This window comes from Arachis hypogaea, chromosome 17 (genome assembly GCF_003086295.3).
Source record: "Arachis hypogaea cultivar Tifrunner chromosome 17, arahy.Tifrunner.gnm2.J5K5, whole genome shotgun sequence".
Taxonomy (NCBI): Eukaryota; Viridiplantae; Streptophyta; class Magnoliopsida; order Fabales; family Fabaceae; genus Arachis; species Arachis hypogaea.
Window position 1 is genome coordinate 18,993,353 of NC_092052.1, and position 72,089 is coordinate 19,065,441.

Consider the following 72,089-nt stretch of genomic DNA (forward strand, 5'->3'; position numbering starts at 1 on the left):
AACCTTCGTGGTATAGGCTAGAATTATTGGTGGCCATTCCTGAGATCCGGAACGTCTAAACCTTGTCTGTGGTATTCCGAGTAGGATCTGGGAAGGGATGACTGTGACGAGCTTCAAACTCGTGATTGTGGGGCGTGTGACAGACGCAAAAGGATCAATGGATCCTATTCCGACATGATCAAGAACCGACAGATGATTAGCCGTGCGGTGACAGCGCATTTGGAACGTTTTCACTGAGAGGACGGGAAGTAGCCATTGACAACGGTGATGCCCAACATAAAGCTTGCCATGGAAAGGAGTATGAATGATTGGAAGAAGGCAATAGGAAAGCAGAGGTTCAGGAGGAACAAAGCATCTTCATACGCTTATCTAAAATTCCAACCGAAGAATTACATAAGTATCTCTATCTTTATTTTATGTTTTATTTATCTTTTAATTATCAATTCTCCATAACCATTTGAATCCTCCTGACTGAGATTTACAAGGTGACCATAGCTTGCTTCAAGCCGACAATCTCCGTGGGATCGACCCTTTCTCACGTAAGGTTTATTACTTGGACGACCCAGTGCACTTGCTGGTTAGTTGTGCGGAGTTGTGATAAAGAGTTGAGATTACAATTGTGTGTACCATGATGATGGTGCCATTGATGATCACAATTTCGCATACCAGTCCCAAACCTTGCTTTTGCACCCGTCTTCTTGTTGACCATCTTTATTCCAACCGGGTGGTAAGCAATCCGAATTCTCACTGAGGCATCCAAACAGCTTCCTTGACCCATTCAGTTGAGCTTTACACCAACCTTTGCATTTAAACTTTGAGCTCCCAACCACAACGAACCTAGGATTGTGTTGCCAACCACTAACCATCTCCCTCTTACTCTTAAGGCCACAAAGAGCTCTAAGCTGACCATCTGTCTCAAGTAAACCATATTCAAGTGGGAAAGTAAAGGGCAAGGATAAGAATTTTACCCACTTGAATGTTGTATTGGATGGTAATGGCTTTGGGGGAGAGGTCTCCAACAGCTTTGGGAAGGTGATTTCAAGCTCCATTCCCTTGTGCTCTCCCTTGGCAACTTCCTCCTCTTTACAAGCTTCTTCTAGTTCAACCTCTTCCTCTTGGTAGCTTTCTTCCAATTCAATCTCTTCTTCATTACTCACCAAGGGCATGGGAGGTTGTGCTTCTTCTTCTTTAATAATTACTGCTTTTTCCAGTTGTTTTAGTATAAAATCGTACTCATCCTTGATGATTTCCTTTCCATGACAGCTCCTTTCAACTATTCCTTCATCTACAAGGGTCTCTTCCATCTTCACCTTTTGGGCCTCCTCTTGCTCTAAGACAAGATCAGACTCTTCCTTGAGGTCTTCCTTCACTAATTCTTCAACCACTCCTTCGACTTCAAGGGTTTCTACTACCTTCATCTGTAGGGCCTCCTCTAGCTTCTTATAAAGTATGGGTTCGCAAAGATGATTCCTTCTTTCTTGTTCCATATCAATAGCATAATTGGGATCATCTTGCTTGATGGATGTCGGTGCTCTTCCATGGAGGGTGGTGATGGGATGGGAAGATTATTATGTGGTTGAAAAGGAAGCGCACTGAAGCTTGAGGGTTGAATATTGGAGGTAGAGGGTTGGTCCATGCGAGATATAAGATTTTGGAGTGTAGAGGTGAGACCAATGATATTAGAGATGAGTGTGTTGTTATCCAATGGAGATTGTGAATATTGAGGTGGTGGTTTTGGGTGTGGTTCATATGGTGGTTGGTGTGGTGGATAAGGATTAGGGTCATATGGGGGTGTTTGGTGATAAGGTGCTTGTGAGTATGGTGGTTCAGAGTTGTGTTGAGGAAGTGGTTCATAAGCATATGGTGGGACTTGTTGGTTATAGCGCATTGGAGGGGATTGTTGCCAAGAGGGTTGATCAAATCCTTGTGGCTCCTCCCATCTTTGATTTTTCCAACCTTGATGCCTATTTTCATTATAGTTTCCATTCCTTACAACAACATTGGAACCAAACTTGAAACCAGATGGGTGACAATTCATAGTAGCTAATAAAAATTAAAAACAAAAACAAATAAACAAGCAAAGAAAAATAAAATAAATAAGAGAAAAGGTTTGAAAAAGAATTGATTTTAAGATTAGAAAAGATAAGATAAGTTAGGTAAGATAGGTTTTTACAATTAAAAGGTTTTGAAATTTAAATTTTAAATTTTGAATTTTTGAAAAAGTCAACAATATAAGATAAAGATTTGAAAAAGATTTAAATTTTGAAAAGGTTTGATTTTTAAAATTTTAAATTTAAATTTTGAATTTTGAATTTTGAATTTTGGAATTTAAATATTGAAATTTGAAATTTGATTTTTAAAATAAGATAAGATAAGATTTTGAAAAAGATATGATTTTTGAAAAATATTTGAATTTTGAAATTTAAAACTAAGATAAGATAAGATAAAAAATTTTAAAATAAAAATCTGAATTTTTTTTAAATCAAAACGAAGAAAACAAACAAGAAAAATATTTACAATAACTAATAATAAGGCACACGTTTGCAATTCCCTGGCAACGACGCCATTTTTGACGATCGAATTTTTTATCGGTAAAGAATTTTAATAAAAATAATCGCGTTGTAAGTATAGCTTCTAAACCAACAGAGAATCCTTTCGTACAAAAGTTTGGTTGTCACAAGTAACAAATGTAACACCCTAACTACCAAAGCTCACACTTCCGGCTGCGCGACTCTGATAGCTCGGACATTACGACGACTTTTATACTATTTAATACTAAAATATGAGCCTGTTTGAAACTTTAAACCGCAATACCGCTCCCAAAAATTCTTTCGTTCGATAACGTACATCCATAAATACCATACAACTTACAAAAACTCATAAAGAGTACATCCATATATATACATACATATATATAAGTAATATTACAAACATAATCCAATACAATTCCTATCCCTCTTACAGATTATATCAAGATAAAGGCGAGGGTACAATAAACCATAACTAAAATAATATAGAGCATCACAACAACAATTAAATAAGCTCTTCGTAACTTCTGCGCCCATATCCTAAAAGGGGAAAAATGTAGGGGGGTGAAAACATCATCCTCGAAAGGGTTCTCAGTAGAGGGTTTTTAGGAATTACTGTAATAGGATACATGAAGATAACCGTACCAGTGATTCATAACCATCTTATGCCTCTTTTCAAAAACAACGGTTTACAATGAAAGTAAAGTCGGAAATCTTTTCGGAAAGAAGAACCGTTCAATTCTCAAAAACTCAAAAGCCTTTCAAAACGGTTTATCTATGCGGAACCAAAATAGCCTTTCATAATTTTATTCCAAACCAGAAACACAAAAGTGAAATCAACCATCGGTTCACCTCATTCCAACCATGGCCCTAGGCCCAAACAATCCAACCAGCAACCAATCACCACAGTCCAACAAAGTCCCAGTAGCAAACACAAATAGAAGGATGCAAGCACAAACAAATAGTTATCGCAAGTAGAACAATTAGCAATTAGTCACATAGGCAAACCAAGTATAATATGCACACCCAAAAAATGTCACATAAATGCATATGATGCATGCCTGTCCCTAGTGGCTGATGATATCATCTGTCGGTTATATAGCCAACCCGACACGTCCTGGTAGCTAACCATGGACAGGAACACCCCTCGCGGAGCAAGTAGGTTTGAGCTATAACCCCATTGCTACTACCCGCTCAACCCAGAGCCAGTGGAACAACCACTACTGCGGCTACTACCCAGGCGGGTGTTTAAAAGCTCAACCTGGAGCGAGTGGAATCACCACTACTACCGCTACTACCCAGGCGTCACAATCTCTGACCTGGAGCAAGTGGGACGAACCACAACCCTTGCTACTACCCAGGTATCTCAAGCATATATTCATTCAGTCCCAACCATGGATCAACATCCATCTTAGCCATCCGGCTTAAATTCATAATTCATAGTCAGCCATACGGCCCATAACTCATTCGGCAATCAGCCATAAATCAATATCATACACAGCCATTCCGGTTCACGGTTCAATCCAGAACCAGCCAATATTCATAATCATACACAGCCATTCCGGCCCATAACAAAACAGCACTTCCTCCATCCAACATCATCAAATTCATAAAACTGGCATTTAAGCCATCAATCACTTTTTCTCAAATCGCTTCACTTTGAAATCAAGTTTCAACTCTTTCCAGCCTTGGCTTTAGAAATCTCGTTTCTCAAATCATCTCAGGCTCATAAGCCAAATTTACTCAAAGTGAGTTCCCTTTTTAAAACAAAGCCACTCTCGGCATTCTCTTTCCAAAACTTCCAAAACCATGGCAAGTTAAGGATTTATCTCAAAGTATTCAAAATTACCCATACAACAATGGGATTTCATAACAAAAGTTTCTCGGCAGAGTCCCAAGTCTTTAGGGGAGAATAACATATCTCATTTCGCCAAATTCATTTAAAATCATTAAAACATTGGCTTTCTTATTTGAGTAAGCAAATAGGATCTAAGCCAAACCGAGTCATGTAATCATTTACTTCTTTCAAAGCCGTTTTCTTTACTTAGGCAAAACCAACTTCAACCCCCATGATAAATTCTAGAACGTTTCAACTGTTCAAAATTGTTTTGGTCTTGCAAGAATTCAGAATTCAAAGAGTACTTAAAACCTTTCTCAAAACATTTCAAAATGAAACTTGTCAATAGACATTCAGGTTCTTTCAAAGTCATTGAAACTTCTTTAATTGAAACCCCCAAGTCAAATTCAAAGGCATAAACCCTTTTCACATCCAAACAACTTTAAAACACAAGTTTCATCTAAATAACCTTCTCCTGAAAGAGATACAATGCCTTTCTTAAGAAGCAAGACTAAATCACAATTTCCTCTTTATTAATTCATTTCGAAAGCATGAATCATCCTTTTCTCGATAATTCAAATAAAATAGTACAAGTCTTTAACTCATCATTTTCCAGACAACATTTCAATAAAGACTCGGATTTTATAGAAATTTTGGCAGCACCTCCCCTAAAACTTGGACTTTTGCCACCCGGTTCGGGTCCCAACTAAACCGTTTCTCATTCCTTTTCAACAGCTCAAAACCAGAAATCAATTCAAAAGCAAGCTAAATCCAACAGTCGCCTCAATGGCATACCTCAAGGAAACCATTTCAAAAATCAACTCAATATCAACCGATTTAACTCATTTATAAAGCTTTAAAGAATCGGTTCAGCAATAAATCATTTATCAAAACCAGAGCAATTAAAGCAACCGAGGCTGAATTTCAAGAGCATTCTATCTTTCACATCATCAAAATAATTGACTCAATTCAAACCAATCCTCAACGGATTAAACTCATTTCAAATATTTAAAGAATCAACTTCAAACATTACATTTCACAAGCCACACAACAATTCAGCCAAGCCAACATCCATAATCATTCGAGTCAATCAAATAATACATAAGGCAGATACAATCACTAATTACACCATATCTCACATCAGTATCCATATGTAATAATTCCAATAATAAACTGTAGTTTTCGGAAAGCGCCCCTACCTCAAAACGCAACTCCATAACTCAAACGCGTCACCGAGTCCATTCCGCCTCGACCCGAAATCAACAATCAAAATCCCGGCTACCAAAACCTCAGCTCCAAACCGTTTTCTCAGCAACCACAACGACTCTAATCACAATATATAATAACCGAGATTAACTCTCATAACAACAAATGCTACAACTCCTCAACGTATAATAGAGCAGTAACTAGAGGGCATTCAGATCGAAACGCTTACCGAACCGAAGGAGGAACGGCTGAACCGAAACAGTGGCAGCTTCCGAATCGGTTCGGCGGCGACCACCTCAAGTGGCAGCAGCGACGACTTCCGGTCATGATAACCGTGACTGCACAACAACGTCATGACCATAAGACCCAGGAACAGGAAGGAATGAGAACCAACTACAAAGACCCTTACCGGCGGTGGTTTCAGCGGCCAAGGCGGTTTTTCTCCGGCGGCCATACAGTGGACCACAACCACTGTGGCAGCGAGGTCTCTCCGGTGGCCAGAACTCCAGTGACGCTGCACTAATGACGTTTTCCGGCGGTAGAGGCTTACCAGCGCACCCCATGAGCAGCGACAAGGTTCCTAACAGCAGCTGGGCTTCACGGCGGCGGAGTAAGCTCGACTGGCAACGGCACGGCTGGAGGTCACAGCGCGTGCGGCGGCGACACGGAAGGACTCCGACGCGGTGGTTGGACCTCAGCTCGGCCCTCAGATCCATTCTCTCATTCGTTCGTATCTGCTCTGGCGGTGGGGTGAACACCGACGACACGGGTTCCACGGCGAGGAGTGACCGCGGCCACACAAGCCCCACGGAGACGGCGGCGAGTTGGACGCGGTTCTGGGCAGCGCAGCAGCTTCTTTCAATCTCTCTTCCTCAGTCCAGATCGGAACAGCTCCATAGTGGCAAGGATGGCAGGAAGCAACGGTGAAGCTGACCGCAGCAAGGCGCGACGGCGACTGCGACGGCAGTGAGCCCAGCACGCCGGCGCAATCCTCTTTCTCTTCCCCTCTGCGGCCCTCCGTTCTTTCTTTTGTTTTCTGTTTCTTTGTTCATGGAGGAAGGGGGAAACCGTGGGTGAAAGGGGGGACAAGGCATGGTTTCGGCTGCTGGGATGAAGGCTTTAGGGTTTCATTATTTTGAAAGTTAGGGTTAGGGGCAAATTGGTAATTTCAAATGAAATTGGGGATAATGTAGTAATTGAAACCCAATTTAAATCCAACACTATTTGTATATAGAAAAATACTATTTACTCATCAATTCTACAAATTATTTTCAATAAAATGCCCAAATCTAAAAATTAGAAATAATATACTTAATTTCTTCATTTTCCAAAATAGCAGTAATAATATTTAAAATATTACTTATCTAATCCAAATCATATAAAATCCTTATTATTTCATAACTATCAACTTTATAATATAATTATAGAAAATAATCCAATAATTATCATATTAGATAATAGTTATAACTTATCTCAAGTTCAATAAATCAAAACTTGCCTTAATTATCTTTAATAAAATGATCTCTGAAATTAAGGCTATAAATAACTGTAGGATTTGAGACTTGATCATAACAAGACTTTTCAAAGATTCTGGGTCTTACAACAAAACCCAATAAAATTTATAACCGAAGTATTTAAACCTCGGGTCGTCTTCTCAGGGAATTGCAGGGAGGTATGATTTATTATTGGTTATGTAAAACAGTATATTTTTGGATTTTTTAAAATAAGGAACAAGTAATTTAAATAACAAGAAAAATAAATTAAAAATTATAAAAATCTCTTGCAAGGTATAAGAAATTGGAGTCCTATCCTAGTTATCCTTATCAGGTGTGATGAGAATTGGATTCTACTCCCACTTTAATTAACCCTTGCTAAACAAAGGAGGGTCACGTGGACTAATTAATTTGATCCTCAAGTCCTAGTCAACTCCTATGGAAAGACTAGAGTTATTGGAGTACAAATTAACCAGCAAAGAATTCCAATTTCAATCAACAGCTGAGATTGATAACTCAAGTGTTACTAATTACTTAACCAAAGCAAAAAGGAAGAAAATCTACTTGAATAAAAATGCCTTCAGATGGGAAGCAACAGTAACATAAATAAAAGAAAGAAATCTTAAATCTGAAATACCTCAAATTATATTAAATAAAAGAAATCAAATCTAACATGAAAATTCATAAATTAAATTGAGAAAATAAATAAAAGTAACATTGAACCTGGAAATTGAGAGAAGTATCAATCCTAAAATTAACAGAAATCCTAAATCCTAAATCCTATGAGAGAGGAGAGAGCCTCTCTCTCTAAAAACTGCATCTAAAAACCTAAAATTTTGTATTTTAAAGTTGTATTGTGATTGTTGAATGAATGGATGGATTCCCCCACTTTATAGCCTCTAATCTGTGTTTTCTGGGCCGAAAATTGGGTCAAAAACAGCCCAGAAATCGCTGGGGGCGAAATCTGCCACACTGATTTTCGTCACTGCGATGCGTCCGCGTGGAGTACGCGTTCGCGTCGCCTAACTGTATGGACACTATGGTAAATTATATATCAAATCGAAGCCCCAGACGTCAGCTTTCCAACACAACTAGAATCGCATCATTTGGACCTCTGTAGCTCAAGTTATGATCGATTTAGTGCGAGAGGGTCAGGCTGACAGCTTTGCAGTTCTTTCAATTTCTTGTATTCCTTCCACTTTTCTTTGCTTGCATTCCATCCTCTAAGTCATTCCTACCCTGTAATCTCTGAAATCACTTAACGCACATATCAAGGCATCTAATGGTAATAAGAGAAGATTAATATTAGCAAATATAAGGCCAAAGAAGCATGTTTTCCATCATAGCACAAAATTAGGAATGAGAATGTAAAACATGCATTTTGTATGAACAAGTGTATGAAAGATTGATAAAATCCACTCAATTGAGCACAAGATAAACCCTAAAATAGTGGTTTATCAATCATGTCACGCGTACGCGTGGTCATGCATGCTGGATCATTACGCATACGCATGGGGCTACTCGTGCACGTGCAGTTCAAAATTTCATGCCACGCGTACGCGTGGACGTACGTTCTTTAAAAAAAATACCAGATCACCCAGAAAGCTGCATAAACCTGCAATATTCACCTGCATAATACATAATTCACACCAAAACTTCCGGCGTGCATAACTTAATCGTTTTAAATCGTTTTTCTTCCATTCTTCGAACGGCATAAACTTTACGAACCCAATTTTCATTTAAAATAAGTTGGAAAAAAATTGAGGGTCCGAAAGCCAAGTTATGCCTCGCCGAAGTTTAGCCAAAAATAGCTTTTTGTAAACTTTTAAAACGTCAATTTCAACCATGACAAATCCTATGCTAATAATCACCAAACCTGCACTTTCCAACACTTCTTCATTAACACATCAACCACCATAACAACTATGTCCCATACCAACAATAATGCTCATACATTTCCTCAAAATCCACCATTCAAACTATAAGTCACAACTTTAAAATTTACTTTCTTATATCCTCAATTCATTAACAACAATCTATCAATCATCATTAACCAACCAACAAGCAACAAACCACAATAATTCATCATCATACATTAGCAACATCATTAATTCCAATAAACTCATATTCATCAATATTAATTCCAACACCAACATCCATATCAAACCAAAACCCAACCTTGTTCAAGATGTATCAATAAAGCACTAAGCCATTCACATATTCAAACATTGATTCCTATCCTACGATCATCTAGCCTAAGTTTTTACAGAGTATTACATATTAAATGCGCGAAACCTAAACCATACCTTGGCCGATCACCACATTTGATCCAAGGCAGCCACTCAAGCCACACACATAGCCTCATAAGTTTTAAAAAAAATCACCAAAATCTCAGCACCAATCCTCCACCAAGCCTCCAAATGTCAACAATTCAATTCCAATGCATATATATATATATACACTTAATTCACACCTATTACACATGTATACCTCAAAATTCATAATTCCTATAATAAAATCAAGAATTTGCAAAGGTTAGGTGATCCTTACCGTCCCCACGAACAAAACAACTCAAGCCCGACAAGCTCCGCAAGCTAAATCGAACCTAGAATACCAAATTCGACAAAATCTCATTACAAGGGCTTAATTTCGAAAATCAAAAGGGGGTAGAGAATCTGAGATGGGATTGTGGCTTACCTGTGAAATTGATCCGATAGAAACGTAGAGCTCGGCGCGCTGGATGCGTGACTGCAAACGATGCGGCGATCAGAGCTCGAACGGAGGAGTTATGGTGGTTTATGGTGATGGTGAGGGTTAGGAAGCTCTCCTCTCCTCCCCCCCCCTTTGCTGTTCAGTATGTTTTGTTGCTTAATGGGGAAGGAGATGGCTCTTGCCCACTTAAGTGATTGGGTCTGGTTGGGCCCACGGGCCCGGTTCAACCGGTTCGGCTCATTCGGCCCAATTTTGGGCCAAATTTTTTGAAATTAGTGTCAAAATTCTCGTTTTAAAGAGTTCTACCCTATTTTAATATTAGATTTACATTTTTTATTTTTCTAATTAAAATTTAATTTATTGACTAATTATTTGCTAATTTTAGCGGGGTTTACACCTGAGTCAATAGCTGTTGCCAAGAACGCGTTTATATTTGATGTTGTCATGATAACTCACACACTAAGAAGGAAGGAATGAACACAGCAAGATTTCATTCATGGACTTGGCTAAAGGATCTGGATTCACTGCCATAAGATTTGTGTGCTGTGTCTCTTAGGCTGCATTTGTTTACAGAGACAGGACACTGAGACACAAAATCGTGTTTGGCAGAGAAGACATGGACAGAGACAATGTGTCCAGAGACTCTGAATTAGTGTATTTTGTGTCCATCCTGACAGGAAGGACACGGAGACACTAACAAGGGACATAACTTATTTTTTATTTTTCTTTCATTATTCTTGTTAATTTTTCATAATTATATTTTTTTATTGTTATATCTTTCATCTCAAATTTTTTGAATGAAAAAATGAGAATAAATTGAATTTTCATAATTTGTTCTAGTTTATCACCAAACAGAATACAAGAACACAAAATTTTGTGTCTCTGTCCATCAGTATCTTGTCCTGTCCTGTTCTCAGTGTCTTGTCATGTCCTGTTCTTAGAAACAAACGCAGCCTTAGGTATGGGTCATGGAGTTCTAAAAGTAACTCTACGTCACCACACACACAAACAATATATATATATATATATATAGTTGCTTGTATTTTGAAACAATGTTGACAAAATGTTTCATGCAATCTAGTTTAATAAGGATGAGTGTAATAGATGATAAGGTTACTTAGAGTCTAAGCTTGCTAATGCGGTATAATAGCTAAGGTTGTTAAAGTAGTTGTGCTTCTAAATGATTTACCTATTCTTGTGTGTATATCAGCTGCTATATAAGCCTCTGCTATCTCAATGTAAAGGACAATTCATAATATCCCAAGTTCGTTCAATACTCAGAGCAATACTTTTTTGTTTTTACCCTCTCAAATCCTATTGTACATGGCAACAACTTCCTTTTCATGCCATCAATTCTCATTATCTTGGAGATCATTTAATTTGATCAAAGAAAAGGTTCCTCCACAGTTTGATTCTGATATGTAGCACGGTTGGCAGGAACAGAATCTGCAACCTACAAGTCATGAAACTCAAAGATCACTTTCTTATGATTTGGCTTCTCCTCTCTTTGGATCATCATTCAAGAATCGAATGTGTTAGAATATATTAAGATAAATAGTTTTCATTAGAATTATTTAGTATATTTGAATATATATTATATAGAATATTACGTTTTTACTATTTCAATTCTCTTAGCATCTATAAATACCTTTTTATATTGTATTATTTTATACAACTTGAATAAACACAATCTTTTCTTTTGTCACTGCTTTGATGCTTTTTTCACCTCACCGATTAGCCTATACTCTCCGTCTTGTGTCTTATCCATTCTCATAAAGAAACTATATATTTTTTGTCACCTTCCAACAGTTCGTCATCCTCCGACATTTTACCATCTCTTTGCAGTTTGTCATCTTTTCGGCATTTTTCGGGCAGTTCGCCATCTTTTTGGCAGTTTTGTCTGCGCTTTCCTTGTGGCAGTTACATCTTCGCCTTTCTTGCGGCAGTTTCGTCTGTGCTTTCATTGCGCCAGTTGCATCCACGCTTTCCTTGCGGCAGTTCCGTTTGCATTTTCTTTCGATGGTTCCATCTGCGCTCCTTCCAACAATTCCATCTGCACCGGTTCTATCAGTTTATGCAGTTTTTTTTTCTTTCGTTATTTTACATAAGTTTCAAAATCAAGTTGTCACTTGAGTTTGAGGAGCGATGTTAGTATACATTAGGATCAATTAGTTTTTATTAGAACTATTTAGTATATCTGAATATTTAGTATAAATTATTACGTCTTTATTATTTCGATTCTCTTAACACCTATAAATGTCATTTTATGTTGTATCATTTTATACAATTGAAATAAATACAAATTTTTCTTATTACTCTTTCTTATTTTTCTATGTTAAATTGTCATTTTGCCTATCAAGTTTGAAAAATCATTCAAGATTATTTTTAAAGATCTCCAAGATTAAGATTTAACAACCCAAATATCAACTACAATGTGTGAAGCAGCATGGCATGACTGTCACTGAATATTTCTATTCTTTTCGTAGAATTTTAAGCATCATTAATAAGTAAAAATAATTATTATTCTTCTTCTATTGTTCCACTTTCGATTGCTGTAAAGTGCTATTTACATAGGAGCGAATCAATTATTTTTAAGGGGTTTCGAAGAAGCTAAGAACCTTGGTGAGGCCACCATAGTTTTCTGACGATGGAATTGGTCAAATTATTGGATCATTGAATCGTTACCTAATTCAATCAGGAAGTCACTAGTTGAATTTGTCACAATTAAATAAATTATAAAAAATTATAGTAAATATTTAAATTTTAAAAGAATAAAATAAAGAAATACAAATGAAAAATTACAGTTTAAAATTGTTTATAATCATAATGAATAAATTTAAAATAAATAAAATAATAAATACATTCTGTAAAAACTATAATTGTTCAACAAAAATACATCTACAAATTTTTTTTTCAACGAGAAAATACACAACATAGTAAAATAAGGAAGTAAATGAAAGTTCAAGTATTTTATAATAAAAAGATAAAATAAATGAAAATGTTTATTACAATTAATTGAACATGAAATAAATATTAATTTTATTATAAATTAAAGTTCAAATAACATATATATATATAAAAGGTTCGCGATCCAACACAGATTATATATCAATTAGCATCGAATGATGGTCTATTCCCTAGAAAATGAGGATATATATATTATTTTTAGGACAAGTTATTTATTTAAATTGTTTGAAAACAATAATTATTAGAGTATAACTTTTGAATATTGCAGACGCAAATGCAACTTTTGTATTACTATAAAAATCGTGAGAGAATATGGTGGTTTTAAAAATGTACATAAACCGCTACACCTACTGTTAGAATATAATTAGGATCAATTAGAACTAGCCTATTTTGAGTTGAATGATCAAACACCAAAATGCAGACGGAACTACCACGAGAGAACACAAACAAAACTGACGTAATATTCTATAATAAATATTAAGATATACTAAATAATTCTAATTAATCCTAATTGATCCTAATTATATCCTACGTTGGAATACGTGTCAAGAAAAACTGCTACACCTTGTAGCAATTTCTGAACAAATGCAACAATGAAAAAAATTGTGGTACCCCTATAGTGGTTTCTTCTCAAATGACTCATTGCACAAACCGCGGTGGGCGTAGTGAATCAACCACGTGCAACTTTTACCGAACCCCTTGCATTTCCTATGATACTTGAGATGATCTGACTCTATCACTCTGTACTCAACTTCACAACGGATGCTATAATCCTTTACACTCAACACAGCTTCCTCCTTAGTTTGGAAAGATTGGCCAATCTGAAATTTCATAGCAGACTTTTCCTCATGCAATCCTTGACCCCAATGGTCGGATCTATGTCTGGTTGCTGGCCGATGGCTTCCAAATTCAGCATTGAGAAATGTGGAGGATGTTGTTGTGTCCTGAAACTTGATGGCCCCTAATGTGTAGGTGGGTTACTAGGGGTATCCTCATCACTGTCCCCAACGAAGTGAGTAGGCTCTTCATCTGAATCATCCTCTCGCATCGCATTTTCAATCCGATCCGGTTCACCATCACCTGTAATCTGAAATCATACATGGTGACCTAGCTATCCTAACTGCAACAGATGGAGGATCAGCTAACAGACAAGCAGGTGCAATGACAGGCATCGAGGTAGAAGCACCCTCTACTGTAGTCGATAGAGGATTTAGCGCTAATGCTCCAGAGCTGTTGACGCTATCTTCCAACTTGGCATAATACTCGTGTATTTTCACTCTTAGAAAACTTCACCGACAATGAAACAATATCTTTGTCTGACCCTATCACAAATATTTCATACTTCACCCCAGTTGATACAACCGCGCGCGCAATAGGAATCTTGTAAAACAACTTCTTCACCCACTTTGTTCCACACACTCCCACCTTTTGCAATATACTCATTTTTAGCTCTGACAACGTATTTGATGAGCGAATAAAAACACTCACTGGTTCTCTATCAGTAAACTTAAAGCCGTGAGTTTTGCTTTTTTGAATTTTTTTAGAGCAATATACTATAACTAAAAAACTCTCCTCACTATCCATTTATGAATTTGTGAAAATGACCATCTACTACACCATTGCCTCCTACTTGGTATCTATAGGCATTTCTTATATGAAGAAACTGCTATATGCTCACACGATTTCCTAGACTAGCCATTTGTGAAGAAACCGCTATATGGGTACCGCAGTTTCTTCATTGATGCATTCCTTCAGAAATCGCTATACCCTGTAGTGGTTTATGTGCATTCCTGAAACCACCATATCCTCTCGCGATTTCCATAGTAATATAATGTTGCAAATGCGTCTATAGTTTGCAAAAGTTATAATCTGGTAATTTTGAACTCGATATATTTTAATTAGGTAACTTGTCCTTATTTTTATTTTTATCCCGTTTGCACTGTAACATTTTTAATTTATGACCATAATTTTTTTGGCCACATTTGAAAACAGTGATCATAGACCTTCTATGGTCACGGTTTTGAAGAGTAACCAAAAAGGGTCTCCAAAAAGGTTTATTGTCACGGTTAAAAAATATGACCAAAAAGTACTTATGGTCATGATTTTTCAAAAAAAGGGTCTATGGTAATGGCTTTAAGCAGTGACCTAAAAAAATCTATAGTCACGGTTTTAAAGAGTGACTCAAAAGGGTCTATAGTCACAGTTTTATAAAAGGGTAACCTAAAAGGGGTTTATATGGTCACCATTTTAGTACGTGACCTAAAGAGATATATGGTCACAGTTATGAAGTGTACATAAAAGAGTCTATGGTCACAATTTTAAGCAATGACCTAAAGAGATCTATGGTCACGGTTTTAAAGAGTGCCCTAAAAAGGTCTATAGTCATGATTTTATAAAAGGGTGACCTAAAAAAGGGTCTATGGTCACAATTTTGGTGCATGACCTAAAGAAATCTATGGTCACAGTTATGAAGTGTGACATAAAAGGTCTATGGTCATAGTTTTAAAAAGTGACCTAAAAAGATCTATAGTTACGATTTTATAAAACGGTGACCTAAAAGAGGTCTATGATCACGGTTTTGGTGCGTGACCTAAAGGGATCTATGGTCACGATGATGAAGTGTAACATAAAGGGTCTATGGTCACGATTTTGAAGCGTGACCTAAAGAGATCTATGGTCACGGTTTTAAAAAGTGACCTAAAAGGATCTATAGTCACGATTTTATAAACGATAACCTAAAAGGGGTCTATTGTCATGATTTTGGTGCGTGACCTAAAGGGATCTATGGTCACGATTATAAAGTGTGGAATAAAGGGTCTATAGTCACAGTTTTGAAGCATGACCTAAAGAGATCTATGGTCACGATTTTAAAAAATAATAACCTAAAAAGGTCTATGGTTACGGTTTTATGAAACAGTGACCTAATTTAGAGTACTTTTTTGAAACTAATTAGTAAGTTGATAAATTAATAGTGTTCTTAAAATACTTTGAATGAATTACATTTGATTTTTAATTACTATTTTGTCCTCTAATTTTATCAAAATACCTATTATACCCTTACTCTTTTAACGAAACCCCCTAACCCAAATTTCCAAATTAAACACAAACACACTCATTCACCTAATGTAACATCCTTACTACCAAAATGTCACGCTTTCGACTGCGCCACTCTGATAGTGAGGAGTTTTACGACGACTTCCATATACTTAATAATAAAATAGCAGCCTTTGTAAAACTTGAAAATCGTATAAACTATTCTTTTTAAATTTGAAAATACTTTTTGTTTGAAAACGCACATACATACATACATACAAATCAATCACAACCACTTATATATATATATATATATATATATATATATATATATATATATATATATATATATTATACACTCAATAACTAAGTTCTTTATACAATAACTTACAAACGTAACCATCACGATTCCTAATCTTTTTTACAAGATACAATATTAATGGCGAGGGAAAAATAAATAATAACTAAACTAATATAACAACATCGTATAAACAAGACACAATTAAACTCTTCATAAGTTTCTTCATCTGATTCCTGAAAAGATAAAGCTATAGGAGAGTGAGAACCTAACCACATGGTCTCACCACGGATTTTCAGAATTGTCATAAGATATTTAAAAAAAGAAAATTGTTTTCAAGCATAGTGATCATCACTTGTCTTATGAATCTTTTGAAAACCAACGGTTTAACATCGAAAAATCCAAAACCTTTTTTTAAAAGGAATCAGTTAATTATTCAAAATCCAAAACCTTTATTTTCTTATAAGAAAATCTTAAAAGTTTCCTAGACTGTATGCATGACCAACCTGTTCCAAGCATAGGTTCATTAAGTCTATGCTGAACCAGCTTGATTTTTTATACTTAACTAAACTTCAATCAGAAACCAATCATGGCTTCCAGCCCATTACATAATCAATCAACATTATCATCAACTCATCACCAATACTCAATTTCAAAAGTACCATCCCAGAAACAACCCTTAGTGCCTCCTCTACCTGCTAGAGGGATCTCTCAAAAACAAACACAAGCAAAACAGATCAGAAAAGCACATGTATAGATAGCAGTTATAGTAACTAGCTCAGATAGCAGTTAATAACAGTTAAGCAACTAGGCAAACTAAAACAAATTCAAACTCAAACAAAGCATACAAATGCATATGATGCATGCCTGCCCTATGGCCGATGATATCATCTGTCAGTTATATAGCCAAACTCGACATGTCCCGGTAGCTAACCTTGGATAGAAACACCCCATCGCGGAGCAAGTGGGTCTGAGCCACAACCCCCTTGCTACTACCCGCTTAACCTAAAGCAAGTGGAATGAACCACTACTGCTGCTACTACCTAGGCGAGTGTTTAAGAACTCAACCCAGAGCAAGTGGAATAAATCACTACTGCTGCTATTGCCCAAGCATCACAATTACTTATCCGGGGCAAGTGGGACAAACCACTACCCTTGCTACTGCCCAGGTATCTCAATCAAATTCAATTTCATTTTCAAATCCATTCTCAATATCATTCAATTCATTCAAAAATCATACTTTGAAATCAATTTTCCTCATCCTTCATTCAAATTCAATCATCATCATTCTTCATTATCACACTTCCCATTCCGTTCATCAATAATTCAAACTCAAAACATAATTCATTATTTTCTAAATAAATCAAACTCAAAATATAATCCTTTTCTTAATAACTCAAAATCAAATCATATAATCCTTAAATCCAAATCTTTCTAAATAACCACTTCAAATGAAGCCCCCAATTTTTATAAGAATTTCGGCAGCATCTCCTCTAAAACTCAAACTTTGTCACCCTTACGGGTCCCATCAATACCACATCTCCCAAACTATTCTCAACCATTTTCAATGTCAAACAATTTTCAAATATTAAATCCTTTCCAATTTTTAAACCAATGCCGATATCAAATCAGGTTCAATATCAAACCATTTTTAATTTCTACCATTTTCAATATAAATTCCTTTTTCAATATCAATTCAACCCTAAAACTAAGAAACCCACTTTTCATCATACTCAATCGAATCAACTTTTTAAATTTATTTTTATCAACAACCACACACCACTCATGAAATCAATAATTCAATCTAGTAAACAACCACATCTATAAGACTCACATAAATCATAGAAATATATTTTTCACATCAAATCTATCTATAACAATTTCGTAATGGAAAATAAGTTTTAAGAAAAACCCATACTTCAACTCGTCGAAACTCACAAAACCAAACATGTCAAAACCCCTTTCTACCGGCCCACAACAGCAACAACAGCAACCACATCTCCATACCACTTTCGCAACAACTGCAGCAAATCTAATCGCTACATGCAACCTCAAAAATTCCACCCTAAGACATCAATATTGCAAAATCTTCAATAACTTATAATAGAAAAACAACGGTAAGGGTTTTGGGGCAAGAAAACTCACTGTACTTAGAGAAGAACCAAATATCAGAGAAACAGCGGCTCCCGTAGCGACTTCCGGTGGTCATAGCCACTCTCCCAATAGCCACAGACATGGCAATAGAGCCCAGAATGGCGAGCAACGGCGGGACAATGACTGGTCCCAGCAACAGCGGCGATAGCAGTGATTTCAACGTCGTCTACTACCGTCAAAGCGCCCTTTCTCTCCACTGACCAACAACGATGGCGACCGCGAGGGTTCCTTCCGCCAATGGCGACAGCGGATCATCGGCAACAAGCATCCTCCCCTCCGTCAAATTTTTTTTCGCAGCTGCAGCTCCCACTCTCGCACAGCTCTGCTTCACAGCGACCAAGAAGCACGACAGTGACTAGTGCGACGGGATGCAGCTCCTCCAGCGACGGCGATGGAATGGACGTAACGGTATCTTCTCTTTCACGTAACACTCTCCTTCGTCTCTCCCTCTAGTTTGCTCGAAGACGACGGCAACAGTAGGATGCGCACGACAGGGTGCAATGGCGGCGCGGTTCCTCTCCTGCCTCTCACATATCTCTTTCTTTTTTCCTCTACTCTTTCCTCTCTTCCCGTTAGTGTGTGTGTGTGTTGAAGATGGAGGGTAGGCGGCTAGGGTTTGGGTAGTGGGTGAGTTAGGGTTAGGTAAAATTAGGGCTTTGATTTGGGAATTAGGGTTTGAATAGAGTATTAATTTAAAATCAAATTTAATCTAATATAATTAACTTTAAGAATACTATTTATTTTTCAACTTACAAATTATTTTTAATTAATTACTCTAATTTAAAATTAGATATAAATAAACAAATTTTTTTAGTTCATAAAAATTAATTAAAACTTTCAATTATTCAATTTAAATTGTATAAAGCTCTCGTTATTTTCAATTTCTAAAACTTTAAATCCCTAATATAAATATACTCAATTATTTAAAAAAATTTATAAATCCTAATGGATTTTAAACTTAAAATATCAAAAATTTATTTTAATTACGTTTAGGAAAATAATTTTCTTTAAATAAAATTATGAATCAATATAATAAATTATAAATAACTTACTATTTGATTTTAAAAAATCTGGGGTCTTACATCTAACTCTTTCACATTACACACACACAGAAGAGAGGGAGCAAAGGAGAAAAAAAGAAAAAGGAGAGAAAAGGAGGAAGAGTGTAACATCCCATATTTTTTTAAAATCTAAATATGAATAAATTGTGATTTTATCTTATTAAGTTTAAACTTTATAATTTTAGACTTTATTCTATTAGAAATAATTAAATAGATTAGGAAATAATTTCATTTTAAATCCATCAAGGCTCTTATCTAATTTTATTATAATTGAATATTTTGCATAATTTTAGTGATTGAAAAATAAGAAAGAATTGTATAATTTAATCTAAGTAACTTCTATTATGAATAATTTATGATTTAATTTGAGTTCTTTTTTTCTTGAAAATAATCTATTAAGAATGATTGAATTGATTTTATGAATTCTTTGAGTTTAAGTTAATTAATATTCTTGTATAAGTTTATTTTATATAATTTGAAATTAAAGTTCTGGTAATAGAAAAATAATAAAAAGTTATATCATTTAATTTGAATAATTAATATTTTGGGTTTAAACTGTATTTTATGAAATGTGATTAATATGTTTATTTTATAAATTAAATTAGAAATAATTATTTGAACTTAGCGATATATTAATAAATAGTGTCTTAGATATTTTTAATGGAGTACATTTGGTTTTAAAATTATTATTCTACTCTCCAATTTTATCAAAATATCTATTCTATCTTTATTCATTTATAAAATCCCTAATTTCTAACTCTAAATTTCTAAATCAAAAAACCTAATTCCCAAATTAAAAACCCTAACCCTAACCCCTTTACCCCACCGCCATCCCTTTTCCAAAATTTAAACAAAACGTAAGCACACATAAAGAAAATGAAAGAAAACGAGAGAAGAGGGAGCTCGAAGGGGGAAACCAGAAGGGCAGAGAAGGGGAGAAGAAGGGAGGGAAGAGATGGAAGGGACGACACCGGCAAGGGTTCCACCATCACCGCCGTCGTTGTAGAGTGGAGGTGGAGGAGTGAGAGAGAGAGAGAGAGAGAGAGAGAGAGAGAGAGAGAGAGAGAGAGAGAGAGAGAGAGCTGATGTCGTGTCACGTACAAGAGGAAGGCCGAGGGAGAGTGTGCTGAGAGATAGGGAGACACGAGCCAAGGATGAAAGACAGAAGATGCCGCGTTTGGTATTCGCCGTCATGTCTGTCATCGTCTTCGCGGGGTCTATGTCGCCATCAGAAACTGCACGCCACTGTTGGAGGGATCTTCGTCGCTACCGTCGTTGACGCGCGAGGAAGAGGAGCTCGTCCTTGCCGCTTTTTTTGCCGTCACCACCCACGAAGCTGAGGGGAAGCCGCTGCTGTCGGAGGAGAAACCAACCGTGCCACTGCGCCTGTCGCTAAAAAACAGCGCTCCTCAACAGGATCCATTGTCGGTACGAGCGTTCTTCCCTCTAATTTATGTTTTCTTTATTTTCTGGGAATATTGTCGTCATTGATTTCCATTACAGTCGCGTCATTGCATCTCTGGTCATCGAAAAATCCACCACCAGAGCTTTTGGTAGCTGCCGTCACTGGAAGTAGCTCCCGGAGCTTCTGCCTACAGTTTAGAGGTCCCTGCTGCTTTGTTCCTTTGTTGCAGTAAGTTTTCCTGCTTGAAAACCCTTGTCGTTAGTATTCTGTTATATGTTACTAAGGATTTTGCGACATTGTTATTTTAGAATTGAGTTATCGAGGTTGCATGTCGTGATTAAAGTTGTTTCTATTGTTGCGAAAGTATACAGAGCCATGGATGCAGCTGCTGCCGTTGTGGGCCGAGGGAAAAAGGGGACTCTTGACGCATTAACTTTTAAGGGTTTCAACTTTTGAGGTAGGGAATTGTTTAAAAATTAAAAGTGTTTTGGGCTTGAATACCTGATGAGTTTAATGAATTAATGCAAATAAATGAATGCCTATGATTCAAATGATTTTCTTCTGTGGTTGAGGTTGTGGCTAATTTTGTTATTGAATATGTCAATTTTGAACTTTTATTAAAATTGGTATTGATTGATTTTGAATGACAAATTTGAAATTGCTAATTTGAAATGCTGATTTGGTTAGGTTAAGGTTGAGTAGAGGGAACTCGTGAAGGGTGGTAACCTCCGGTTTTTAGGGGAGGTTCTGTCAAAATTTTTCTAAAAATTTAAAGAGTTTTATAAGTTTGATTTAAATGAGAAATGAGTTCCATGGTTTGATTTGTGAAAATGGTTTATGATTTAACTTACCTGATTTTAAAATAATGAAGAAAACAGATTTATTTAATTAGTTGAAGTTTTAAAAAGGCAAATTACTTTTTCAAATCACGAGTTCGGATTTAGGAAGTGTGAGAGAAAATAGTGTTGATAGAGTTAGGTGATGAACTTGAAGGAAAAAGAGATACTTGGAGAAAGATATAGTTGGGTTTTGATTTATAAGAATTCTTGTGATAATGGTTGCGGATGTTGGGAGTATTATATGGAAATTGAGGATTTAGAGAAGTTTGGTCTGTCAATTTATAAAGTGACTAATAGAGAAATGATTTAATGAGATTGAAGATGTTATTAATGACATGATTAGTGATGATTATGATAATGAGGCAATGATAATGCTGAATGAAATATGATTGATGGCAATGATGATATCGATGAATAATGATCTAAAGATCCATCTGGCATGAGCATTTGAAATTATTTGAGACACGAGTTTATCTGGGTAGACGCAGTGGCTTGCCACCACTTACTCCAAGTTAAGACTCGATACTCTATTGACCCTCTATCGTAAGATGTGACCGGGCACTTTAACTCCCTGGGTTCTGGTGCGGTATTTGTAACCCACTAACTTACCGGCAAGTGCACCGGGTCGTACCAAGTAATACCTTACGTGAGTAAGGGTCGATCCCATGAGGATTGATGGATTAAGCAACAATAGTGTTTGATAGGCTTAGTTAGACAAACAGAAAATAGTGTTTGAGTGTTCAAAAAAAGCATTAAATCGTAAATTCAGAGTTTGAACACAGGCAGGTGAATAGGTTGGGAATAAAATATTGAGAAAGTAGTTAAGGCTTCAGAGTTATCTATTTTTCCGGATTTACTTTTCTTACTAACTATTTTAATTATGTAGGATGTAATTTATGGCAAACTATATGTGACTAGACCCTAATTCCTTAGACCTTTCTAGTCTCCTCTAAAATTCATTAACTGCCAATTCCTTGGTCAATTAATTCCAAGTAGAAGCTACATGATCAAATTCCAGTTTATATGCCACAAAAACTCTAATTACCCAAAAATAAAAGGATTATAAGTCACGTATCCCGTTAAATCCAGATAATTAAAATTTAGGAGAATATATTTTCAAGCTGTTGTTCAAGTAAAGAGTTTTTCCAAGTTTTACAAGAACTCAAATAGAAAGAGGGTCATACTTCCGTTCCACCCAAATTCATAAGATAAATAGCGAAAACAATTCTTAAATTATAAATCCATGCATAAATTAAAATAGAAAAAGCAATAAAATTAATCCATAGAAATAGACAGAGCTCCTAACCTTAATAATGGAGGATTAGTTGCTCATAGTTCAGAGTAGAAAATAAGGATTCTAATAAAATATATTTTGGTAGTCTGGGATTGAATAATGTCGAGGTGGTATCCCCCTATTTATATCTAATCCTAATTAATTTAAAATCTATCTTTAAAAATAAAATAATATATTTTCCTATTTTTAAAATTTGAATTTAAATTAGAATTAATTATAGCAATCAGCAAATCTTCAATTGATGGATGGGGACCACTTGGCTTCACTAGGATCCACGCTTAACTTGGGCTTGGCAGCATGAATTGGAGTTTAGTTAAGTGAAGCTGTGCCTAACTTGGGCTTTAGTGCGCCTAACTTGGGCTTTAGTGCACCTAACTTGAAGTGGACAGGACCAATCTCGCGTATGGTTGTTGTGTCTTGCGCCTAACTTGAGAAATCTCAAGTTAGGCGCAGCCTTGGCAGTGAGTTCGGAGAAGAAGTATAGACTATTATATATCGTTGGAAAGTTCTGAAAGTTAGCTTTCCAACGCCACTAGAATCACATCCATTGGACCTCTGTAGCTCGAGTTATTCAGGTTTGAGTGCAGAGAGGTCAGGGTTGACAGCATCATTCGCCTTCATCTCTTCTTCTGCAGAAACTCCATCAAATCCAGCTGAATGCTACCTAAAATAAACAGAATTGCACAAGATTCAAAGTAGCATCCATATTGGCTAAAAAGATAATTAATTCTTTATTAAACTCAATAATTTAGATGCAAATTCACTAGGAAAAGATAGGAAAGATGCTCACGCATTAGGTTCCCGGCCCCCATGGGTATATATATATATATATATATATATATATATATATATATATATATATATATATATATATATATATATATATATAACACAAAGGGATTGCCCAATGATTAGCTACCAAGACATATCGGGTTGGCTATATAACCGATAGATGAAACTCATTAGCCATAGGATACGCATACAACATATTGTTTGTTTTGATCGAGTGTGCATTTGTTTTGGTTTGCCTAATTGCTTAACCATGTTTATCTGCTACTTATTTTACTTGTTGTACTTGAATCCTACCTGTGATTTCTTTGTTTGCCTTTTATGTGTATGCTTATCTGAGAGATCCTCTTTGGTGGAGGCGTGATGAGGGTGGTTTCTGATCTATGGTGATAGAGATTGAGGTAGGATGGACTAGGTGCTGCCTTGTTATTCTAATTTATGTATTGGTTGGATAGGAGTGAGTGATGTAAGTTGGGTAGAAAGTCCTTAGGCACGTCCTTGGTCCATTCCATTTATTTAAACCATTCACTTTACTGATTTGTAAACTAAAGGAGTTTCTTTACGATTTTTTCAAAGTAGGTTTTTCCACAAAGCTTTTCCAAAAGATTATTTCAAGGATAAACTTTTTTATATTGAAATTAATTCTATTTGCAAGTATTTATTTGCTTTGATGATATTCCCTTCCCTGCTAAGAACCTGCAAGGACGATGTTTTCACTCCCCTACAGAATTTCTTTTTCAGTGACAGGTTCAGGAAGCTTTGGCGCGAAGCCGCGACCGAACTACGGAGCTTTATGTATATATATGTGTTTTTGTCGTTTATTGTCATTTGTTTTTAGAGGGGTAGGACTTGTATTTGAGGAATATTATATAAGTCTATGTACTTAATATTATGTGGATATAATTGTGTGATTAAGTGGTTGAAAGTAATGGTTTTTTTTTTAGTTCTTAAGTAAAAATCCAGTTTATATTCACAAAGGCTTAATATTAATAAATATAGTATTAAATTAAAAATATGGAGATTGGTGACGCTTGAACTTTTAGTACGATCATGAGGTGTTGAAGGTTAGGGAGTTACAAAGAGGGCGCAGGTGTTGGGAGGACTTTTGCTCGCCATAAACACTGCATCACAATTGTGGCTGACGGAGGAGAGAGAGAAATCACACACACACACACACACACACAGAAAGAGAGAGAGAGAGAGAGAGAGAGAGAGAGAGAGAGAGAGAGAGAGAAAGAAATAGAGAATGGAGAAGAGAGAGTGAGAAAGAGACCGAAGGGAGAAGAGAAGGAGAAGATGACGGTGCCGTCAAAGCACGGGGAAGACATCGCCATCGTCGAGATAGAGAGGAAGAGAGACGCGATTTATAGAGAAGACGAAGGAGAGAAATGGATGGATAAAAAGGCAGTGTCACTGCCGTCGTTGCTGGGGCTCGTCGTTGGAGCCACGGCCGTTGCCGTCGAAGTTGCCACTGTCGGAAGGGAAACCTTGCCATCGCCGAACACAGTAGAAGAGAGAACGAATTAACAAAGGGGAAAGAGAGAGGGGAATGCAACGGAGGAAGAGTGTCTCCGCTGTCCCTGTAATCGACGTGCCTTTAGTCGCTGGGAAATGGCACTGCTATCGCCAGAAACCACCATCGAAGAAGATGTTGCCGACGTTGCGTCCCTGCCCGCCATTCTGTTCACCGGAAAAATGCTGCCGGTAGCACTACCTCAGCACTATTTTGTTTTTTGCTTCTTCCTTCCATGATTTAGTTTTCCTTCTATTTTTTTGTTCTATTGTTCTTATTTTATTGAGCCTCTACTTTAACTTAGACTTTCTAGCACCATTTTGCTTTCCATTCAATTCGAATCTGTCACTTTCTCTTGGTGTTATGGTCATTATCGTTATAATGGGGAGTTAATGTTGCTACCACTGTCATAGTTGTGGTTGCTGCTGTAACCTTTCCATCATCCCCAAATTCGTTATTCTAATCATTAAGTTTGTGATTACTTGAGGTAGGGGATTTTTGCTTAAACTTATTTTATTTTAAGGGATTGTTATAAATCGATATGGAATAATACATATTTTTAGTGATTATATGAGTCTTATGAATCAAATTGGACTATTTTGGAGAAATGAAACTGATTAAATAATGACGGAGTTTAAATAATAAAATGGATTAGAAACAATGGCTGAAGCCTCTTGGTGGGTGGATTAAGATTTGTGAATATGTTGCATCTTATATGAGTTGTGATTATTTAATTGCTCAAACAATTTGATGAATGTCGTAGTTAACTTGGGTAAAAATAAAGTGTGTTCTATTTTTAATTTCATTGTTTTTGTTCTTGCTGATTTTTAATTTAATTATTTATTATATGTTTAGTTTTTGTTATGATTTGTTGTTGTTGCCTCTGTTTTTTTAATTTATTTTTTTGTAGTGCTGATAATTTATTCTTGGCTCAGATTATTGATTATTGATTTTTAATCTGATTATATGATTATTAATTCTGCACAAGATGATTATTTAAAAGAGTAGGCAATAAATTGTCCCAAGTCCCTCTGAATTTATTTCACAGTTTGTATTTATTTTTCACAACTATGTGAACTTAATTTGTTGATTTGAGAATCTCAATATTAAGATACAATTCACTACAAGAAAGTACTAGAATAGCAACCGATTTTAGCGACTAAAAAAATTGGTGTTAATAGCGACCGATATAGAATTTTCAGGACCAAAAAAATGTTGGTTAAATCGGTCACAAAAATCAGTTGCCATCTTTTAATTTAGCGACCGAATTAGCAACCAAAACAAAAGTAACGTATTTAGAACTGTTGGTCACAAAATCGGTCGCTATATTTTATTTTAGCGACCGATTTTGCAATTGATAGTGAAAAAAGTGAACAACTATTTGGTAGCTAATTCAGTCGCTAAAATACTAGTCGCTTAATCAGTTGCTAATTGTTAAAATAACGACTGATTTTTGCAACCAATAGAATCAATCACTAATAGCAACCGAATTAGCGACACATAAGTTTTATACAACAAGAATAAATTTGGTTGCTAAAAAATCGGTTGCTATTTTTTAATTTAGCGACTTAACTAACAACCAAAACAAAGAAAGGAATGTCTTTAGGATTCTTGGTCACAAAATCGGTCGCTATTTTTTTATTTAGCGACCAATTTTGCAACCCTTAGGGAAATATAGTGAAAATTTATTGGTTGATAATTTGGTTGCTAAAGATGTAGTCGCCAAATCGGTTGCTAATTATTAAGATAATGACCAATTTTATAAACTGATTAGTCACTGAATCAGTCGCTAATTTAAATAAAATAGGATATTGTCCGAATTACCCTTACTAACGCTAATTCACCCACACGACCACACCATTCTCATCTTCGCTAATTATTGAGTTAGGGCTTTTTTACCATATCTATTCTCTGATTTTGGAACTATCAATTATGCATTCTCAGGTTTTGGTAGATATGATCTTAAGCCTATTGTTGTGAACCGCTAATTCCAACACATTGTTAGATCCCTACAGTCACCTCCGTCTCCTTCGGTTTTGGCTAATCTTCAGGTATGTTCACTGTTTGATGTGTAATTTCGGTGTTTTAGATTCTTCGAGGGGCAATATTCATTTTTCAGAATTAATAAGAAGAATTATTTCATAATAATATTCGTTTTGGCTAATCTTCGCGGTTACCCTCACTAACCCTAACTCTGTTTGTTGCGAAGGCATGAGAACAGAAAGCTAACCATCGAACGAACGAAGCAATCAGATCCAGTAACACAGTAGCTAGTAGCAGCGACTAAGTAGGATTATAATTATCACCGCGGCACCAACAAGGTACCCTCTCCTAATTATCCCACTCATATGGATTATAATTACGATAATGATTATGATTGTAATTATTAATTATCTTCTAGTTTTAATGTAATAATACATGTTGCTTATCTCATCTAATTATATCACATAGCAATTGGCAACAACCGATCAATCATGTAGTTGCTTACTCGCTATATGATTTGGTTAATTTGATTGAGGGTGATGTGCTTTTATGCTCGCATAGTTTATCTCGAAATCAAGTAGGATTTTGTTTTGATTTATTCAATCTTTCATTATTCTGAAAAGGATTTTGGTGAAAATGGTTGTCTCAAGATTAATTGGGTGAGTCTGAACAGGGTTTCATGCATTTGGATGTATAAATCTTTTGCAGTAGAAAGTGCTTGATTTGAATCTCCTTTTCTTGCTTGAAAATACTAACAAGGGTCAACTTTGCTTGAAGAAAAGAGCTCTGCTTCAATCCTTTTGAAAATTCTAGTTCCATTGCATATGTTTTATTCTTCCTTTGTAGTCTTTTGTTAGACTTTTATTTGTAATGATTTTGGTTTTTTTTTAAAACCTATATATGACTTTGGTAATGATTTATTATTGGTTCTATAGACTTTTTGTTTAATGACACACACACAAATATATATATATATATATATATATATATATATATATATATATATATATATATATTGTAATTACATAAATTGAATGCACTAAATAATTGAGAATTGTAGCGAGTAAGCATTTATGTGTGTTCACTTAGCATTTATGCTTAGAGAATCATTGCATCATTTAGCATACAAACACGGAATTTATGCTTATGTGTGTTCATTTATGTTTAGACAATTGTTGCATTATTTTGTATACATTATGTATGTATGTGGTGTTGAAAATGTCTTTGTTCTCTTTTTAGAAGCTGCACTTGTTGGTATTGTTGTGTTCCGAGATGTCTTCCTTGTTGGTGGTGCACTATATTTGAGAGCAAGTAGTTTGGGTTAGAAGGTGAGAACAATTTAAATCTTAAAGTTTTTCATTTGCTTGATTATTATCTAATCTTCTAGATGAAACATTCACTTTGTACTTCTCATTGAAAAAGCTGGTCTGATTTCATTAACCTTGATGGGACATCCCTCTAAAAGACTGAACCACTCTTTATAAGTAAGATAAGTGTGATAGATGTGGGAGTTTATTTGCTTGCATGCTGTTGGACATTGAGTTCATACCACTTTTTATTTGCATTAGTTGTTGCAGCCCTTCTTCAATCAGAGTTTGGAACCCTAGAAACTCACTCGCTACAATTCAACTATAGACGTGTTAGTTAGTTTTGCTGTGAATGCATGTATATATGTTTTATTCTTCCTTTGCTTATTCTTACTTATTTTTCTTTGAGAATTGATATTTTTAAAATTTAAGTAGGTATTTTATTTTATCTTTTTCTTCAGGTTTGAAGTTGATTGTGTAGCTTCCATTCTACTTTAAAGCTTTGTAATTGTGTGAGAGTGTCCATCGAGTTAAGATACTTTATTTTTATATACTTAACTATTTATCAATTGATGTTTTATTGTAGTTCTTAAAATGTGATAGTAAATATTAGATTCTTTATGTTATAATTTTATATACTTCAATTGGTAGTTGATACTCATAGAATTTTTAATTTATATGTTTGGTAGAAAAAATCATTAAAGAGGACTACAACACAGTTAGAATTGTTTGCGAAGACCCACAAACACAAGGATGAGACGGGTGGATAAGCAATCAAAACATGTTGAGGTGAGTCTATCTTAATCAAAATATATCTCTCTCCCTCTATATGTATTAAACAATATTGCATGATACTAAACAAGTTGTTGGGAGTACAAGCAAATGACAATTAACCCAAGTACATAGCTTGATGAGGGTCTTGGATAACTACATATGGTTGAACTTTGTTTTTCTAAATGTAGCTAGTAAATTTACATTTTTGTTTTAAGAAGAAGCTTCAATTTTTTTCATGTAGATGTATTAAAGTTTGATGTTCCAGACTTGTGGCCATTAAGCCCAACAACTTTTTTGCATATAATAGTAAATATTTTTAGGATGTTCTGGTCTGATCTTTTTCTTTTTCTTTTTTTTTTAATCCAAATTAGGGGCACAGGCGTTTGAGAGGGAAATTAGATGTGAACTCAATAACCATTCGCTTCAACAAATGATGAAAAAGCTTAATCACTACAAAAAAATAGGGTTAAAACGGCGGTTATTTTTGAAAATTACCGCGGTTAGAACCGCCATTATTACCGAAAATGGCGCCTCCAAGAAACGCCGTTATTCTGGGCGCCATTCTGGTTATTACGGCGGTTTTTAGAAAACCGCCACAATTATCTGTGGATAAAACAGTGGTTTTTTGAGGGTTAAAATGGCGGTTTGTAACCGCCATTATTTCCGCATAAAATGGCGGTTTTTGAACAGCCGCCATTTTTACCAGAATGTTGTGGCATCACTTCTGTTTAAAATGGCGGTTAGAAACCGCCATTTTTATCATTATAACCGCCATTTTTACCAGGTTATAATGGTATCTTTTGTGTTTAAAATGGCAATTTCTACCCGCTGTTTTTACCAGGTTTTAATGGCATCTTTTGTGTTTAAAATGGCAATTTCTAACCGCCGTTTTTACCAAAATATAATGGCATCATTTTCATTTAAAATGGCAGTTTTTAACCGCCGTTTCTACCAGCATATAATGACATCGTTTTCATTTAAAATAGAAATTTCTAATTGTCGTTTGTACCTAATTATGATGACAATTTTATGCTTTTTAAAATAAGATTAAAACCACCAATTTAAAGGGATATTTTCGAAACTCACTTAAAAATCTCGTAATAACCAAAAGGCATAGCCATAATCAAACATCATAAGATGATTTTTAATTCATACATGATCCAAAAGTCATAATCCAAGTCATAATTGAAATGTCATAATTCAAAAACAAAGTATCAAAGTAACATTTTTCAATAATACGTCTTAACATATAATCCTTAATATACGTCTTAACATATCAAGCAAGGTCATGCTTCCTTGTTGCTTGCTCCCGAAGACCTACTTCCTAACTCTTTTGGTGATGGAATCTCACTCTCCTAATCCAATTCCTACAACAAAAATATAATTATTATGAGCACAAAAATGCAAGAAAAAAACATATATTGATATATTTTAGGTCTGATTTAATTTATAAGAAAAATAATTATCCTATCCAATCAAAAGCCAAACTAGTGTTCTTTTTATATATAGAGGCAACTAGTGTTGTAAGAACTTACATCTTAGAAAATGACAATTAAAAGTGAACAAAATAAAACCAATTTCCATACATTAAATAACAATATTCTTATAGAACTATTTGAAAAACCATATATCAAGTACTATTAATACGTACCACTATTAGTTACATCTTTTAAAATTTCATTATCATTAATTTTACTTCAGTAACCATACATTTTTTGTACAAGTTAATAATCAACCTTGCAAAAAGAGTAATTGCAAAAGAACGAATCCGATTATAGCAAAGTGGCAGATGGTAACTAACATAGTACTAATAAAAAAAAGGCAAAGCCTAACAGTAGTAATATTGTAGAACAAAAATTATAGAATAGCTGTGAGAATGGTCCATCATATATGACTAGATAAATATTTAATAATTTTATGGCATAAAGTATGGAATAAAATTGGTCACTATTACTAGATAGTCAACAAATTATTTGCAATATGCAATTTTTTCAAGCAATCAAATTTTCAAGATTCATAATGAGATAACATTATTATTTTAAATATTAATGGCATAACTCAACCAAGTGTAACCCATTAACTACGGGGAAAAGATTTTGTTCTTCACTTTTCTGGTTCCTTTTTCATAGACACCTCAACTTTACCGCACAATTGTTGGTGTTGGGAAGAATAGAACCTTACTGCACAAAGTATCGATTTCAGAGCTGAGGCACAGGTAGTATCAGAGAGGTTCAGAAGCTGGAATTGTTTCGGAATTTGTGTATCTTTTGTGGAGTTGCAGCAAGTGCTTCCATTGTAAGGACAAAATTCAAGTGTGCTATTGAGGATGAAAGGTGCACCTACACCAAACAAAAACAATATTAAGAAAAACAAAAGCATGTGCATAAGAAAAAATGGCAAAAGAAGAAAGGATGAACATACTTGAGTCAACACATAAAGGAAGTGAAGTTGATGAATCCAAAAACAGTAAGAAGCAACAAAAGATAAAGTTGATGGAAATTAGAACACCCTTCATGATACCAAACCAGTTGAAACTGAAAGCTAAAACTACAAGATCGAAGAATATCAAATCTAATTCAACTTTAACATTGTTTAACTCTAAGGAGCATTAGTTGTAGGAGTGGTAGGGTTGAAAACATTATTCTACCTAAAAATAAAAATAAAAATAAAATAGCTTTCTGAAAGTGTTAAATTTTCTTCCTTCTACTCTCTGTGTGTCTGTCTCTTTCTTTGGACTTTGAAATCTTCTCCTAAATCATTCACTTTATCTCTTCTTTTTTGTTTTGTTCAAGTATCAACTTTCACAGTCACATGAAAGCTACTTGAAAAAAGATGGTCAAAAAACACTCGCCTCAATTTTTAGAGTAGTTGTTGCGTTCATTTATTTTAGGCTTGTAGGCTATGGCTTCATAATTCATATTGATCATAAATAAAATCATCAAATTATAATCATGACAGTTGAAGATGATGATGAAAAAGGCATCAAGTTGGAGATGTCTATGGGACAACTGTTGCGTGGCTTTTGTGAGAGAGAAAGGGTTGGGGAAATGATTTTCGCATAGATTTAAAAACAAAAAAGAAAGCAAAACATGCATTGACTCTACCTAAACAATCCAAACAAAGATTCAATCTTGAAACAAGGAATAATCCTACACCAATTCTGAATACAAAACAAAATAAATGATAGCATAGAAACATTGATATCAAATAACAAAAGGAAGAGACAGTGGCCAAGCACCAACACAAATAGGAAATGAATTATCTTAACAACCTGAAAAGTGAAAACAATATAGGAAATGAATTATCTTAACAACTAGTTCTTAAAATTCGATGCTCCCAAGTTTTAGAATGAAAAATAATTCTCAAGCCATTCACCTTGTTTTGAAGCAAGGAACTCTTCTTACTCTCTAACTGTGCAATTCTCATTTCCAAACCAACCTGTAGGTGATCCAGTTAGGCATGCCAGGCCAGCAATCAGCAGCACAACACATATAAGAACAATATTCCAAATATTAGTCAAAATTGTTCACTAAAATTGATTTAACTGTTTTCGTGTGTGCAATTCATTGTCACATTTTTATTTATTGATAGTCTCTTCCAAGGCTACTTGAGTGGGCTTTTCCACTAATTCAGCCTGGATATGATACAAAATTAAATATGAAAAATTTTAACATCACAGACTCAACGCTCTAAACTCTTAAAAGAACACAATACTAAGTCTTTCACCTCTTTTTCAAGTAAGGAACTATTCTCACTCTGTAATTGTGCAATTCTCATTTGCAAACTAGCCTGCAAGGGATTAGGTTAATCATGCCAGTTAATAGCCAAACACATATATAAGAATAATAATAATATTCAAATAAGAGAAGAAAGCTATCCACACAGTTATTAAATCGTAAATTCAAATTCAATGACCTGGTTTTGCTTCTCCCATTCATTTTCACTTTGTAATTTATTGATGGTCTCTTCCAAGGTAACCTGTGCAGAAAGGGAAGCAAATAAATGATATAAAACAAGCAATTTATTTACATAAGTGATAAATGAAGGTTAAAATACACAATAACAAAAAAAAATTAGTGCCATTTTTACCAACATTTTTTGCAGTGGGCCCTCGTAATGAACACCATATTCTTAGGTTACTACATAAACCACATCAACCATACTATATTAACATATACTCTAGTGTGTTGCATTCAGTTTAGTTTATTTTCTAGAGTCCCCTTAATAAGAAAAACTGCAGAAAGCCAATAACTTAACTTATTATCCAACCAAAATATAGAATCCAAATTATGGAAATGCCACAGATCATATCCTCACCCAGCACTTAAACTGAACCAAAATAAAATTAAAATTTATCGAAAATTTTAAAAATAAATTTGTATAAAGTAAACGTCTCTTGATATTAAAGCAAGGTTAGAGATATTGGACGATTAATACTCCACCAAACTTTGTTAAATACAGATTCAATGTGACCAAATAAAATAGATAAATATATTGGTCTAGCTATTTGATTTTCGATTTTGCTAATTTTATGCAATTGCTTTATGTTTAATCTTGCTTCACATATGACTATGAGGTATATCAAAGACAACGAAAGCCATTTTCAACATGAAGTGGTGGAGGGGTTTTTGATGCATTAGATACAATAGAATATATTATTCTTATGATGAAAAATCAAATAAACAAACTTCTATAAGAATATACCAGTAATTTTGAGGTTTTATGTTCCTGTGACATACTCCAATGCTGTTGTGAAGATAAGCAAGTGCTCTAAATATCTACAATATAAGAAAGAGTAAAGATTAATGCACACTAACAAAGTGACAAATAAAAAGAAAAGGGCTTACTATTTGTGCTACAACTGGAAACAAAAGAGATTATTATTAACAAGGAAGAGCATTACAAACCTCACACCTAAATTAAAGAAAAAGACGTGAACATAGTCTACTTGAGGGGGAAAATGCATTAAGAGCACTTAAGTTGAAAAATTGCAAAAATGTATTAAGTACATTAAGAGCACTTAAGATGAAAAATTGCAAACAGAGTCTACTAGAGCTATATGTGCACATTTGACATTAGAAAACCCACGTCACCATACCAAAATTTTAACCATAGGATATATAGCATATAGATTTTATAAAATGCTTAAGCTTCCCAAGTTTAGATACCAAATGTCCAGATAGATTAGAGTTATCAAGATTCCTGCAAAAAGTAACACAAGATGATCAATTTAAAAGAAAATGTTAATGGAATACTAACTACTTAAAAGCTTACTCAAGTAAATTCCTTAAAAGCTTTTTCGGCAAACAAAAAACATGAAGAAGAATATCAATGCAGTTCACAGTGCACATAATACCAGGAGAAAACAAGTATCATATGATTCTAATCATTCCTATAATTATGACAAATTCAGTGAAGACCTTACTCATTTTTTTCTAACAATCCCCAATTTCTGACCTAAAAATAAATTGAACAAGTAAGAAAATCAAAACCTGGAATTAAATAAAATAAGTAGCAATTAGCACAGAACAATTAAAACCTAGAATCAAACAAAATAAGGTTGATGAGGAGAAGAAAAGCTCGAAGAACAGAAACTAATAGAATACCTAGAAAATCGCATCAATGGAAGCAAATGTACCATCAGAGGAGAAGCATTGATGGACATGACATCGATGGAGGGGAAGAATCATTGATGGAGGAGAAGCTTGCAGCATAGCAATAATGTCATTTTCGAATTCTGCCACACCAACGCAACTCTCACACACATAAAATAATGAATTGAAAGAATAGTAATAAACAGAGAGGAAGTAACAAATCATAAATCAAAAGAAGATGAGGAAGAAAAGGATGAGAATTTCGTACAAAAACCTAGAAGTGAGAAGGGACACGGAGAAGACGGGTTAGGATAAGAAGAGCTCGCACAACACAGAACGCAGAAGCTCGATGGAGGAGAAGCTCGCATCAATGGCAGAGAAGCTCACAAGAATAGAAGAGAAGCTCGCATCAATGGAAGAGAAGAAGCCATTGGAGGAGAAGCTCGTTCCTCACGCTCTACTCTCTTCTACTCGCAATTAGGTTTAGGTTGGGCTTTCTTCTAATTAAATAGTAGATAACAGTGGTTAGTACTGCCAAAAATGTCCCTGACTTACAGATATATTATGGCAGTGACACAAACCGCCTTAATCCATGAATATTGTGGCGTTATCACAAAACCGCCATAATATTAATGATGTTTTAACCAGCTTTTTTTGTAGTGAATTTTAAAATTCCGATTCCTCAACTAGAAGGTGGAGAAACAAAGAAACAAATATAGGAGAGGATAAAGATGGTGAACGCACGTCTGAAGAGTGATTATTTCATTGTAGTTGTGATGCTAGTTAGTTAATAGACTTTAAATGATGTAATTAGAAATTTGAGAGTGTTGTTTACGTATTATTGTTGTTGTCTATGATATTGAATTGATGAGTTATTTTGGTTATTGGTTAAGTGTGTTATGTTATTTGAGATATATCTGTTATGGGTTCGCTTTTATGTGTTAAGGTGTAGGTTTTGTATTGATGTTTTTTCCATATTTGATGGCCTAGATGTAAAAATTTCGTAAAAAATTGATAATTAAAAAATGGTTTAATTACTATGTTGGTCCCTATACTTTCGTAAAATTTTTAATTAAGTCTCTATATTTTTTTTTCTTTTAATTGAGTCCTTGTACCAAAATTTTTTTTAATTGGGTCCCTACACTTTTTTTTCCTTTTATTAATTGAAAAAAAAATTTGATGCAGGGACTCAATTAAAAAGAAAAAAAGTATAGGGACGTAATTGAAAATTTCACGAAACTATAGGGACTAACAGAGTAATTAAACCTTAAAAAATTAGGATCAGCCATGGAAATTTGGTCACTAAATTGCTTGGTTACTAATTAGCGACCGATTTAGCGACTGAAATGTTAGTTGCTAAAATACAGGTCCCCACTTAGCGGCTGAATTAGAGACTGAAACATTGGTCGCAAATTAGCGACTGATTTAGCGACCGAAATATCAGTCGCAATTAGAGACTAAAACACTGGTCGCAAATTAGCTACCAATTTAGCGACTGAAAAGTTGGTTGCCATTTAGCGACTGATTTACTCAGAGACCAATTTAGCAACTGATACTCTTTGGTGAGGGTTTGATGGCCTTGTTTACAAATCGGTCATTAAAATCGGTTGCTAAAATTTAGTGACCGAAGTTGGTCACTATTTTCTGATTAGCGACCAAGGTTTTAGCGACCACCTGAATCAGTCGCTAAGTGTAACCACCCTACCCCATGGGGCCCGTGATTTCTGATTCTTTACAGTGTTCACTGACACGTATAGGTTTATATATATGTAGCATAGATAACGAATTAGAATTAGAACACGTAGCGCAAAACTTTTTTTTTAGTACTTCCAAGCGACGAGCCTTTTTCCAATTCAATTATTCTATGGAATAAGTACTCCCAGAAGATTTTAATAATCTCTTTGGTTGTTCTTGAAGAGAACTAATGCATGAATCATTGAACCATATTAGTTTGATAAGCCAAACCCTTGAACCGGATTGGCTTCTTCTCTTTTGGTCCAACCAAACCACCTTCCACCTAAATAAACCCAATCCTAGTTAACTCCTCTCTCAGCACTGCTTGGAAATCAGTCCCAACTATGGTTTCACCTTCTCATATGCACGTTGCTACTGTGTTGAAGGGAGAGAGAGACACGAAGCCATCATTAACAGCTTAGCCCATCCCTCTTTCTTTATAAACAAAGGTAAGTAGCCTCAATTCCTCTTCTTCCCAAAACACACATCACGCAGAAGAAAGGAAAGACCGGTGGCAGGAAAAGTAGAAAAAGCAAGAAGAGGGACAGCCAAAGCTGAAGCAGGAGTTCATCCTATCCACCCAGTTAATTTCTCAAGCCCCTCTATAAAAGTAAAAAACCAGCAACTTCATCTTCTTTCCTTACTCCTCTAATTCGAATTTCTGAGTAACTCTTTGCTACACTCCTTTAGTTTGCCCGGTTCACGAAACAGCTACCATCATAAATGAGGAAGGGTAAGTAATTTTCCCTTGCTTGTGTTTGTTTGGGTCGAATGGCCTTGTGAGTATGATAGGGAATGTTGGTTTTGTTGCGAATTAGAGTTTGGCGGCAAAAAGGCAGTAGAAGCAAGCTTTGTGTATTTGATCAACAAATAAGGTAAGGGTTAGTCTATACAAGATATCTTGCTTGCAGCTATGTATACTGTTGATGATTGATGGTTTATCATGTGTTTGTCTATTGAAAAGTGTATAATGAATTTTTGTTACATTAAAGATGCAGAAAAGTGAATGAGTTATGAATGTGCCTTTGAAACAAGGGATAAATTAATGAATATAAACTCTTAGAGCTGTGCTGATTATGCTAACAACTTTAGTTAGTCAAAAAAAGGTAAAATTATGGTTTTAGATGAATTCTAGGCTTGAATATAAGATTTGGTATGTGAGGTTGTTGGAAATACTTTGTGCAGAATTTCTGCAGAAATCTGCATAATCGGCAGCAGAACAAACGATTTTCTGGGAGTGGTCCAGACCTAATTTTTAAATGAAGTTATTTTTCCTAAAACTTCAGTATGTCTTGAATATTCCATAAAAATTTCATGGAATTTGACCAAGCGGTTTGGAAGATATGAATTTTTGAAATTTAGTGGTTGCTGCAGAATTTTCTGGTTTTTTGGTTCTGCAGTACCAACTTCCAGACGCTATAACTTTTAATTTAAACGAAATTTTGAGTTGACTTTAAAAGGATTTTAAAGATCTATCAGTCTATTTTAAGTGAGTACAAGTTTCATGTTCATATCTATTTTTTAGACTTAGATAAGTCACTTGGAAGGTTGGTTGTTTGCTGGAAACTCTGCACTTATTTATGAAAACAGAGCTCCACTTCTAATTGATAATTAATTAATCATATGGACCTAAAACTTGTGGATTTTGAAACTTAGGGATGTTGACTGTAATCTCACCAAAATTTAGAAGCAACAGATTAGAATTGAAATTATTGTGGAATTTATAAAAACACGGCTGCTGTCTATTTTTCTAAATTTTTGTAAATGCAGTAGCAAATTTTTAAAGCTTGTATAAAATTTAATTCTAATCCAAATTCAGTAAAACCTAACTTAAATTAAAGATTAGCTTTAGAGTTATCTTACCAACCTGGTTTTAGATTAGACAAACTTAGGAAATGAAGAGGAAGGTAAGTTGCCCCTAAGAAAGGTTAAAGTTAAAGACAATGATATTGAGAGATAAAGTGAAGAAAGAAAAATGAGAAACAAGAAATGGAATAAAAGTTAAGAATTATATTGAATGGGCCTTGTGCCGGACTGCTAATGCGAAAGTGCCCGCCTAATGGATAGCCTGAGATTGTTAATGCGGGAATGTTCGCCTAATTGATAGCACTGTTCCTTACTATGATACACATTGAACTATTATTATAATAAGGCCTAATTGACACGGGTAACCGTGATGCTAAGGTGTCTAATTGACACAGTAAAGGGACCATATTCGGGGTTCACTCTGAGTAACGTCGGGTTGTGGGTAGACAACCGATGCATGAGCTCATGGCCTGCACTAGGAACAGGCATGCATCATCTTATTTGTGCATATATATGTACTTCTTGTGAATTATTTACTGCTATTTCCTTTTTGTCTATGCTATCTACTTGTTATATGCATGTGTGTGCCTTAAGTCTCTGTGTTTGTTTTTCTTTTCTTTCTGTTTCGCGACAACTTAGAGACAAAGACCCTAGGTTTCCCTTTTACCTTGTTGAGAACTCTAGGTTCTCACCCTTCTTTCCTTTCTTTTTTCCCCTCCCCAGATAGGTTCGGCAGACGAGTCCGTTGAGTTTCGGGTTTCGGTACATCGCCCACATTTCGACCCCGGCATGTCATACGTATTCACTCTAGCTAAAGACCATTCCGGAGATCGACCTAGCTGACTTTTTACTCTTTTTGGTGATCTTAGTATTACATTTCCCTCGCTTTTGTAATACTTTTAGAGGGGTAGGACATCTTAGTAGTTCGGTTCCAGTTTAGGAAACCCGTATGAGGGTTGGGACTGTTTTTCTTTAATTTTATCTCTATAAATATAACTTGGTGTAATACTCGTTATTTTGATACTTGGCATGTATTCTCAAACTTAACTTATGTTTATATACGTATATATGTATATATACTCTGTTATCATGTGCTTTTCGGTAATATGACTTTAAGTATTGTCCTTGCAAGTAACTATATGACGTTTCACGAGAAATAGTTTATTCACGATTAAATCGATAAAGGCTTTTATTAATTTTTGTTTCGAAATTCTGAGTCTAGAGCTAAGTAGGTCCTCACGTCGAGTAACACCTGAACAGTTGGCATTGGTAATGACGTGTCAAAAGTTAGGATGTTATACTAAGGCTTTTTAGCGACCGATTTTCAAGAAAAATCAGTCGCCATTCTAGTAATTTCTTGTAGTGCAAGAAGCCTATACTGAAATTTATTGTCATGGATATGTTGGTAATAGTATATTATTTGTTTTTCTCCATGAACCTATCATACACTTGATTCATTATTATAAATGGAAAAAGTTTGGGAACCAAAATAATTCAGCCATAACTAGCCCAAAATTTTCTAATTTGACTTCATTTATATAACTTTTTTATATTTTGATTTTTTATCTCTTATCACATTATATCTCTAACTATTAGGATGTAATATATCATATATTACTATATTAGTGAGACCTTTTATAATTTGATTTTCATATATACTATTTCATTAAATACTAATCATCATAATATACTTTGAATGTCATTAATGTTAATTGATTTTTCTTTGTAACCACTAATTGATTTTTTTCTTATTGTTTCCCTGCACTTACATAATATTGTAGATATTGGAGTAATCTAAATTTTAATTGTCATTAATTTTAATTAATTTTTCTTTTGTAATTACTAATTTATTGTCTCACGTAATATTTGTTTCATATTTTATAAAGTGGAATAATGATTTATTCTGAATTTTTTAACACACAAATGTTTTCATATTTTATCATAATTGGATTAAAAAAATATCAAATACTTAAATTAATTTATTCAATTGACAACTTTACTCATAACATCCATAAGTTTATACACATAACATCCATAATTTCATATTAATAACATCCATAATTTCATATTCATAACATTCATAATTTCATACATATGATATCCATAACTAATAAATTTTTACAACTAATATTACCAAATTTTAAACTATGTGTCTTTTTATTGTATTTTTTCAAATTATTATCTCATATCTGCACTAATGAATCATAATTTTAATTATTTTAATATTTTTTATTTAATATTCATATGTATGCTTATTTATTGATTTTAATATAATGAGTTAATAATTACTTTTAAAATTTTATTTTTTATTTTTGTTTATATTTTATTTTTTATTTTTTATTTTCTAATAGTCTATATATAAAATATGAGTTGTATAGTAGAAGTTGTTAAAATTTTCTAATTTAACATCCATAATTTTATATGTATAAAATCTATAATTTTAAACACATAATATCTATAATTAATGAATTGGTGTTAATTTATTATTTATTATTTTATTTTGTAGTTTAAAAACTAATAATTTTGGACGGTTTTAATAAATAGAAACTAATCAAATATAAGATATTTTTATTTTTTATAAAACGTATCGAGATGATTTGAGATTCTTTTAGGATTAAAAATATCAAAATTTAAAATTTTTATTTGGAAAAAAAATATAGAGTTATGAATGTAATAATAATAAAAGTGTATTTTTTGAGATTTAATTCACATTAAATTTAGAATTGACTTTTAGTGTAATTAAACGAGAGAAAATATTTATAAAAAGAAATTAATTGTGTTAATTAAGTCTGGAGAGTGATTCACACTCTCTTATAAGTAAAAGTATTATTGATCATGTATTTTTATTTATCGTCTATAATGTTTTGACTACCTAGTATTACTCTAAATAAATCAACTCACAATGTGCATTATTGGGCATCCAATGCTCCATTAAGAATCCTATGAGGAGGTTATTTGAAAATGACATTGTATAGGGGAGAATAATTGCTTTATCAAATTTCTCACTTGCTGTGAATGATTAAAAAAACTAACCAACTATCCATTCTCATCGTATATACTTTAAGAGGGAACTCAGATCCGCCCTTTAGATGACAGTAAATTTTCTGATAATATATTTAACTTTGCTCCTAATGAAATTATCCTTGGTCGTGACAATCCTCAGTCACACCTAATTGGTAATTATTTTTTCTTTATTCATATTTTAAAATTATATTTACCTTTTAACTATTACTCACATTTTTCTTAAATTATATATTGAAGACGTCATTGATTTGTTAACTGATAAGTGTAAGACCCAAAACCTTTGGAAAAAGGGCTATCATTAGCTAATTTCAAATTCAGTGTTTCTGTAGCTTTAAATTCGGGAATTTCTCTATTAAAGAAAATTAAAGCAAGTTTTGATTTACTGAATTTGAGATAAGTTATGATTATTATCCAATTTTATAATTATTGGATTATTCTCTATATTTAAATCATATAGTTGGTAGTTGTGAAATGAAAAGGATTTTTATATGATTTTGGACTAAATAATTAATATTTTAGAATATTGATATTTCTATTTTGGAAAATGAAAAAAATAAGTATATTATTTCTAATTATTTGGTGGGGACATTTTATTGAAAATAATTTATGAAATTGATGAGCAAATAGTATTTTTATATATTATTATTAATGGATTAGAATTTATTTCTAATTACTATAATATCCCTATTTTTATTCGAAATTACTAGAATGCCCCTAACCCTAATTTTTGAAAGAAAAACCCTAACCCTGAAAAACCTACCCGGTAACCCGTTGCTCCCTCGTGCCCCAGCAGCCACAAAACACACGGTTCCCTTTCTCTCTTTCCATGAAAAGGGAAGAAACAGAAGCAGAAAAATTAATTTGAGGGAGAAGAAGAGAGGGGGGCGATCTCTAACTGTTGAACGGAGGAGAGCGAAGGGGGCCTCGCCGCCGTGCTCAGCCCGCTGCGTGCCCCGCCGCACCTCTCCGCCAATGCCGCCATTGTCACCATCGATGGAGGAGAAGGGGGAGAGCGCTTGCGAGGAGCTGCTGCAGAAGCCACCGCCGTGCATCATCGTGCCGTCGCTGGAGATCTGGCCGTCGTCGCCGATCATCCTTGCGCCGCATCGGAGACAGAACTGTGAAATGAAGGGAGCGCGACCCACAGCCACCAACGGAGAAGAAAGAGCGCGCAGGAAAGTGAAGCCGCCGCTGTCACCGTCGCTGTGGAGCCGCCGCTGTGCTTGACCTCCGTTGCTGTTGCACTTCGACCGTCACCATTCTTGTCGCCGTCAAGCCACGTCGAAAGGAAAGCGCCGCCGCGTGCCTTGTTAGAACTTCTGGAGCCGCGTTGGAGCTCGCTGCAAAAAGAGGATGAGGCTAGGACTAGCGCCATTGTGCCTGGTAAGGACCTGCAACAGCTGCTGCTCTTGCTCCGTTCTGCTTTATTTTGCCACTGTTTAATGGTTATCCTTGGTGCCGTTCTGTCCGCTAGAGCTGTTGCTGTCGATTTGGAGTTGCTGCGCAATGAGGCCACTAGGAGAGTATTGCTGCTGCTGAACCATGGGCTCTGCGGCCGAGACTCTGCCGCCGAAGAACACTCTTTCGGTAAGGGTTTTTATTTGAGGTTTCTGTCCTTTTGAATTCTGAGAATTCCGTAGTCACTGCGTGTTGGTTTCAATTGGCGCGATCGGAAATTGTCGTCGCTGCCGCTTGAGGTGGCTGCCTGGCTGCCGTTGAACCGGTTTAGAAACTGCCACTATTCCGGTTCAGCTGTTCCTTCTTCATTCGGTAAGCGTTTTCGATTTGAAAGCTCTCTAGTTACTATTCTGGCTTCATACACTAAGGCTTTGCGGCATCAATTGCTATGAGACTGAGTTTCTATTGTTATGTGTCGCGATTAGTGTTGCTGTGGTTACCGCGGGAGTGGCTTGGAGCCAAGGTTATGTTGTTGGTGATCTCGGTTTAAGAGAGGAGGTTCCTGTGACGCGTTTGGGTTATGGAATTGCGTTTTGAGGTAGGGGCGCTTTCCAAAAACTATGTTTTGTGTATTGGAATTATTACATATGGATACTGGTGTGAGATATTGTGTATTTGGTGATTGTATCTGCCTTATGTATTATTTGACTGACTCGAATGATTATGGATGCTGGTTTGGCTGAATTGTTGTGCGGCTTTGTGAAATGTAATGTTTTAAAGTTGATTCTTTAAAGATTTGAAATATGAGTTTAATCCGTTGAGGATTGGTTTGAATTGAGTCAATTGTTTGATGATGTGAAAGATAGAATACTCTTTGAAATTCAGCCTGGTTTGCTTTCACTGATTTGGTTTTGATAAATGATTTGTGGATGAACCGATTCTTTAAAGCTTTAGAAATGAGTTAAATTGGTTGATATTGAGTTGATTTCTGAAATAGTTTCCTTGAGATATGCCACTGAGGCGACTGTTGGATTTAGCTTGCTGTTGAATTGATTTCTGGTTTTGGGCTATTGAAAAGGAATGAGAAACGGTTTAGTTGGGACCCGAACTGGGTGGCAAAAGTCCAAGTTTTAGGGGAGGTGCTGCCGAAATTTCTACAAAACCCTAGTCTTGTTTGAAAAGTTATTTAGAAAAGGTTGGATTTGAGAAATTGTATTATTTGATTATTAAGAGAATATTTATGTTTTCAAGCTTAATTTATTTAATGAACTTTATGCGTTGAGTTCGGCTTATTTAGAAAGGAACTATTTTTACCGTTTGAATCACTGAAGAAAAGAATGATGCTCTAATATTGATTTCAATATTAAAAGGAGCTTTTAGTGATTTTAAAGGAATCTAGACTTTTGATTGAGTAATCAAGTTTGAGGCATTTTGGAAGAGTTAGAAAAATGGGTTCCAAAAAGAAACCTGAAGTGGTTTGATTCAAATGAACCGGTTCCGTTTCAAATGAGTTGATTTTTGGACCGGGTTGGAACTTGAGATTTTGTATGGTCGGTTTCATAATAAATTCAGTTTTATTTACTTGAACCGAGAATCTATGATTTTAAGAGTTTCAATGAATTTTAAGGAATTGATATAAGTTGACCTTCCCTAAAGACTTGAGACTCTGTCGAGAAACTTTTGTTATAAAATCCCATTGTTGGATGGGTGATTTTGAATGTTCCCAAAATGAATCTTTAACTTTCCATGGTTTCGGAAGTTTTGGAAAGAGAATGCCGAGAGTGGCTTTGCTTTAAAAAGGAAACTCACTTTGAGTAAATGTGGCTTATGAGCCTGAGATGATTTGAGAAATGAGATCTTTAAAGCCAAGGCTAAAGAGAGTTGAAATTTGATTTCAAAGTGAAATGGCTTGAGAAAAGTGATTTATGGCTTTAATGCCGATTTTATGAATTTAATGATGTTGAATGGTGGAAGTGCTGTTTTGTTGTGGGCCGGAATGGCTGTGTATGATTTATGAATATTGGCTGGTTCTGGATTGAACCGTGAGCCGGAATGGCTATGTATGATTATCAATATTGGCTGGTTCTAGATTGAACCGTGAGCCGGATGGCTAAGATGGATGTTGATCCATGGCTGAGAATGAATGCATATATGCTGAGATATTGATAATTGTGATTTTGCACTTCCACTATCTGAGATACGAGTTTTCCTGGGTAGTAGCAGTGGCTAGCCACCACGTGCTCCAGGTTGAGACTTGATACTCTGTTGACCCTATGTCGTAAGTGTGGCCGGGCACTGTGAAAGCCCCGGATGAGCTCGCCCCCGTAAATATTCACCAGTGAAGGTGATGGATATGGATCATGATTATGATCAAGTTTATGATGAGTATAACTCGAGTTGGGGATGCGCGACAGAGGGACAGTCCAATGGTTAGCTACCAGGACTTGTCGGGTTGGCTCTATAACCGACAGATGATATCATCAGCCACTAGGGACAGGCATGCATCATATGCATCTATGTGACATTGTGTGGATGTGCATATTATACTTAGTTTGCCTATGTGATTAATTGCTAATTGTTCTACTTGCAATAACTGTTTGTTTGTGCTTGCATCTTCCTATTTGTGTTTGTGATGAGCGGATAATTTATACGCTTTTTGACATTGTTTTTAGTATATTTTTAGTAGAATCTAGTTATTTTTAGGGATGTTTTTAATAGATTTTATGTTAAATTCACATTTCTGGACTTTACTATGATTTTGTGTGTTTTTCTGTGATTTCAGGTATTTTCTGGCTGAAATTGAGGGACTTGAGCAGAAATCAGATTCAGAGGTTGAAAAAGGACTGCTGATGCTGTTGGATTCTGACCTCCCTGCACTCAAAGTGGATTTTCTGGAGCTACAGAACTCGAAATGGCGTGCTTCTAATTGCGTTGGAAAGTAGACATCCAGGGCTTTCCAGCAATATATAATATTCCATACTTTGGCTAAGAATAGACGATGTAAACTGGCGTTCAACGCCAGCTCTCTGCCCAAATCTGGCGTCCAGCGCCAGAAAAGGATCCAAAACCAGAGTTGAACGCCCAAACTGGCACAAATACTGGCGTTCAACTCCACAAATGGCCTCTGGACGTGCAACACTTAAAGCCCAGCCCAAGCACACACCAAGTGGGCCCCAGAAGTGGATTTATGCATCAATTACTTACTTCTGTAAACCCTAGTGACTAGTTTATTATAAATAGGACCTCTTACTATTGTATTTGACATCTTTGGACTCAGTTTTATTCCATTGTTCATCTTAGGAGACTATTGATCTCGTTTAGGGGGCTGGCCATCTCGGCCATGCCTGGACCTTTCACTTATGTATTTTCAACGGTAGAGTTTCTACACTCCATAGATTAAGGTGTGGAGCTCTGCTGTTCCTCAAAGATTAATGCAAAGTACTACTGTTTTCTATTCAATTCTTCTTGTTTCGCTTCTAAGATATCCATTCGCACCCAAGAACGTGATGAAGGTGATGATTATGTGTGACGCTCATCATCCTTCTCCCTTATGAACGCGTGCCTGACAAACACTTCTGTTCTACATGAATTAAGCTAGAATGAATATCTCTTAGATCTCCTAACCAGAATCTTCGTGGCGTAAGCTAGAATGATGGCGGCATTCAAGAGAATCCGGAAAGTCTAAACCTTGTCTGTGGTATTCCGAGTAGGATTCAATGATTGAATGACTGTGACGAGCTCCTAACTCGCGATTGCAGGGCGTTAGTGACAGACGCAAAAGGATAGCAAATCATATTCCAGCATGATCGAGAACCGACAGATGGATAGCCGTGGCGTGACAGGGTGCGTGAGCATATTATTCACTGAGAGGATAAGATGAAGCCATTGGCAAGGGTGATGCCTCCAGACGATTAGCCGTGCCGTGACAGGGCATTGGATCATTTTCCCGAGAGATGACCGAAAGTAGCCATTGACAGTGGTGATGTATCACATAAAGCCAGCCATGGAAAGGAGTAAGACTGATTGGATGAAGATAGCAGGAAAGCAGAGGTTCAGAGGAACGAAAAGCATCTCCATTCGCTTATCTGAAATTCCTACCAATGATTTACATAAGTATCTCTATCCCTATTCTATTATTTATTATTCGAAAACTCCATGATTATTTTATATCTGCCTGACTGAGATTTGCAAGGTGACCATAGCTTGCTTCATACCAACAATCTCCGTGGGATTCGACCCTTACTCACGTAAGGTATTACTTGGACGACCCAGTGCACTTGCTGGTTAGTTGTATCGAAGTTGTGAACCAAGGGATTGTTCGAGCCTGGACATCACAATTTCGTGCACCAGTTTGCTACTGGGACTCTGTTGGATTGTGGTGATTGGTTGATGGTTGGATTGTTTGGGCCTAGGGCCGTGGTTGAAATGAGGTGGACCGATGGTTGGTTTTGTTCGTGTTTCCGATTTGGAAGGGTATGAAAGGCTATTTTGGTTCAGTATAAATAAACCTTTTTGAAAGGGCTTTTGAGTTTTGAGAATTGAATGGTTCCTCTTTTAGAAAAGATTTCCGACTTTACTTTTATTATAAACCGTTGTTTTTGAAAAGAGGCATGAGACGGTTATTAATCACTGGTACGGTTTATCTTCATGTATCCTATTACAGTAATTCCCAAAAACCCTCTACTGAGAACCCTTTCGAGGATGATGTTCTCACCCCCTACATTTTTCCCCTTTCAGGATATGGGCGCAGAAGTTACGAAGAGCTTATTTAATTGTTGTTGTGATGCTCTGTATTGTTTTAGTTATGGTTTACTGCACCCTCGCCTTTATCTTGATATAATCTGTAAGAGGGATAGGAATTGTATTGGATTATGTTTGTAATATTATTTATATATATTTATGTATATATATGGATGTACTCTTTATGAATTTTTGTAAGTTGTATGGTATTTATGGATGTACGTTATCAAGCGAAAGTATTTTTGGGAGCGGTATTGCGGTTAAAGTTTTAAACAGGCTCATATTTTAGTATTAATTAGTATAAGTGTCATCGTAATGTCCGAGCTATCAGAGTCGCACAGCCGGAAGCGTGAGCTTTGGTAGTTAGGGTGTTACATTATGGTATCAGAGCAGTTCTTCCTGTAGAGCCTGAGGAATGGACTAACTATGCTTCAGTTGCATACTCTGAGCGTTTGTCATGTATTAGGTCTTGTCGAATGACGAGAATTAGAGCTTTATGCACAAGACGATCTATTGATTAACGCTGTTAGTCTTGCATTACATAATTCCTGATATTAAGTTTGGCCGGCTTAATACTAGTGAATTATGTATATGAAAGCACTGATGGGTTATCATAGATGAAATACGAGTTTTGAGTGAAGCGAATCGCTGGTTTTGGGAACGTTAGAAACTATTTCTCGAGGCTATTCAGTTGTGTATCTTGGATTTTGTTCGAGTCGACCTGTTCTTCATACCCTAACTTGAAGTTCTTGTTTGCTACTCCTCTTGAAAAGTAATTTGATGCTTCCACTCTGTTTCTCTATTCATATGCATTCTTGTTTGATCTTAAGTGCATATGCTTGTTTAAAATCCTTGTTGCATCTATCTTTCTCTGTTTGAATTCTTCTTGATTCATGTATTCTTTGAAATGGCTTTGAACTTGTCCTAATTCGTTGTGCATTTTGACTCCGGGATTCCGAGTCCATTATTAGAGAAATTGTTGATTCAGTTTTTCTCTTATTTGACAGTGAGCACAGCCAATTTTGAGATTTTATGAAAATTGCTGTTGAATAGATATATACTTATCTATACATGAAATTTTGAAGATTTCTCATACCGCTTAGCAACTATCTATTTTTAATACCTCGCCTGTACTTTTACTGGTTGCGGAACTGCACTTTCTTTAAATACAAATTGACTTTCTAGTAATTTTACTATAGTTCCAATGCACATCTTCATTTGATTATGTATTTGGAATATTTTTCAAAATTTTGAAAAGAGAGGATTTACCACTTTTGTCTCGGTTGAGTTTCGTTTGATAAGCTTTACTTAACTTATTTTGAATTGAGTTTGATTTAGCATACTACATGGTTTATGCCATTGTTGTTCTTTTGAAAATGTTGGACTCATAGCTTTCTCCTTACGAACGGACTAAAGTCTTCCTTAAGCCTTCCATCTCCATGAATGTCATGCTTGACCTTGTTTTTAACTGATCTTTTACATCTTGTGAACATTACCATTGATCTTGGTTTTTCCTCTCTTGTGAATCTCACTCTTATGCGAGTCAGCTTGATTTGTTTCAATTTCGTGCATCATTTATCCTCTCATTGTCCTTACAAGAGTTTAGTCAAAGATTTATCCTTGGGAAAATTACTAATGATTGGGTTGTATTTTCCTATGACTTTTGTATTCTTTTGAATCAATTGGAAGCTTGTTTGATGTTTCATGCCTAGTGGATCTTGTTTGAACTATCTTGGTTTAAGATCCTTTCTCGCATGGCTTGACTCCTTTTTAGTACATCTTAAACTTCTTGAATGTTCTTCTGAGATGGTGATTTCAAGAACACTTTTGGAGTCTTGTTTTGAACTTTTTAAAGAAGTTTTGAATTCTCTCGTAAGAAGTTTTAAACGGGATTTATTTTCTGTTGCTTGATTTAGATTGAAACCATTGTTCAATTTTGACGAAGTTAATTTAAATTTGGCATGCACTATTTTAAATGAAGTTTTGAAAAGCTTCCTTGTTCAGTGGAAACCGGTTTGTTTGTAACGCACCACTTATTTCCTTACCAGATTGCAAGTAAATTTTTACCTCGGAATTTCTTTTCTAAAAAGAGTTTAACTTCCTCTTTCGTCCTTGCTATAAATGTTATACACGACTGTTTGAATATGAATTTTGAGAATTTTGAACAAGCATTTGATTATTTCCGAGTTTTTATGAACTGCTTTTGGTTAGGTTGTGCACCCAACTATCTTTCTAAAATATTTGAGGAAATATTTTAGCTCTTAGCCAAACTTGTGTGTATTTTGTTTTTAAAACGCTACATGGTCTACTTCAACATGAAATTGTATTGAAGTAAAGCCACATTTATGCTTTTGGCTACTCTCTTGAAGAATGTTTGTTGTTTAACTTCTCTTTCAGACTGCGAAGTGATTTTCCACAAATTTTCGATTCTTTTATGAACAATGTATTCGAAAGTATTTTTAATTATGCTCTTGAATTCTGTGAGCCTTGTCTTAGGTTTGAAATATTCTTTTCTGTAAACCTCATGCTTCCTCGACTCAGCTTGAGTTCGTCCCAAATTGATGCGCTGGTTTTCTTCCTATTGATCTTGTTGAACTTCTTTGATCTAAGGGTTATCCTTGAAGTTGTCAATTGATTTATTTCTAGCAAACTTCATTGCTTGAGTATCCTTGGTTATCTAGGATTGGATATATTCTCTCAAATCTATTATTGCTATCCTTGACATTTGACTCTCCTTTCTAAATCTTGTATCCTTCTAAGTAGACTCGAGAATTATTTTGATATCACGTGCAACTTGTAGACGTATACGTAACGCGATGCGTTAGTTCTTTAAGACGTGATATGTGTATATGGAAGGTGAAGCGGTAGGTGTGTAACGTTATGACGAGTTGTGGGTGTTTTGTCCCTTGCAAACGAGCTTGCAGGTGTTAGGCTTATGATTGGCTATGAGGTTGAAAAGTGCCTGATGAGGTTAGAAAGTTGAAGCCTTGAGGTTGATATGAGATTAGTGTGTGGATGATAAGCACATCGTTTTAACCCCATCATGTTTTATACCCTTCAATGCCTTGCCTTACTATCACATGTTTGAACCATGTCATCATTGCGTTGTGAACGCCCATCTTGATTTGCATCCTATTTGGTACCTCAAGTTTTTGTAAAGCTTTGAGATTATATGACCTTGTGCATTGAGCCTATCTTGTAACTTTTGCTTTGCAATCCCACCCCTACCTTTGTATCCTTATGCATACGACCATCCAAGTATTTGAAAACCATATATATGTTTATATTTTGAGATATGTTTGCTTCTTCCTTAAATGTGTTTAAGGGTGAACTGTTATGAAATTTCTTTCGTTTTGTATCAATTTTCGAGGGCGAAAATTTTTATAAGATGGGTAGAATGTAAGACCCAAAACCTTTGGAAAAAGGGCTATCATTAGCTAATTTCAAATTCAGTGTTTCTGTAGCTTTAAATTCGGGAATTTCTCTATTAAAGAAAATTAAAGCAAGTTTTGATTTACTGAATTTGAGATAAGTTATGATTATTATCCAATTTTATAATTATTGGATTATTCTCTATATTTAAATCATATAGTTAGTAGTTGTGAAATGAAAAGGATTTTTATATGATTTTGGACTAAATAATTAATATTTTAGAATATTGATATTTCTATTTTGGAAAATGAAAAAAATAAGTATATTATTTCTAATTATTTGGTGGGGACATTTTATTGAAAATAATTTATGAAATTGATGAGCAAATAGTATTTTTATATATTATTATTAATGGATTAGAATTTATTTCTAATTACTATAATATCCATATTTTTATTCGAAATTACTAGAATGCCCCTAACCCTAATTTTTGAAAGAAAAACCCTAACCCTGAAAAACCTACCCAGTAACTCGTTGCTCCCTCGTGCCCCAGCAGCCACAAAACACACGGTTCCCTTTCTCTCTTTCCATGAAAAGGGAAGAAACAGAAGCAGAAAAATTAATTTGAGGGAGAAGAAGAGAGGGGGGCGATCTCTAACTGTTGAACGGAGGAAAGCGAAGGGGGCCTCGCCGCCGTGCTCAGCCCGCTGCGTTCCCCGCCGCGCCTCTCCGCCAATGCCGCCATTGTCACCATCGATGGAAGAGAAGGGGGAGAGCGCTTGCGAGGAGCTGCTGCAGAAGCCACCGCCGTGCATCCTCGTGCCGTCGCTGGAGATCTGGCCGTCGTCGCCGATCATCCTTGCGCCGCATCGGAGACAGAACTGTGAAATGAAGGGAGCGCGACCCACAGCCACCAACGGAGAAGAAAGAGCGCGCAGGAAAGTGAAGCCGCCGCTGTCACCGTCGCTGTGGAGCCGCCGCCGCGCTTGACCTCCGTTGCTGTTGCACTTCGACCGCCACCATTCTTGCCGCCGTCAAGCCACGTCGAAAGGAAAGCGCCGCCGCCGTGCCCTGTTAAAACTTCTGGAGCCGCGTTGGAGCTCGCTGCAAAAAGAGGATGAGGCTAGGACTAGCGCCATTGTGCCTGGTAAGGACCTGCAACAGCTGCTGCTCTTGCTCCGTTCTGCTTTATTTTGCCATTGTTTAATGGTTATCCTTGGTGCCATTCTGTCCGCTAGAGCTGTTGCTGTCGATTTGGAGTTGCTGCGCAATGGGGCCACTAGGAGAGTATTGCTGCTGCTGAACCATGGGCTCTGCGACTGAGACTCTGCCGCCGAAGAACACTCTTTCGGTAAGGGTTTTTATTTGAGGTTTCTGTCCTTTTGAATTCCGAAAATTCCGTAGTCACTGCGTGTTGTTTTCAATTGGCGCGATCGAAAATTGTCGTCGCTGCCGCTTGAGGTGGCTGCCTGGCTGCCGTTGAACCGGTTCAGAAACTGCCACTATTTCGGTTCAGCTGTTCCTTCTTCATTCGGTAAGCGTTTTCGATTTGAAAGCTCTCTAGTTACTATTCTGGCTTCATACACTAAGGCTTTGCGGCATCAATTGCTATGAGACTTAGTTTCTATTGTTATGTGTCGTGATTAGTGTTGCTGTGGTTACCGCGGGAGTGGCTTGGAGCCAAGGTTACGTTGTTGGTGATCTCGGTTTAAGAGAGGAGGTTCCTGTGACGTGTTTGGGTTATGGAATTGCGTTTTGAGGTAGGGCGCTTTCCAAAAACTATGTTTTGTGTATTGGAATTATTACATATGGATACTGGTGTGAGATATTGTGTATTTGGTGATTGTATCTGCCTTATGTATTATTTGACTGACTCGAATGATTATGGATGTTGGTTTGGCTGAATTGTTGTGCGGCTTTGTGAAATGTAATGTTTTAAAGTTGATTCTTTAAAGATTTGAAATATGAGTTTAATCCGTTGAGGATTGGTTTGAATTGAGTCAATTGTTTGATGATGTGAAAGATAGAATACTCTTTGAAATTCAGCCTGGTTTGCTTTCACTGATTTGGTTTTGATAAATGATTTGTTGCTGAACCGATTCTTTAAAGCTTTAGAAATGAGTTAAATTGGTTGATATTGAGTTGATTTCTGAAATAGTTTCCTTGAGATATGCCACTGAGGCGACTGTTGGATTTAGCTTGCTGTTGAATTGATTTCTGATTTTGGGCTATTGAAAAGGAATGAGAAACGGTTTAGTTGGGACCCGAACCGGGTGGCAAAAGTCCAAGTTTTAGGGGAGGTGCTGCCGAAATTTCTACAAAATCCTAGTCTTGTTTGAAAAGTTATTTAGAAAAGGTTGGATTTGAGAAATTGTATTATTTGATTTATTAAGAGAATATTTATGTTTTCAACCTTAATTTATTTAATGAACTTTATGCGTTGAGTTCGGCTTATTTAGAAAGGAACTATTTTTACCGTTTGAATCACTGAAGGAAAGAATGATGCTCTAATATTGATTTCAATATTAAAAGGAGCTTTTAGTGATTTTAAAGGAATCTAGACTTTTGATTGAGTAATCAAGTTTCAGGCATTTTGGAAGAGTTAGAAAAATGGGTTCCAAAAAGAAACCTGAAGTGGTTTGATTCAAATGAACCGGTTCCGTTTCAAATGAGTTGATTTTTGGACCGGGTTGGAACTTGAGATTTTGTATGGTCGGTTTCATAATAAATTCAGTTTTATTTACTTGAACCGAGAATCTATGATTTTAAGAGTTTCAATGAATTTTAAGGAATTGATATAAGTTGACCTTCCCTAAAGACTTGAGACTCTGCCGAGAAACTTTTGTTATAAAATCCCATTGTTGGATGGGTGATTTTGAATGTTCCCAAAATGAATCTTTAACTTTCCATGGTTTCGGAAGTTTTGGAAAGAGAATGCCGAGAGTGGCTTTGCTTTAAAAAGGAAACTCACTTTGAGTAAATGTGGCTTATGAGCCTGAGATGATTTGAGAAATGAGATCTTTAAAGCCAAGGCTAAAGAGAGTTGAAATTTGATTTCAAAGTGAAATGGCTTGAGAAAAGTGATTTATGGCTTTAATGCCGGTTTTATGAATTTAATGATGTTGAATGGTGGAAGTGCTGTTTTGTTGTGGGCCGGAATGGCTGTGTATGATTTATGAATATTGGTTGGTTCTGGATTGAACCGTGAGCCGGAATGGCTATGTATGATTATCAATATTGGCTGGTTCTGGATTGAACCGTGAGCCGGATGGCTAAGATGGATGTTGATCCATGGCTGAGAATGAATGCATATATGCTGAGATATTGATAATTGTGATTTTGCACTTCCACTATCTGAGATACGAGTTTCCCTGGGTAGTAGCATTGGCTAGCCACCACGTGCTCCAGGTTGAGACTTGATACTCTGTTGACCCTATGTCGTAAGTGTGGCCGGGCACTGTGAAAGCCCCGGATGAGCTCGCCCCCGTAAATATTCACCAGTGAAGGTGATGGATATGGATCATGATTATGATCAAATTTATGATGAGTATAACTCGAGTTGGGGATGCGCGACAGAGGGACAGTCCAATGGTTAGCTACCAGGACTTGTCGGGTTGGCTCTATAACCGACAGATGATATCATCAGCCACTAGGGACAGGCATGCATCATATGCATCTATGTGACATTGTGTGGATGTGCATATTATACTTGGTTTGCCTATGTGATTAATTGCTAATTGTTCTACTTGCAATAACTGTTTGTTTGTGCTTGCATCTTCCTATTTGTGTTTGCTACTGGGACTCTGTTGGATTGTGGTGATTGGTTGATGGTTGGATTGTTTGGGCCTAGGGCCGTGGTTGAAATGAGGTGGACCGATGGTTGGTTTTGTTCGTGTTTCCGATTTGGAAGGGTATGAAAGGCTATTTTGGTTCAGTATAAATAAACCTTTTTGAAAGGGCTTTTGAGTTTTGAGAATTGAATGGTTCCTCTTTTAGAAAAGATTTCCGACTTTACTTTTATTATAAACCGTTGTTTTTGAAAAGAGGCATGAGACGGTTATTAATCACTGGTACGGTTTATCTTCATGTATCCTATTACAGTAATTCCCAAAAACCCTCTACTGAGAACCCTTTCGAGGATGATGTTCTCACCCCCTACATTTTTCCCCTTTCAGGATATGGGCGCAGAAGTTACGAAGAGCTTATTTAATTGTTGTTGTGATGCTCTGTATTGTTTTAGTTATGGTTTACTGCACCCTCGCCTTTATCTTGATATAATCTGTAAGAGGGATAGGAATTGTATTGGATTATGTTTGTAATATTATTTATATATATTTATGTATATATATGGATGTACTCTTTATGAATTTTTGTAAGTTGTATGGTATTTATGGATGTACGTTATCAAGCGAAAGTATTTTTGGGAGCGGTATTGCGGTTAAAGTTTTAAACAGGCTCATATTTTAGTATTAATTAGTATAAGTGTCGTCGTAATGTCCGAGCTATCAGAGTCGCGCAGCCGGAAGCGTGAGCTTTGGTAGTTAGGGTGTTACAATAAGGGAGATATAATTGAGTTCACAAAAAATGGCAAGAAATCAATCTACATCGTACTCGAACTTGATGACATCCAGTAACCAATCTAATTGAAAAAACTTATTTCATTATCATTATCGCTTATACCGTTATAACAGTTTCTTATAATAATTTTGAAATTGTGTCTTTATTTTGTTAAATTTATACAGAGGTAAGGGAAAGACTCGATGCACTCTTTGGGAAGAATTTGCAAATCAATTGGTGCAACACATGCAATTATAATACTACTCTATAGTTAAAATTTTCCATTTCACCGATTGATTTCATTTATATAGGTTCGATGGGTATCTCGAACACCAATTATAATACTACTCTACAGATCAATGCTGATTTTCAAGAGGTTAAAGACTTTAGACAAAGGTGTCATCTCAACTTCAATTTTAGTATTAATATTTTCATCTTTTATATTCCAAAATATGTTACAACTAATACATGTCCGTTAATTAGTATTATAATGGACTTTGACAATCCATCAAACAAACTATCTCAAATTATATCCTTTTTTCTTACTCTCTGGAGGAGAATTTTCTACGTCTAATGCAATATAGGCCTATATGTGAGCTGAAAGATATTGCTAAGGCATAATTTAATTATATAATTTTAGTTAATTATACAATCATTACATTTTGTTGAGTTAAGAAATTAACTAAATTAATTAGTGATGACAAACATTATTTTTGGTAAATAAATAATTAGTACGGATTAATTATAATTGCATATTACTAATTATTTATTATGTGTTGCAGGCCATAATTTAATTCAAGCAGCCCAATTGGAATAAAATAAAACAACAAGGCTGGGGGGTTAGTAATTCAAGCGAAGCCCAAAAGAAAAAAGCCAAAGAAATCAAAACGGGTTGCTTAATGGAAATCCAATCCAAGCCCGTATCCATCCCACAAAGCTTCTCTTGTAAGATTGAAGTCTTCACTCTTTCAATGTGCAACGTTCACCTCTGTGAGTTGGTCAAAAATTCAGAAAAGTAAGAAAGAGAGAAAGAGCTTCTTCCCTAAGCTAGTCACCAAAGAAGCAAGAGAGAGAAGGATTAAGCTTGAAACACAGAAGTCTAATCAGAAAATCCAAACCAAATCAAGCTTAGGTTAAAGGTAACCCATTTCCTCTTGCATGCATCAGATCTTCTTCTCTTCTTCCCAACTCTCTGCTCTATCCGAAATGGGATACAAAGAAAAGATAGTTTCTGCTCTTCCCTGCTGTATATCCACGGTCTTAAACATGACTTGGGGACCAAGTTGGTTTTCAAGGGATAAGATTAAGTTGACCATGGGAAGATTTCTATGGTTACTTCTTTATGGCTTTCGGTCAAGATGAGGAAGTTAGAAGGAAAGTTTCTACTCTGGGATTAAGGAGAAAAAGTGACTCTGTGGGTTGGTGAAGCTCAAGGCTCAAGATGTTGACCTTGGAGGAAGAACCAAGCAACATGCAAGGAGATAAAAGAAGACTTTGTGCTCATTCAGAAGTAAGGAGAGAAAACCAGTGAATAGAGGTTTTGTTCTGAGAGAGCTCTTTGAAGAAGTTCAACTAACTGGATAGTGTAACCTAATAAAAGGTGCATTCCGCCAGTATGAAGAACTGAATCAGAGGCTTGCCAATCTGGTTTTTCGCATAGCACAGAGGCTGTTGATAAAATCAATCTCCTTCATGTTTTACTGATTGTAATGTACTTTTCTAAGTTTATCTTTCTGTAATTTCTTGTGAGAAAAGGCATTGTGAGAAAGCTTAAGAAAAAGCCATGAGTGGAAAAAGGCTGAGAGAAACACTTGAGAGAAAAGCCTAGAGTTATTTTCTGATTTCTTTAGGTTGGTTAAGTGTCTTGTATCTTGTACCTGTAAGGTATCCCTTTCTTAGTTGGGTTAGCACTAAGAGTGATTAGTTAGGTATTTGCATAGCCAATGTCAAGTTAGGTTAGAACTTGAGTGTGAAAGGATTGGGTCAATCCTGTGAAATTGGTGTATGTAATACTGTTAACTATAGTGAAATTCTTCCATTGTTGTGGAGGAGACTAGATGTAGGTTGCATAGCACAAGGCAACCGAACCAGGATACATGCTGGTGTTAGCTTTTCTCTTCTTTGCTGAGTTCTGTTTTCTGATATTCATGAGACAAAAATAAATTGTCTCATAAATTTTCGTTGCTGAGTTCAATCAGAACCTGAATTGAAAGTTTGTTTTAAAAGGGTAATAACAGCAACTGAAAAGGAAGGCATAGATTCAACCCCCTTCTCTAAGCCTACCACAACCTTCACATTTAGAGATATAATTTATTTTATTTTGTTAAATAGTTTGGTACTTATGTTACTACTGTAATTTCAATCGAAACCAAATTTGGATGGTGGTACAAGGATTGTAAGATGTGTTTTCATTCATTGAAAGAAGATGAAAGTTCTTATTATTGCTCATCATGTGATATTTATCCCAACACTCATGTACTTAGGTATTATTCTACTTACTTTATATGTACTTTAATGTTATTGTTATATATTTCATGTATTCTCATCACATTTATTTAAATTTTCAAGTTTTGTATCCATCTTAGAGTGTCCCATGATACAGATTTTGCCTTGTTTATTGTTTATGATAAGGAAGCCTCTAAATTTTTGAAAATTACTGCATTTGATCCTTTCATAAATTTCACGGGTAGCATGTTAAATAATTTATTTTTTTTAACAATTTTACATATATCTATATTTAGTTATCAAATATTAATTTATTTTATTAGATATATATGCATGCATTAATTTAGTCTTCTACCTTTAACTCATTTTATGCTATATACCTTTCTTTTAATTTTGACCAGGGTGTTAACAAAGATGTGTTTCCAGTTGAGATCAACTCATTTAAGCACAGAAAATTTGTGTTTAAGGTATCTGTGAAGCTAGATAACATTAATACATTCCAACCTTGCAAGATAACTGTATTGAAATTGAACGAGGACAAATCATTGATGTCCTCCATTGCAGCTAAGTAGGGGTGTACATGGGCCGGGCCACACCGAGTTTGGCCTGACCCAGACCCGGCCTGAAATATAGACCGGGCCTAATTTTTAGACCCTAACCCGACCCTAGACCCGATGAAACCTATGCATCTTCGGGCCGGGTGACAACCGGGTAAAAACCGGGTGAAAACTGGGTCTTTAGCATATAAAATTCACCTAATCTCCAACCATTATTTCACAATTCACATAGTAAAATTCACTTAAAAAATTATAACAAGAACCAACCATTATCTAAAATTAAAACATAACCACAATCAATACTAATATTATCTCATAATACTAAATAGTTAAGTCACAAACAAATAACACAAAACATTACACAAAAGTCTTGTTCTTCCTAAACATAGAACTTTAACTCATAGTCTTTATAACACCACATTAACCACAGAAGAATAGTCATCCATCAATTGCTATTAATGTTGTCAACTTGTTCCTTGTGATATGGATGCATTAGTAAAACCTACAAAATACAAATTACAAAATATATAAAATTATTCATTTTCATATAAGAGATTATTGATTCAAATAATTAAGTCACAATAATAAAAATATTATAAATGTACCTTCAACAATTTTCTGACTACTATCAAATTGATCAAACTCTTGATCTCCAACTTCTTGTTTCGAAGGGCACAACCAACTTTGAGTGCATATCAAAGCTTCAGCCATTAATGGTGACAAAGAGCTGCAGAAGACATCAAGCACACGTCCACCAGTGCTAAAACATGATTCAGAAGCAACGGTTGAGACCGGAATATCTAAGACGTCACGGGCTATGAGAGAAAGAACTCTGTATTTTGAAGCATTCACTTTCCACCAAGCCAATATATCAAAATTCTCATCTTCTACAGTATCCTCGGCCAGATATCTCTCCACATCTGACTTGCTATCTGCATTAGCCTTCTCTCTTTTTTGCTTTTTCCACATATTCACTCTATTTTCAAAAACTCCCTTAGCACTAGTTGAGACTTTAGTATTATCATCCAAGACATCTCTAGATGAACTTCCACCATCCTCCCTTCCTTTATCATCTACAACCTCCTTTTCATAAAACTTATATAAAGTCTCTAATGTTAATTTAACAAAACCAGTCATATTAGTAGACATTTCCTTGTCATAAACATCCTCCAAACACCAACAGAGATAATCTAATTTATAACGAGGATCCAATACAACAGCAACAAGTAACAACAGGTTAAATTTGTCAACAGGTCCCCAATATTTATGATATTTATTCTTCATAGAATATGCCATAGACCCTAACAAGTCAGAATGACTTTGGCTCCAAGATGTTAATTGAGAAGCAATAGATGCAATTTTATGAAAATATTTGTTTGATGTAACATGTAAAGAAGAAGAGAAACTCAAAGTTATTTCATAAAAGATTCTCAAAAACTCAATGAATAATCTAGCATGTTGCCAATCAAGTGGTGTAGGTGGACCAACTTTCCTTTTTCCCCCACTATCCTCTCCAAACCATCTAAGAAAATCAGGTTCTTGATCAAAAAGTCTATCAAAAGCTTTTTCAAATTTCTCAGCATGTTTCAACATTAGATAGGTAGAATTTCACCTAGTTGGAACATCCAAGCACACAAGACTTTTAGATTCAACCAACTCAGCCTCAATGCAGTCTTTAAATTTTTTAGTCCGTTGAGGAGAGGACCTAACATACCTGACAGCATTTCTAATGCTTTCAATTGAAGTTTGTTGCTCCTTAATTCCTTCATTCACTATCAAATTCAGAACATGAGCGTAACATCTCACATGCATATACTTTCCTCCACACACCAACCCACCTCTTGCACCTAATTTCCTTTGAAGGTAAGTAATAGCTCCATCATTCAAAGTTGCATTATCCACTGTGATTGTGAAGACTTTTTCAATTTCCCACTCTCTCAAGCATTTCTCAATTTCTCTTCCTACTGTATTACCCTTGTGGTTCTCAATCTGGCAGAAATTTATAATTCTCTTTTGTAACTTCCATTCTTCATCAACAAAATGTGCAGTCAAGCTCATATAACTATAATTCTAATTTGATGTCCAACAATCTGTTGTTAAGCAAACCCGAGCACATGAATTTGCCAACCATTCTTTTAGCTTTTTCTTCTCATCTAAATAAAGTTGAAAGCAATCTCTTGAGACCGTCACCCTAGATGGGACTGTAAATCTTGGCTCAAATCGATTTAACATTTTGCGAAACCCAATCCCCTCAACAACTTTAAACGGCATTTCATCAAGTACAACAAACTCAGCTACAGACTTCTTACAATCTTCCAAGCTATAACCCTTAAAAGCTTTGTATAGTTCCCCTTCTTCATCAATTTTAGGCATATAACCATGAAGTGTCCCCTGCTTCCCCACTTTAGTAAATATCCACTTATGAGCACTCTTCAAGTGCTTATTTAGAGAATTCGTGCCATGTTTAGTTGGGTGACAACTGTATTTTTTCTGGCAATGATGACATTTAGCCTGATGCTATCCCTTTGTCTCAATCAACGAAAGTACAGTGAAATGCTGCCAAACATATGATTTTTTTCCTTTACGAACAACTTCTGGATCTTCATTGTTTGCATCTTTATTTTCTTCATCTACTTGTGGTGCATTACTAGCAGGAGTAGGAGCACTAGGATTTTCAGCTTCAATAGCAGAAGTAGAAACAGCAACATTTTCAGCTTCAATTTCTATTGCTTTGTCCTCTTCGATGGTTGGTGGAGGAACACAATTGTCTCCTCCTCTCATTGTTTGTACCCTAAACTAACAAAGTCAAGACTTAATTAGAAATTTCTTCTAATTTTAAGGTAAAAAATCATATGCATCTTCATTAGAGGTTAATAGTACCTTGACATATTCAATTAAATTGATATAGAAAAGTTTTGAAAACAAGACAAATACACACAGTGAACACCTAACTTTTCAGTCAACCAATACATTGTTTATTTGTATCCAACAACAGGAAGAATAAAACACTAATAATAGGTTGAAAAAAACACTAACAGAAAGTCAGGAATTAACCAAATTTCTAATCCAAATCAATACACAAAATCAGAATAAAACACTAATAAGAAGAACAAAACACTAATAGAAAGAACAAAACACTAATAGGAAATCAGGAAGTCAGGAATTATATTAACCAAATCCTTAATCCAAATCAATACACAAAATCAGAACAAAATACTAATAGAAAGAACAAAACACTAATAGGAAGTCAAGAATTATATTAACCAAATCCCTAACATGAAACAAGTAATCAGTAAAAAAATTAGTAAACACAGAACAAATAATTAGTAAATACATCAGTCATCAGTAATCAAGATCAACTCAAAACAAAAATCAGCTAAAAAAATCATTTAACACACATCAACACCCACACCGAATCAGTAAAAAATCAGTAAACACAGAAGTATAGAACAAGTAATCACTATTCACTAAACACATTAGTAATTAACAACAATTTAGACAAAAATCAGCTAAATACACATCAACACCCACGCCTAATCAGAGTTCTAATAATGAAAATCAACACCCACATCCTAAATTCACAAATTCTGTTTATCAAAAACCCTAATCCTTAATCAGAATATTAATGAAATAATAAATTTAATTAATAAAATTAATTACTTACCTGAGAAGAAGACCTGAGAAGAAGACCGGAGAAGAGAGCGGAGTAGAAGGAGCAGGACTAGCAGAGCAGAGCAACGGCGGGGCAGTAATAGAGAAGAGGACGACCAGGCCAAGTACAAAAGCTTCACATCACCGAGAAGCAGGGCAGCACCGTAGGTCGTCACCGTCGTCAGTCGAACAAAGAGCTTCGCCGGTGACTGGGGTGAAACAAGGAAGGTTGAGAAGAGACGAGAATGAGAGGAGTGGGCAACTGCGTGGTGCGTGGCTGCGTGCTGTGATACTGGGAGAGGCTCGTGGGGAGAGAAGATGAGGTCAGGGGTCACCAGATCAGCTTGTACCGTGGGGAGTGGGGACTGCCGGTGCCGGAGTGGGGAGTGGGGACTGGGAACTGGGGGTGTGGGAGTGAGCCTCAGTCGCTGAGCTGCTGAGGGAGGTAGTGAATGGATGGAGAATGGACTGAATCACTGAATGTCCCCTAATTTGCAATCTGTAAATGTGTTTTGTATATATGGCCGGGCCACCAGGCCAGGTCCAGGTGACCCGAGCCATGGCCCGGTCCCGGCTTCACATCCTTTCTTGGTTTCATTGTTTTTCCCCGGGTCCTCCCCGGGTCACTTCGGGTCCGACCCTTTGCCATCCAAAATCCTTCGGGCCTGGGCCGGGTCTTCGGGCCAGACCGGGCCGTGTACACTCTAGCAGCTAAGTACAAGATATATGATGTAAGTTCTTATTCATAAATCATATATTGTTATATATATTTCAATAATAAAGAATTAGTCATTTTAACATGTATATAAATTCATAGGAGAATATGCCAGTTGATGTCTCTTAAATTTTAAGTATGCAAATTGAATCTACAGATACTTCAAAGGTAACTCCCATTTTTTTATTTATAATATTATATATTTATTTTATGAAATTTGTACATACTTGCCATTTTGTATAATCAATTTCTTTTAATCCAATTTATCAAAAAATTTACTGAATCATGTAGGAAATAAGCTCTCAATCATGTGAAATTATTGCTTCTGATGACAATGATGGTTTTGTCACACCTAAAAGGACTCTTATAGCCACGGGTTAGTCCAAGAAGCTCCTAGATGTTTTTTTAGATTCTGGGACAGGTTCATCTTCCAAAACATGCAAGATATCCGAGCTCTCTGACTGTGCATCCGGAAAAGAACATGCTACTTTGTATTCAGTTATGTTTAAGCATGAATGTCTTTGGATTCAATCATTAATGGTTGAATTATGTTCAACTTATTGTTGTTGTTTATGTTCCTCTTATTTTCATGTTGTTATGTTTAAACAATATGGTCTTTCTATTAAATAAGTAATGGTTATACTGTATATAGCTATGTCGTTGTTGTCTTTGTTTCCTTATCAATGTCTATCAGTATGTAGCTATTGGTGATAAATTATTATCTTGTCTACTTGTCATGTCAGCTATGTCTCAATGTATTAGTAAATATGCATATATGGTTCACATGTTTTGTTTTATTAAATTCTAGCTCAATTCTGAGTTACTACAAAATATCTAATATCAATTCCACCAAACAAATTAATATTTTTTTAACCATGTCAATTCTTTTTTTGCCTTTCAACGTGTTAGTTAATACTTTTCATCGATTTATAATAATTAGTTCAACAAGCAATATTATTTTTTAATACAACTCTTTTTTTTTAGTTAGTAATGACTATATTTGTTGTATCTCAGTATATAGTTCATATAAACACCACAAGTTTACTCAAACACTGCTATAATGGTCTTTTAATAAGATTGACTGATACATTAATACTTTTCATCAATTTATAATAATTAGTTCAACAAGCAATATTATTTTTCAATACAATTCTTTATTTTTTTTAGTTAGTAAAGGGTATATTTAGTGTATCTCAGTATATAGTTCATACAAACACCACAAGTTTACTCAAACACTGCTATATAGGTCTTTTAATAAGATTAACTGAAGCATTATTTTCCATTAAACAAAAGCAGTTATCTATTTGGTATAGTTCAATAACAATTTTATATGGATAACAAATTTTAATTATAAGGATTTGTCTATGTGATTTTAAATCCTGTTTGTTAATAACAAATGTATGTTCCCAATGTTGTCAGAATTCAAACACTTTATATGTTATATTTTTACTTACATAACATGCCAGTTTTATGTTTTTTTTTTTTTTTGTACTCTCCACAGCTGCCAATTTTTAATTGAAGCTGACCATTCTCACCTTTTAAGAATAGACTTCAGTTACATTAGCTTTTAATTAAATGCTAATAGTCATTTTCTATAAATACCTCAAGTCCATATTGCTTCTCCCAACCTTTATTTCTTAGCATGGAGTACTTCATGGAAGTGATATCAAAGAAATCTAGTATGCTTTCTTTAATTTGTAAATATTTTTTTTGTAATAGATCAACAAGTTTCTTCCCGTCTTAATTTGTTATTAACACAGTTGTTTATTTTTTCAACTGTCAAATATAATTTGTACTTGCTTGAGGACTTTCAACATGATCGACTATTTTACTTACAAATTGATCCTTCAATGGTCAATTGTTTTTATAAAATAACTTCACATATTCATAGTAGCATTAATTATGCAATGAGTTGTTGGTTAGCCTTTTTATTTAAATATGGTGTTTAAGTTCTTGTTTATTTCTTGCAGGCACTTCATGAGTTTCCATAAGTTTGTTTACAAAAAGTACAAGGATTTACTAGGTCAAATAATGTTTTTTGTTGATATCCACTAAAATAAAATTCAAGTAACAATCACCAGAGGTCACTCATGTGGTTATATACTTAAAGGTTTTGATAATTTGGTTAATTTATATGGCCTTATAGATGGTGGTTGGTTGAATGTTCTATATGTTAGAGAAAACATTTTTGTCATCCTCAAGGTGAAGGATCCTATAATGAGATCTTTGGATTTTCCAAAGTATCCAATAAAACTATTTCTCCAACCTAAACTACCAATATATATAAATAATCTAAATAGCTATCCTTATGCAGTTATGCTAATATTAGGCCATCCACTGATAAAACTGAATCCCATCATCATATTAAGTATTATCCTTCTTATACGAATCATGCCCTTCCATGTCACAATGGTTCAAGTTCAGAAAATTGTTTCACTCCATCACTTAATACAAATACATTTTCATCAGAGTCTGAAACCCACAAAAAATAAGAATTTTTCGCTGTTAACTCAACTAATTTTTCTAATTGTTCACAAAATTACCATTATTCAAATCATCACATCTTTTCTTCAACTTTAGCCAATACCGCTCATTGCAATACTGGTCATTCACCATCTTTTATTTGTTCTGATCCAGTCTATAACAAACTCAAAGGTTTTGTGTGTGTTTCTAACACACCATGTTTTTTACCTCCCGTTATGAACCAAGTTGGGTGTAAAAAAGATTTTATTATATTAGAGTTTTTTACAAACAATATAAACTTCTCTGCAAACGGTTTTATAAAACATGCTGTAAGGTTTTTTCTCTCAACCAATCTACCAATAGTTATGTGGTAAGTAAATTGTCCTCTTAACAAGATCTATTTATTATATATTAGAGAGTTTGAAATGATATTAATTGTTATTTTAGATATATATATATATATACCAAATGATTCCCACCAAGTTTGCTAGAAAGGCATTTCCAAGCTGACCTGATTCTATCCTAATCGAGATGCATAATACTATTGGTGTTCAAATGACTTTCCACTAGCACATATCAAGAAGGATCAAATGGTTCTTGACAAGGGTTTGGAGAGAAATTGCTAAGGTTAATGGTTACAAGAAGGGTATTATTATTATTTTTGGTGTGTTTTAGGTGATGAAGTTGTAATGTACTTCAAGATTGAGTTTGTAAAGATTTATATTTCACTGTTAATCTCCTCTATTTTAAAATATTGTATTAGCAAGAACTTTAAGTTTGTTCACCATCAATAACTTAGTATGTAATATTTACTTAATCTTAACCGTGTTGTTTCGTCTATATATATATATATATAACCCAATTCACTTAATTTTATTTAGGCTTTTAATTTATATGTGGTGATACATCCGCACAATTAAAACATAATGTTGCTAACACTACTTCATATGCAAAATTTTGCATAAAGATGAGTTAATATTCAATTAATGGATTTCGGTGAGAACTCTATATAAGTAAATTCTTATTTTGTTCTTTCGAAAAAACTAAAATATATTCTATATTATATACATACCATCAAAACAATACAAGTACACTTTTATGATAACAGTTATAATTACATTATGCTTATTTATATTTTTTATTATTAAAGCATAATATCTAGGTTCATTATTACTATAAATATTATAGTTGTACAATCAAAGTTATTTCAGTAGTCTTATTTGCTGCTAAAAGTTTATTTATCTATCAGTACTTCGTATTAGATCAACACTATTTCCAAATTAAACATGTTTAGTTTATTATAACAGAACATTATAAATTGTATATTAGCTGTTCATTCTCAAAAATTTTAATAATTACCAAATTTGAAAATCTTTTTCTCATCCATTAATTGTGTGGCCATCTTTACATTGTGGTAGTTCTCCCACTGGTTTTTTTTTTTTAATGAGTTATAAGAAATGTAGAAGAAACACACATTGTGGTATTAGTCTTCAATTACTATATAATTTAATTTTTATAGCCCCTAGTTATCCCTATATACATTTATATAATTTTTAGTTTTGATCATTTAATGCGAATATATCCCATTTTTGTTCAGTTTCTTTATTTCATTATGCTAAAATGATTTAAGACATTGCCACTGGTTTTTTTGATATAAATATATATTAATTAAATATTTTATGAAATTTATACCTTACCAAGATAATGTTAGGATGATATTATGACTTTTTATTATTATAATGATATCTACATTACATCCTTCCTTTGGAAGTCTCTTCTGACAAATCCATTATGTCATTTACCTTTTTATGCTCTGAATTTTTCTTAGACAAAAATCCTTTCACAATCGCTTTACTTAGCTTCTGCATGAATTGTGTATCATTTAATATTGTGGTGTACATATCAATAAAACTACCTCTAAAACCAATTTGAGTAAACTAATTGTTTATTCAAAAACTTCTCATCTAATATACTTAGGAAATCGATCCTATTGCCTATTTTACATTTACTACTCTGCTCCTTTATTTTTTCCGTTATATATGCATTACAATGATGAGGTCTATTCTAGTATATAATATGAATTATAATTTTTAATTTTTTTAAATCTATTTTCTTTTCATTTTTTTTTTTCAAATTGGAGGTAGTCCAAAAGTCTGTTTAGTTCAAGACCATCTCCACCACACCATCTAATCTTCATCCACCCATTAGTCTATTTTATACCTCATGTTGTCATCCAAATAAGATGTCATACCAAAAAATTAACCACTAAACTTATATTTCTTATCCACTTAGGTCGTTCTTTCTGCTATTTCTTACTTTGTTAGTTAACTAAGTATTTTCAGTGTAATTTGCATATATTCTGATTACTACAACAAACTTTATAATGCATAGAATTATTCATCACTTTTGTTTTTTATTTTCTTCTTTTACATTTAAGATTTCATGGATTCTAAACAGCATTCATCGATGAAATTAAATTATTACCGAGTTTTTTATTTGGACATTCATCCTACCTCGGTACACTCCATTCTTATTAGTTCTCATTCAAACACCATGTTAATACTTTTAGTGTATATATATAGACACACACACACACACACTAAGCACAAGATTTTTTATGTTATTCATTTTGTTTCACAAATTCTTTTTTTTTCTTCGTGTAGAAATATAATCAGCTTCCTTCTATATTCTATAGTAAGTTCAAGAATTTTCTTAGCAACACCATGATTTTAACAGATGATAATCACAATCATGTTGAGATGAGGATTCTAAAAGGTTACAAGATTGCTCATATTACTAAAGGTTTAGAAAACCATATCAACTTTTACGGTATTAATCATGGTGGCACAATCAAGTTGTTTTATGTCACAAAAGACTTCTTTCGTATCATCAGGGTGTTCGACCACAATATGAATAAGAAGTGCTCAATTTATCATTCAGTTAAGTTATTGTTGGATGACAATATACTTTACAAAGGTAAAATGCAAATTGATCAGTTTGACATAAGCTCTACGAATGAGAAAGTGAAGAAAGTATACAACAAGGAGTCTCCATCATGTTCTTCTGCTATCCCTCCCAAAATTATAGCAGCAGACCATTTATCTACATCTTTCAATTTGACAGATAATTATATCCATCAACCTTACGCTGGTCATGATAAAGTGCCTAAGCATTCATTTTATCTCAATGCTATTCCAATCGATGATGAGTTTCTTAAAGGTGATAGCATCAATCCACTTAGATATGAAAGCTCAGCTTCCCAACTCATTAAATTACCTGTCCCATGTAGTCATATTCATGCTAAGAAAATCATTCTTGTTTCACTTTCTAAATTTATCTCCCACCAAATTTCAAATATTAACACACTACCTCTATCTATCTTTCCACATAATTCTCCTTATATATCTCATTTTAAACATGCCATCCCAAATGATTTCCCATATCTGATATCAGTTATTTGTCGAATCAATGGCCAAGACATTTGCTCTTCATCATTGGTTATTACAGATTTTATTTTTTACTTTATTGATTAGCATAATGTATCCCACATAAAACTAATCATAAAGTAAAAAACATTGTGCAGGTATTACCCATTGAATTTGCATTGAAAGCATTGTCATCAAAGCATGATGCAGTTCGTATGGTGCACACTGTTGGTTATGGATACAGGATGGGATTACGCTGGAGAAAAGATAGTTTATATCAAGAAGTTAATATTACCACGGGGTGGAAGGCATTTAGAGAGGACAATGACATTAGAAGTGGAAGTGTTTTAGAACTTTTTGTTTACTCAAATGATGAGAGAACAATGTACGTTAATATAGTGTAAAAATAATCATTTTCATGTTCCTATATAAAAAATGAGTAAACAAGAATGATGTCTTTGTAGTTTATTTCTATGTCATGTTGCACTAAATATATCAATTTATGCTTAGTTGCCTTTAAAATTATCAAGTTAGTTTGTGTAATCATTATACTTAGATACCATTTCCAATTAAATAATTATGAACAACAATTAAGAACTTCTTCATCATAGTTACTCTATTTTACATCCTTTTAAATTAATCCATTTTGATTCTAATTTGTCTTCCATAAAGCTTATGTTCAGTATGCTTTCCAGCTATTTGTAATACCCGGTCTAACCAAAATTTAGCAAATAATAAGTTAAATAGGAGCGAATATGGTTGGAAGATTTGGCAATTGGAATTTGATAATTTAAATACGATATTTGGATTCAGTGAATTTTTCCGAGTCAGAAAATATAGTTTTCTGCGTAAAAGTGCGCAGTGGAATTTTGACCGGCAGTACCGGCTGAGATCTGTCTGGTACTACAACTGAGGAAATTGATTATGGGTAAATAAGATTAAGAAATGAGGAATTATAATTAGGGAAGGTAGAAATATTTAAAGTGCGATTTAGAGCGCTAATCTTAAAGGTTTTGGCCCAAAATTGGGCCAATGGGCAAAAATAAGTGAACCGGGCCTAAGTGGGCCCAAGACCCAACATATATAAACATTAGTTATGAGCATTTCAGCTCATTTTACCCTAAAAAGAAGGGTTGGGGCGCTGATTTGAGAAGAGAGAAGAGAAGAGAGAAAACCTAACTCTCTTTGATCTTCAAACCACCATAACTTGAGCTACAGAGCTCCGATTGACGAGCCGTTTGCGGCCACGCGTTGCTCTTCTCATCCTCTATAATTCTATCTAAGTTTGGTGGTGAGTATTTCATTCATCTCTACCCAGTTTTCGAAATTCCCCACTGTTACACGTTTTTGGGTAGTTAGTGTTGAAATCTTGTGATTTTGGATGTTTAGGGATACTCCAACATGGATTCTAAGTGGGTTCTACCCCCTACTTCATATGGGTTGAGGTAAGAAGTGCTCAAACCCTTGTGATTTGTCATTTTTATGAGCCCTAGGTTGATGTATGTATGTGACATTGGTTATGTTAGTGTATTTGGTGATGTTGGTGCACAATTGGGAGATTGGTATTGCTTGAGGAGCTTTGGTAAGGCTTGGAGCTAAGGTTGGTGAAGAATTCCAAAGAAGAGGCTCAATTGGTTTGGCTACAAGAGGTACGGTTTAAGTTTCATTTAAGTACCGTGTGTTGTGATGAGAATTCCTAGGCTAGATGCCCCTAGGATTAAGTTTGGATTGTGTAAATGGTTGGTGCTAATATGCATAGTTGATATGTAATTTGAATTAATGATTGGGTTGAGAATTGTGTGACCTTGTATACTTGGTGTATTGAGAATTTGATGTACTGGGTAATGAGTATTGATTTGTGGTTTATGCATTTAAATTGTGAAAATTGGGCCGGAGGCCGTGAATTTTGGGCCGGAAGCCGGAAAGAGGTAAGAAAGGTAAGTCGATGTGTGCATTGTATGATGGCACAAGTGATTGGATGAATTTCAGATAATGAATATATGAATGATTAGGTTGGTTATTGAATAATAAGGTTTGAGAAGTTGAAGTGTGGAATTTGGTAATTTTGGGTGAAATTATGTAGACGAGGTATGTTTGGTTCGGTTGAGATATATTATGTGATTATATATGTGATTATGATTATTGATGCCTTGATGGTATGATGATGCATTAGAGATATGTATGTTGTGATATATGCTTGGAGAATGATTAAGGTTGATTTGTGGGTGAAATCACGTGATAGTGAGTATGATACTGATTACGTATAATGATGGTTGATTGGAAATGGTATTATTGGAAATTGGGATGAGGAAGGATGTATGACATGATATTGTGTTTGTCCTTTAGCCATTTGATTGAGAAGTGTTAAAATGGTTAGATGTGGTTTTGGGAATTTTTAGTAAAGTGTCAATGTGTGAGTTGAGGATGGCTTGATGTGGATTTTGGTACATTTTGATTGATTTCAAAAAGGGTTGAAATTGGCATGTTTTGGTTGATTTTGAAAAGAGTTGAAAATGGCTTGTTTTGAAAATGGCACCTAGTGGTTTTGTATGAAAACATGGTTTTTGGGCATATTTTGACGGGACATAACTTGGACTACGGATCTCTGTTTTGTGCTAAATCTATTTAGAAATGAAATTGGATCCGGGATGTCCATGCCATTTGAAGAACGGGTGAAAAATGATTTAAAATGAGAAAGTTATGTCCGTCGGAAGATTGGGGGTTGAATCTGTAAATTCTGCAGCTTTTAACTTAGAATATTTTTAGCAGAATGACCCTCCACGCGTAGGCGCACTTGGCGCGTACGCGTCGTTCTTCAAGAAGGCACTATCCACGCATGCGCGTGGTGTGCGCGGGCGCGTCGATGCGCTGCACCAAATGCCCAGCTATTTTCCCGAGAGTTGTGCCAGAGTTGTGCCAGTTTTGTGCCTGGGGCGCAAGAGCACCCACGCGTACGCGTGGCTGACGCTTGCGCGTCGTTTGACTATTTTTCAACCCGTGCGTCCGCGCGTATGACGCTTGCGCGTCGATGAGTTTTGTGGCCATCCACGCGTGCGCGTGGAGTGCGCGTACGCGTGGCCCTGTTTTCATGCCAAAGTTGATTTTTGAGTTTTAAAAGCCAAATCTCATACTTCTAAGCCTCCGATCTCACCTCTTATGTATTAAATCATTCTGATATGCCTAGCAATGAGCTAGGGGATGTGGTAACTTGCGAGTGAAGCAAGGGGAAAAGTTATGATCAATAATGATCAAAGATAATTATATGAGATATGGAGGATGACGGTGGAAGTACCGTGTATGCCATGAGCCGGAGGGCTATATTTATTGATAAATGGCCCGTTCTTGATTGGACCATGAGCCAGATGGCTGAGTTATTGCCGGGTTACGGCAAAGCCATTATTGTTTATGGCTGAGT

At 35.1% G+C, this 72,089-nt stretch overlaps 1 protein-coding gene and 1 long non-coding RNA gene across 18 annotated transcripts; one reads left to right on the forward strand and one right to left on the reverse strand.

Annotated features, from left to right (window-relative positions):
- The first annotated feature begins 26,960 nt into the window (after window positions 1-26,960).
- On the forward strand, window positions 26,961-39,417 carry LOC112764452 (uncharacterized). Of its 3 annotated transcripts, none has more exons than XR_003183189.2 (5): window positions 26,961-27,180; window positions 27,339-27,450; window positions 28,352-28,440; window positions 29,109-29,208; window positions 39,051-39,417. It is a non-coding gene; the product is annotated as an uncharacterized lncRNA (long non-coding RNA). The 3 variants fall into 3 exon arrangements; XR_003183190.2 differs by lacking the exon at window positions 39,051-39,417 and adding an exon at window positions 29,565-30,275; XR_003183188.2 differs by lacking the exon at window positions 39,051-39,417 and having other exon boundaries at window positions 29,109-29,515.
- On the reverse strand, window positions 30,314-35,266 carry LOC112764450 (uncharacterized). Of its 15 annotated transcripts, none has more exons than XR_011875040.1 (10): window positions 35,056-35,266; window positions 34,800-34,930; window positions 34,292-34,395; window positions 33,898-33,971; window positions 33,287-33,332; window positions 33,109-33,171; window positions 32,920-32,982; window positions 32,569-32,631; window positions 31,370-31,532; window positions 30,314-30,560 (listed from the first exon to the last, which is right to left on the reverse strand). XR_011875040.1 is itself a non-coding variant. In XM_025810051.3 (9 exons), exons 2-9 carry the CDS (start codon window positions 34,856-34,858, stop codon window positions 31,425-31,427), a joined length of 510 nt encoding a protein of 169 aa, XP_025665836.1. In that variant the 5' UTR covers window positions 34,859-34,930; window positions 35,056-35,222; the 3' UTR covers window positions 31,085-31,424. The 15 variants fall into 15 exon arrangements, 10 of the variants coding, with proteins under 10 accessions (XP_025665836.1, XP_025665835.1, XP_025665845.1 ...); XR_011875042.1 differs by having other exon boundaries at window positions 31,375-31,532; window positions 32,949-32,982; window positions 34,362-34,395; window positions 35,056-35,222; XR_011875041.1 differs by having other exon boundaries at window positions 32,949-32,982; window positions 34,362-34,395; window positions 35,056-35,222.
- Window positions 39,418-72,089: the final 32,672 nt, after the last annotated feature.

Bases quoted from the DNA above. Each gene is read 5' to 3' on its own strand.
- LOC112764450 (XM_025810050.3), bottom strand. From the start codon at position 34,858: ATGTCCATCAATGCTTCTCCTCTGATGGTACATTTGCTTCCATTGATG. The intron at 34,396-34,799 runs GTATTCTATTAG...TACTTTTTGCAG, and splicing joins CCATTGATGCGATTTTCTAG to GAATCTTGATAACTCTAATC. The intron at 33,333-33,897 runs GTATATTCTTAT...TGGTTTATGTAG, and splicing joins ATAAAACCTCAAAATTACTG to TAACCTAAGAATATGGTGTT.